General features: G+C 42.6%; 1 protein-coding gene and 1 long non-coding RNA gene across 4 annotated transcripts in view; both read left to right on the plus strand.

Annotated features, from left to right (window-relative positions):
- The first annotated feature begins 18,731 nt into the window (after positions 1-18,731).
- LOC148001361 (uncharacterized) lies at positions 18,732-43,722 on the plus strand. Of its 3 annotated transcripts, XR_015637450.1 has the most exons (6): positions 18,736-19,000; positions 23,971-24,080; positions 30,246-30,380; positions 32,034-32,173; positions 34,466-34,520; positions 42,404-42,924. It is a non-coding gene; the product is annotated as an uncharacterized LOC148001361 (long non-coding RNA). The 3 variants fall into 3 exon arrangements; XR_015637452.1 differs by lacking the exon at positions 23,971-24,080 and having other exon boundaries at positions 18,732-19,000; positions 32,039-32,173; positions 42,404-42,631; XR_015637451.1 differs by lacking the exon at positions 23,971-24,080 and having other exon boundaries at positions 18,742-19,000; positions 42,404-43,722.
- An 18,397-nt stretch (positions 43,723-62,119) lies between these two features.
- Positions 62,120-63,222, plus strand: part of Cckar (cholecystokinin A receptor) — an 11,489-nt gene continuing 10,386 nt past the window's right edge. The window contains exon 1 of the mRNA XM_087582314.1: positions 62,120-62,395. The gene's annotated coding sequence lies outside the window, so the exon portion shown is untranslated. The remainder of the gene's footprint in view (positions 62,396-63,222) is intronic.

Here is a 63,222-nt window from a genome sequence, read left to right on the forward strand (position 1 = left end):
TACCATGCACAGCACCTTCCTGTACTACCATGCACAGCACCTTCCTGTACTACCATGCACAGCACCTTCCTGTACTACCATGCACAGCACCTTCCTGTACTACCATGCACAGCACCTTCCTGTACTACCATGCACAGCACCTTCCTGTACTACCATGCACAGTTTCATCCTGCACTACAAAAGCCATCCAGAAAGGATGAGTTAGGAATCATTGTTCCCTAAGTTGTATTTATGCTACAGAGATATTATTTTAAAAACTGATATTACAAGTTTCCCATGATTTCTTATGATGCGTCTCCAAACCACTTATGCTTTTACCTGTAAAAGTGGCCATGTTGATACTCAAAAAACACTGGGCAGCTGAACTTTGTAGACCTTTGAAAATCTTTATTGATCTTTGTATAAGTGTATTTTGCTATGTATTTCGTAAGTGTAAGTTATCATTCAAGAAAAAAATTCCCTAGCAAACAATCTCTCTGGTCCCCAAGCCTGTTGCTAGAAGTACAGAGATGGAGCACTTCCTCATTTGTCTGCAAGAACAATTTGGAAAGGCAGGAATTCCCTAGATGAATTCAGCAACAACCCTGTGTAACCGATGGGTGGGAATGAAAGGGAAGTGTCTTGATTTAGTTAGCAGAACACTTTCCTCCCAGCTGGACCCGCATATCCTGGTGAAGTATTTCTACAATGATGGCATAAAACCAGATGTCAAATGAGCTGAGTGAGAGCCCACCTTTGCATTGCTGACAGGTAAACTGTTAAATTCACATTCAAAATAAATACAGATATTTTAAGCGTTTTTCTTTTCATATCTTCCTTTCAAAAATATCCATTTTTGGACAGTCTCAAATTGCGTGTAAGAATGTTACATGCAAATAATTTAAAAATAAGTGAATAGACTGTGAAGAGTAAAATTTTAAAATATTCCCCTGATAGGAACAAAATGATCGTAAAATTTTAAGGCAGTTCACTTTGGAAAATGCATATTTTCCTTACATTCATGAGCTCACACACCAACCTTCCTCTCCAACATCTGTAGTTCTTCAAGGTGCCTCCTTAGACTCTGACACACACCAGCATTCACAATTAATCTGTTAGACCCTCACTAAGATTCTATCTCTCGTCTCCTTGTTGACAGGCTTATAAACTACATGCTCACCACTAGGTGATGTGTGGCTTGAAGAATTGCACATGTGTGGGTCATCGATACCATGACTAGCACACACGTGTGCTCAGACCCTATTCTTAAAACCCCCCAGAGCGTGCCATCATACCTCACAAATCTTTGTTTTGTTGTTGTTTTTAAACTTTTTCTTGATTCTTTGTAAATTCCACATCATACTCCCAATCCTACCCATCTCCCTGTTCCTTCATAGCCACTCTCCACCCTTGCAACCTCTCCCTCAAAAGAAAACAAACAGAATCTCAACATGGAAGCTCTCGTGTGTCCTACAGCATACCTTTTTCCCCAAATATCTTTACTTGCAACAGTGTTCATTGCAGTAAGTCATTGGTCCGATTGTAGGCCTATGGCTTCTACTCTTCTATCAATACTGGGTCCTCATCAGGACTCCACTCAGATATTCTGCTATTACTTGGTATGGGATGATGTCACCATTGCCTCATCATTGAAAGAGGCCTATCATTGGACGAGAAGGAAGGATGGGTGGGAGAAAAGTTTGAGGGAAGAGGAGGAGAGGAGGAGACTGGAATGGAAAGGAGAAGAGACAGGAGGGAAAGGGCGAGAAGCCATGGCAGGTGACATTAAGATTCTGCTCTGTGTATTTGTAGGTTGTTATTAATGTTCTTAAGGGATGGATGGTACTGGGCTTTGTATGTTTAGGTGGGCAATTATATCTTATCAATTGGATCTAAGGTTATTGTGTTGTGTGTTCTTTCATGTGTAGATTTAAATGTAATGGAGTGCGGGGCGGCTGCTCTGGGCCGCCACGGAATTGGAATGTGTGCTTCTAGCACGATATCCAGCAGATATCTTGGTGAACTGCAGTGCCAGACCTAGTGGGGATAAAAGATACTTTTTTAATTTTTTTACGTTTTACAACAACTTTGTATCACAAATATCCTGCAGCTTTGGATATGCAAGTCCTTCCATGCACTTCAAAAGTTCATAGATAAGGAAGATGATGGGGTGGGTCAACTCAAAGCCCTGGATCTTGGCCTGGGTGATAGCTGAGTTGTCAGTTCACTAGCTCTCTGCCCTCATATCAGCAGGGCGAGCTCTCCACCCTGCTCCAGCTACCTCGATCAATGCCAAAATCAGCAAGGGGCAGGCCCTCTTGTCCCCGAGGCCAGCTCACCCACCCCTACACCACCAGAGTCAGCTTACTGTGCTGCTCAGGGGAGAGGTGCAGGCCCCTCGCTCCAGTGCTGCAGCAGGTGTGCCTCTCAAATCTTAATGATAAATCTAAAAGTCTTCCTTGAGCCTTGATCTTCTTGTCCCCAAGCAAAATGATCCCTTCTTCCTGTGGCTTTTAGCATTGTAGCAAGAAATCCAGCTGCCTGCCAGACATGGCCTAAGATCCCTGAGTGGTGGATACTTTGGGAGACTACTTTCATTCCTATTACTGTCATAAAACCCTCTTAGCAACAGCATGAGGGTGAAAGGGCTTATTTTGTCTTGTACTTCCAGGTCATAGCCCATCACTGAGGGAAGTCAAGGCAGAAGACAGATATCTGAAGGTATCCATGCTTGCTATTCCAAGCTACATTACCATTGATTTTAGAATTCAGAGAAAGAAGTACAGCAAAAACCATAAAAGAACCTGCTTGACAGCATCATCAAAGGCTCATGCTCAGCTAGGCAGCTTCCTTATACAGCCCAGGGCCACTTTCCCATGGAATGGCATTGCCCACAGTGGACTGGGGCCTCCTATATCAATTCACACTCAGGATGACACTCCCACAGACATGCTCTCAGGCCAGTCTTATGGGTTTCCTTCAGTTGAGACTACCTGTCTCGGTTACAGTTCAAGCTAACGATAACAGGGACCCTTTGCCATCTGAACAGTTCTTACTAAGTATATCGTCCCCTTTTCTTGTTCCCTATGGTTCTGACAACACTACTTTATGTGAGGAATTATCAAATAGGACAGGAAAATTATCAAATACCATACCATTAAGTATGGTACCAACCACTACCAAGGGACCTAATCCTAACGTTCATCTGTCTTCCATAGTGGAACAGTGATAAAACAGAGGCATCTGACATGCGTGTCTAGCTGCAGAGCTGATTGTCATGTTTGGGGGCGGGGGACATTCCTTGTTCAGATTAACGACTTCTCTCTCACGTTTCTGCTCCCAAGTCCCAACGTTCCATCTCTAGCTCCATGGAGAAGCTAAGCTCCTGAGTGTCTCATAGCAATATCTGGCCCCAAAAGAAGGCTAAACTTTACCTTACATAAAGCCATTTAGTTTCCTGATTCCCAGCCCTGGCTATGCATTAGCCCCTCGCAGGGAGCTTTAAAGACATTCTAGTGATTGATTGGACCATTCCTGTGGAGATTTGGATCCACGTACTGAGCTGATGCCAGGACACAGTTACATTTTAAAACCTCTCCAGTGGTTTACTGTACAACCAGAAAAACATAATGAAGTCTTCCTCGTTCCGTGTTTAGCTTCCCAGTTCCAGTACAGGATTCTGCACTATTTTGCATAGCTAAAGACCTAATCTCTTCTGCTCTCACCAAAAATGAGTCCCAGCTTTAACAAAACAAATGAAAGGAAGGTCTGCAATTATTCACTTTTCTACATTTATTCCCTGTTAGGATTCTAGACCTAGAACACAGGCTGGGCTCTGGATCAAATGTTCAGGCTTGGTTTTGTTAAATGAGAACTTTCCCTACCCACTGACTTACAACATTTTTATTCCTTCCTGATGCACTTCAGTAAATAAAGCAACTTCATTGTTTTCATCGAAGCCTCCTCCCAGCTTGGCCATAGTGACGCCCTGTAAGCCAAGTATCTCTCTTGGTTCGTCATTGCCTCTGCTTTCCAGGCTCACCACTCAATTCTCAGTTTTGCTTTCTCTCCACACCTTGTCAAGTAAGTACTTGTCAGTGCCAAAGCGCAGCTCTCACCTCTAATGGCTAAGAGTTAGTTTATTCTGAACCAAATATGAGTGGTCACAGCCTGGGCACACAGATTTAGGCTACTCCAAATACCATTTTCCAATGTCGAAACACAATAGCTTCACAAAAACTTCATGAAGTTTAGATGGTAACAGAGCAAAGAAAATCACAAATAGAGATATTTCTTAAGTACACTGTTGGAAACATCAGAGAGGCAAGTAATAAGCATCTGGAGAAAATTCTGCTGTAGGCATCAAATGCTATGTAAGAGTACTTCTAATCCTTTAATTGGAAGAACTGGTGTCTTAGTTAGCGTTTCTATTGCTGTGAAGAGACACCATGACCAGGGCAACTTTTACAAGGGAAACATTTCATTGGAGCCAGCGTACAGTTCCAGAGGTTTAGTACATTTTTCTTACAGCTAGAAATATGGTGGTGTTCAGGCAGACATGGTGTTGAGAAGTAGCTGAGAGTTCTATATCTTGATCTGCAGGCAGCAGGAAGAGAGGAGATATGAGTCACTCAGTGGCTTGGCTTGAGCTTCTCAGACCTCAAAGTCCACCCCTAGAGACATACTTCCTCCAACGAAGCCACACCTATTTCAATAAGGCCACACCTCCTAATAGTGCCACTCCCTATGAGCCTGTGGGAGCCATTTTCTTTCAAACCATTACAAGAGTTCCAAACCATTAATAACAAGAATTTGTTAATAAATTCTAAAAGGGTTTGTTTTTGTTTTTGTTTTTAAATCTCCTAATTTTAAGATGTTAGGTTTGACTTTTTTCTGTTAGAGACAGGATTTTAGGTCTGACAAGGATGACCATTTAGGAAACTAAAGAGAGCCCAAGATAAACTTTAAGGAGGCTCTGAACTTGCAACATCCCAACCTCTCCCCATTGCTGAAGTTCTAGCCACTTGATAAGCCTTTGCAGAGAACTTCCTTCCAAGGATTCTCATTCTCGTAGCTCATGATGACATATTTAGCAATTACATCCATACTTTATTCTAAGTGCTTTGCCCAGTGCTGATGACAGAGTGGAGAGTTTAAATAAATGTGACCTTTGCCTCATAGGCTTATCCTCTAAACGGAAGATGCCAGCATACTCAATTCCGGTTAAAATATAGATGAAAATTATCTTAAGAAAGAACAGATAAAGAATATGTACAAGTAGAACAAAGAAATATGGGACAGTTAGAAGACTGGGAAAGGAAACTCTGATCTTTGAGTGACACATGACAAACGGATGTATGTTCAGTATTGGATCTGCATGGGTATTTTTGAGAACTCCTTCAAAAGCAATATTAGGTCTCATATTTTTGGAGTACTCAACTGGCATAATTCAGACTTTGAATGTCCCTCAAAAACCCATGTGCTAAAGGTTTGTCCTCAGTTTAGCAAGCTATTGGGAAATTATAGAATCCTTTAAGAGACATTGTCTATTAAGAGGTGTTGGTCATTGGGGGCAGGCCCTTAAAGGGGATTGGGGGATGGTGATCTCTTCTTGTTTTTTACTTTCTGGCTACCAGGAACTGACTAGCTGGCTCCACGAAGTACTTCTTGCCACAAAGCGCAGTCTTGCAGGACCTACAGTGATAGAACCAACTAACCACAAACTGAAACTTTACAAGCCGTGAGCAAAAAGTAAGCCATTCCATTTTCAATTGAACTAATGGGAAGCTGACTTGTCAACCTTCAGTGCTAAACTTCAGAGACTCAGAAAATACTATCAATGTAAGATTCACTCCAAACACACAAACACCTCTGAGGTGACCCCCTGTTGATTTTGCTTGTTTGGCACATCTCCATGTAGAGAATCAAATAGTCACACCCAATAGAATAGTGCCTCAACTTATCCCTCAGTCATGCTCATGTGAAAGGTCATAGTTTCCCACTCCCTAGGACACAGAGACATGTCTGAGAAGGATATGATGGTTAATCGCAAATGTCAGTTTGATGCCCAATTATACTTTGGAGATAGGCCCCTGAGCATACCTGAAGGAGACTATATTGATTGGGTCAATTAAGACACCCATCATGGGTAGCACTATTCCCTAGGCTAAGATCCCAAATTATATGAATGAGATCAAAAGCACTCATTTTCTCTGTCTCCTGACTGTGGATTCAACAACACCAGCTGCCTCAAGCTCCTACCACCAAGACTTTCTTGCCGTGAGAGTTTGCAACCTTGAACCATAAACTCTATACTTTTGTCAAGGTATTTTACAGAGCAACAAGAAAAGTGATTAAGACAGGACAGTGATAAGGTCAAACCTAAATCAGCCTTTCTGGGGGATTTTTCCATAGGGAATTAATTGGAAGTGTGAGGAGATTAAAATGTAAAGCTGGTAATCTTCTTAAGGAGAGAGTGCCTCTGCAATGGGAGGGAAGGAAACCAGAAAACAGACATCCACAGATGTGGAATTCACCCAGCCCCTGATGCCTGCAGGGAGCTGCTTCTTCTAGAAGACTTGCTTTGGTTTGGGTGGTAAGGTTATCACAGTAAGCTTTCTTTGCCTTGGTCGGTCAAATTAAATTAAGATTCTAAATCTTCCAAATGACAGAGTCCTGACTTGGCTCATCTTTTGCTCACACACGGACTTAGGATTGTTCTAATTTGTCTAAAATGGGAAAATTAATCCCCATTATTTAAGTAAGTCAGCAAACGGTCTGATAGGGCTGCTACAGAGATGAAGTGAGTGGCTCACACTCAACAAGGAATTACAATACAAGATAAGGACCCTGAAATAAATATAGCGTTGAATGACTTATTACACTGTAATTTCAGTTTCATTTTATAAAGAATGGTACTTAAGTGGCCTTCCTTTCTATCCTTTCACTCCCCCAAGAGTTCCTAAGATTCATTGCAAAATACAATACTGATTTTAAGAACCTTAAGTTAATTTTACTATTCTGTATGTCTATTTGATTTATTGCAGGAAAATAGTTATTCTATAATGGGAATGTCTAGTAAGCACATATCTTATAGGCTTGGCCTTGGAACCATCCCAAATTTGTATGTTAAGAGCTAGTTAATTAGGGTTGGGGATTTAGCTCAGTGGTAGAGTGCTTGCCTAGCAAGCGCAAGGCTCTGGGTTCAGTACTACGGAAAAAGAAAAAAAAAAAAAAGAACTAGTAATTAATTCCCTCTTCTCCAGCTGAGCAAGATCCCCAAAGGAAAAAAAAGCCAGGGGGAAGAAAGTTTCCTCAGCCTCCACCATGTTAAAGAAGCAGAAGGACAAAAAGATAATGAATTTTCTACTTGCAAAAAGGCGTAAGAATTTCTGCATTGGACAGGACATCCAGCCCCAAAGAGATCTCACTCACTTTACCAAGTGCATCAGGCCACAGTGGCAAAGGGCCATACTCTATAAAAGGTTCAAAGTACCTGTCTTAGTCAGGGTTTCTATTCCTGCACAAACATCGTGACCAAGAAGCAAGTTGGGGAGGAAAGGGTTTATTCAGCTTATAATTCCATGTTGCTGTTCATCACCAAAGAAGTCATGACTGGTACTCAAGCAGGTCAGGAAGCAGGTTACTTACTGGCTTGCCTCCCCCAGCTTGCTCAGCTTGCTTTCTTATAGAACCCAAGACCACCAGCCCTGGGATAGCACCACCTACAATGGGCTGGGTCCTCCTCCCTTGATCACTAGTTGAGAAAATGCCTTACAACTGGGTCTCATGGAGGCATTTCCACAACTGAGACTCCTTTTTCTGTGATAACTCCAGTTTGTGTCAAGTTGACACACAAAACCAGCCAGTACAGTACCTCCTACCATTAACCAGTTCACCCAGGCCCTGAATCAGCAAACAGCTACCCAGCTACTTAAGCTTGCCCCCAAGTTCAGGCCAGAGACAAAGCAGGAGAAGAAGCAAAGGTTACTGTCTCATGTTCAGAAGAAAGCTGCTGGCAAAGTGGGGTCTGCTCTAAGAGAACACCTGTCCTTCAAGCAGGGATTAATACAGTCACCACCTTGATGGGAACAGCTTCACCAGCTTGGTGAAGAACTGGAAAGTCAGCTGGTGGTTATCTCACATGATTATCCCATTGGCCTGGGGTTTTTCCCTACCTGCCCTTATTGCAAAATGGTGGTCTCCCACCATATCATCAAAGAGAAGGCCAGGCTGGTGTGACTGGTCCACAGTAAAGACACACGCCACTGCTGGCTAAGCTGGTGGATGCTATCAAGACTAACCACAATGGATAGAGTGAGATCCATCAACACTAGGGAGGCAATGTCCTGGATCCAAATCAGCCTATAATGCCAAGCAAGAAAAGCCAAAGACCTGCCACTGAGCTAGGTCTTTGCTAAATATTCTGTACATAAGTACAATCTTAAATTTGCCCTTAAGTTTGGTTATAAAGGCAGAGCTCTAATGGCCAGAATTAGTGCTCTTATAAAAGATAACCCAGAGGCACAGCTATTGAGGATGTTGAGAAGTAGGCCTTCAGTAGCCTCCAAGCATACACACCTTGATCTTGGACTTCTTGGCTACCAGGACTGTGGGAAACAGGTCAATACAGTTTATACTGCTTTAAGTCTATAGGGACTTTGTTGTGCTGTTGCTATTTTAATGGGTCAGAAGAGTCTAGGCAGCATTGTTATGGCAGGAAGATGTGAGAGGACTCCCCTCTCCTTCCCTGAGCAAATGATATTTAAGCTTTCTTTAGACATTCCTGCCCCCGTTGATTCCTATTCAGATCATGCCCGATCCTCTATAAAATAGAATGAAGTAGAACCAAAAGTTCTAATTCTAGGGAAGAGCTTTGCTTGTAGTTACTCTGGTGACATGTTCAATACCAGGCCGGGTACACTAAGCAGCACTGAGGCAGGCTGGACAGTTATGACGAACTGACTGAGCCTCTGAGATCCCTGTGACCTAGGACAGTCAACTAACACCTCTAGCATCCATGTATGTTTTAGTTGAGTCAAGTTATGGCATTGCCTTTGTATAGGATTCTGCAGAGCGTGTAAGGTGACATGTTCACTGGATACCTGTCATCTTTGAACTGTGAATCCTAGTGTTCCCACCTGTCCTGTGCACAGGGAGGTGGTTCACAGACTGAGTGACAACCATTCATGCTCTGTCCCCAGATTACCTTTCTTCTTCCTTTTGAAGTTTATTTTTGTTTTGAAGGGATCATTTTTGTCAAAGGTGACTCTGAATTATATTTATTTTCCCCAACGTGTTAACAACAAGACTCAGCAAAGTAATCAAGAAGCAATATAAACAAGCCTGAAGATGTTTTCACCCACATAATAAGAACTAAATTATTTTGACCTCTATCTCTTAAGAACCAATCAGTGTGATTCTCCTGGGTGGCTGTCAGCACCAGTCAGTCTACTTAAGTCTCATCTTCCTGATTTAATGAGGAAAATTATCACCAATTTTTATTAACCACCTAAAGCATTTCTAAGAAGGTGCCAAGACAGAGAAAGAACTATAAATTTCAGTTCTGCTTACAGAGAGGTTTTGAAAACACACACACACACACACACACACACACACACACACATACACACACACAGAGTCACTTGAAAAAGACATGCAGATAAGAAGAAACAAAACGGGGCTGGGGATTTAGCTCAGTGGTAGAGCGCTTACCTAGGAAGCGCAAGGCCCTGGGTTCGGTCCCCAGCTCCAAAAAAAAAAAAAAAAAAAAAAAGAAGAAGAAACAAAACATCACCAATGAGTACTTGCCCACTACAGAGCTAGGTTAAAACAGACAGCATCCAGAAAAGAGGCTTAAATCAAAGCTTAGACTCTGAATTGTCTTTTACAGACAAGGGCCAAAATTTGAACATTTTTTTCCCCAATCTCTGTACTCCAGATCTTGTTCTAGACACTGAGGTAAATGACTAATAGAAACTGCCCCTCCCAAATTTGTAAAGCTTGCAGTGTAAAACTCTGGCAGATATGAATATGCAAGTGTGTGTCTGTGTGTGTGTATGTGTGTGGTGTATGTGTGTTGTATTGTGTGTGTGGTGTGTGTGTGTTTGTGGTGTGTGTCTGTGTGTGTGTATGTGTGTGGTGTTTGTGTGTTGTATTGTGTGTGTGGTGTGTGTGTGTGTGTGTGTGTGTGTGTGTGTGTGGTGTGTGTCTGTGTGTGTGTGTGTGTGTGTGTGTTCTGACTTTACTAATGCGGGGGAGGGGGAACCTTCTCTCTTTGTGGTTAGTTTGGAGATAACACTTTCACTCATTTATTTTTCAAAGAACCAGCTTCTTTTTGATTGTATAAATAATTCTTTTAGTAGTATCGCTAATTTCCCCCCCACTCTCCATGACTTCTTGCCATCTACTGCTCTGGTTTTGGGTGGCTGCTGTTTATTAGATCCACAAGGTTATTTAGTTAAGATCACTCTTTTGTTCACTGCAAGCACACACAACTGTAGCTCTCTTCTTGCAGCGCCTCAGCTGGAGCCTGAGGGTAAGTTTTCCTTTCATTTTTACTTGACTCTAGTAATTTCCTTCCTTATTTGAAAAGAGGCATTTTGTAATCAAGCTGATGGTGTCAAACAAGTAAGCCCAATTCCCAGGACAAGCATTCTGCTCAGAATGAGGGAGAGGGCGGTTTCACAGGCAGAAGATAATGAGATAGAGACAGCTGCAAAGACAGGGGCAGAGCTTAAAGTGAGGCAGCCACAAGCCAGGGGAGCCAGAGAAGTGGGGCACCCACTTCCAGGGGACGGGGAAGGGTGGAGGGACAAAAAGAGGCTCTCCACTCTAGAGGGAGCTTCCAGAGGGAGAGACCCCTGGTGGTACTTTGGCTGATTCAGACGTCTGGCTTTCAGGAGAGAGTAATGCTGCTGTTTGTAGGTACAAAGTTAGCGAGCAAATAACCTTTGCTACAAAGTGGCACCAATCCAGACATATCAATCTTTATGTTAAATGAGCTTGACTACATAGAATGCAATAAAAACATTTTTTTTCTCTCACTGTGTGGCCAGCTCGTGTATCTCCGGGTAAAATCCTAAGCTATTTTTACATTTTCCCTAGATATCTAAGAACATTCAAAGGCATATGAAAGTTTTAATTATAAAATTGCTCTTACTGTATTAGCCTGAATATCCACTGTCAACTAACATTAACCTATGTTATTCCAATGAAGGACCCCTGGTCTCCTCGGCCGAGGTGAACCTTCGCTTTGGAGTGGGTTGAGTGTATGGCTGGCTGGCTTCTTCTTTCCTCTTCTCTCTGTTTTAACCCTAGTCCATCTCCTCCTAGTCAAACACCAGGTCTGTTTGATTGCTGGATTGATCGCTTCCATTGCTGGAGACCAAGATTGATGTGGAAAGAAGAGTGTTATTAGGTGGGAAATGTGCTCGTTGTTTGTCTTGGACAGAATGTGGCAATGCTAAGTGTTGGAATATACCACTCATGTTTAGGCTGACTGAAGCACAAACACTCCTTCCTTTGTCCACCCGCCATGCAGGCAGACTTCACTGGGGCAGTCTGTTCTTTACCACAGACAACATGAGGCAGCATCTGAGGAGGTCAGAAGAAGCCTGCCTTGGATCTCATGAGTTCAGAACCTGCTTCCTCCAGTCCTTGGCTCCTCACCAGCTCTGCTCTGGGTGGGGAAAGAGAAGTAACAGAGGAAGTACGTCAGAGTCAAGTAAGAAGGTGTCTGTCTGGCCTGTTACTCCTGGCCAGACTCCACTAGCTGTGACATCATCACATAGTTATACTCTTAGCAAGGGAAGCTCAGAAGTATGCTCTCTGTCTGGGAATTGGAATGCACAGCATTGTCTCCACTGTATACAGAATCCCAAAGCTGGTTAGTTTGTGAGGTGGTTTCATGGGTTTTTCCAGAGGTGATTGCTTCTGTAGTGCATATAATCTCTCCTCTGATAGATATGTAAAATCCCTCTTAAGCCTGTGGATAAAGGACAAGATAGTTTGATCTGAATCCTCCCCAAATGTCTCCAAGTTGGTCCATCCCCAGAGGTTTCTCACATGTCTATTGATGAGTTACCATTTGCCTTCACTGTGAGCTGTTCTTCTTGGCCACTCACAGCTACTTCACAGGCCACCTGCCTACAGGATTTGTTGGAATTGAGTCAAATGCCAGTCCCTGGGATCTTTTGAGTCCAGTGGGCACAGTCCAAGCTTGAGTGAAGACAGGACCCTTCTCTCTGATCTATGTGAGGAAGACAGGAAGCATATAACCCATCTAAAGAAGAGCCTCACCCTAGATATTGCAAGATCATCCACTATGACATAACAACACAGGGCTTTCCAAACATCCTTTGCAAGTTTGGCAAAGATGGCCACCAGGCACTTCATTTTGGGATATGGATATTCTGGTCACTTTATTTCTCTTATGTATTTGTGTTCTGTTTGTGTATCTTTGTATTTGTGTGTGTGATATGTGTGCACATATATACACGCGTGCGTGCACACACACACACACACACACACACTCATAAGGTCAACCTAGGCTGTGGAGACTCAGGTGCCATCCACCTTGGCGTTGACACAGTCTCTCACTGACCTGGAGCATTCCAAGTACGGCTCTGCCTATCTCTGCCATCTCAGCATTAAAAATGGAGGCCACAGACATCCAGAGACTCTGGAGAAGCTTCGTAGTGACGGAAACTGAGGACATGACATGGTCGCTCCAAGGCATGGTTGTGGAGGATTTTATTATACGTAAAAGGGAGAGAACTGAGCAGGGGAAAGAAGAGGGAGCTGGGTTATATAGGAAAGAAAATCTAGGTGAAGGGAAAGGAAGCTCAGAGGCAGAGAAGACAGGGAAGAGGGCAGGGGTGAGGAGTGCTGAGAGAAGAGGTACTGATGCAGGGAGAGCCTAGCAACCCAGGCCAACTTTAATATGTTAATGGGCTACTCAGTCAGCCCTTTGTCCTTGAGACCGAATGCACAGGCCATGGCCTCCGATTTCCTTTATCAGTAAAATGGGGTAATCATCATCAATTCCCTGACCAATGTGGTGCTAAAGGGAAGATTTCCTGTGAAAGTATCTTGTTCCACACTCAAAAAGCAAATGTTCAGTGAGAGAAAGCTGCCTTCATTTCTGTTCTAGCACAGGATACCCAGGTTATTTCCAAACTACAAGTGAAGAGATAAAATAGTTTATAATTAACAAATGACTTGGAAAAGAAGCCCTAACAAGGAATAAACTTGCTAAAAACAAAACCCAAACTCTCCCCTCCATGTGCCTGCGTGAATGCCCTTGTGTGTAGGCAGCATACCACTTATCTAAGGTAAGAGTCAGGGAACAGAAATTAGGTTTAAATTTTTCTTCACTTCATCCACCCCCAGACCTAGTCCTGTATAAACAATATCAAACTGTAAAATCCACCCACTGCTCTCTGAATCTATCTGAAACTAAAATATTCTGGGTAGACTGATAATAGACTGAAACGAAACAAAGAAAATACAGCCAACTTGTAACGGGCAATCAAATTCCTTGTCAGTGTTGGGATAATATTTACCCCTGACATAACCAGGGAGCCCTGTCAAGTTTGCATACACAAGGGCAGTTAAATGGGTGGTCCTAGTACCCTGAGCCAATGCCTGGCATGTGTAGTAATACAACAGACTTGCCGGCCAAGCCTGAAAGCTTATTATAACCTACTGGGTGGTTTCTCTCACACTGTTTTTACTATAAAGCATTTCTTCTTTGCTGGGAAAATGATATGTTTGAAAAATTGGTTAGCTCAGTTCATTTCAACAGTGAAAATTCCAGCCTTTCCATATTTGGGAGCCTTGTGTCAAGCTCTACCACGCACAGGTCATATGCAGGGTCCCAGAAGAGTTCTCAGCTAATTGAAAATTAAGACAAAGAGAATAGGCAGAGTGGGATCAAGAGAGATGTCCTTTATTCAAAGTTCCATACACGCAATCACCCACTCCAGATCTGAAGCCAAATACTCTTGTTTCCAGACCCCCATGAACTTTGCACTGTACCCATTACATGTCAGTGAAGGTCACTGCCCCAGGTAGGTGCACACTCACTGGTCTTTGCAAGCCTCTCCTCAGTACAAGCTTCAGCTTAGCCATGTTAGACCATGGTGCAGAGTGATAAGCCCATGGGCCGTAGAGTTGGCCAAGCTTGGGTGGGACTCTTGCTTAGCCACCCGTTAGCTATGACTTTTGCTATGATCTAGCTTGCTTGCCACTCAGTTTCCTCGCTGGCCGATGGTGATCACAATAGTACTTTTCTATGGAACAGTTACCTGCAATCAGAGGTGGCTGTATTTTCTTTGTTTTCTTTCAGACTCTATTCTAAGTCTACCCAGGTTATTTTAGTTTCAGATAGACTCAGAGAGCAGTGGGTGGATTTTACAGTTTGTTGTTTATACAGGACTAGGTCTGGGGGTGGATGAAGTAAAGAAAAATCTAAACCTAATTTCTGTTCCCTGCCTCTGACCTTAGATAAGTGGTATGATGGCTGGCCCTGCTAGCAGGCTGTAAGCTGAGGAAGTTCCTTCCCCCAGAGGACCTTCTTCAGGTGTCGCCTGGACCTTATGGATGGGTTCATGTAAAGCCGAATTGGACTCTTAAGGAACACAGAAGTTCATGCACACCCAAGTAAGGGTGTGGGTTTCTCAAGAGGGACAACTGCACTTGAGCGTGATTTCGTGGCCTTTAAAGTTGTATTGTTTAGCAGCAGGTTCAAAGACTAAGTAAAGTTTAAAAATTAAGTTGGAGATGAGATGGTTCACTTACTTCTCTGAAATATTTTCTTTCATAAGTGAAAGCGCAGGCTAGTGTACGAGGTGCTCTGTTCAGGTTTAAGGACAGGAGATGGGTGCTAAGGTTCAACTCAGATGGTTTGGCCTTAACCAGGTTCAGCTGCTGTCTGACCATCTGTCTGGGTTTCCTTTCTGTTGCTGTTCCCTGGAGAAACAGTCCTGGGCTGTGTGCAAAGGCTCGCTAGACATGACCCAGAGAGAGAACCAGCAAGCTGTATTCCTTTACGGGTTTTGCTTCAAGGCCCCTGCTTGAGTTCCTGCCTTGATGGGCTGTAACTTATGAGGTTAAATGGACACTTTACTCCTCTAGATTGTCCTTTGTCCAAATGATTTTTTCTTCTTTTTCTTACAGAGCACAGGGAACAGCAGTGACCATAGTGGCTGGGAACCTCCTACGCCAATTAATAATCAAAACAGCCCGCACTAGACATGCCCACAGGCCAATTTGATCCAAGAAATTATTCAGTTGAAGAGTTTTCTCGCAGATGACTCTAGGCTGTATCACACTGACAATTAAAGCTAAGACAATATCCCTGTTAGATAATTTAAAAACAGAATCTTCTTGGTGGTCCACTTGACATCATGATTTCCTCTGGAAGAAGATAATATTGTCTTTGTAAGTAGACTGTAGATCCCTCTCCCATTCTCTCCTCTCTCCATCCTTCTTTCTTCCTCTTGTTCTATCTCTTCATTTTCTGTTTCTCCTCTCTCTTCTCACATGCTCTCTCTCTCTCTCTCTCTCTCTCTCTCTCTCTCTCTCTCTCTCACACACACACACACACACACACACACACATACACACACACACACTCCTCCCACTTCTTCCCTGAAGCCAAAAGGAAATCTTGAGTTTCTGACTGCAAGAAATATAAACCAGATCCAGGAGCCATAGAGCGGGGAGGGGGGGACTCTTTTCCTTCCGATGTCTACCTAATCCTCCCCATCTTTCCACCCTGTCTTCTGCTTATCGTAAAGCCTTAATGAGCGAGAGACACGTGAAATACTTGCTCTGTAGTAAGTATGAGTAAGGTCTTGGGGAAAACCACAGGCAGTTTATCCTCATTGTCTGAATTCGTGTATTTGTGAAATCATCTACTCATTAAAACTTATTTGTGCCAATTAATACCCATGGTGCCTTTGAAGTCTTCAGTGAATAATACAGAATGTCAAAACACTGAGTCGACAACGCACGCATCCTCCGCCTTCACTTCTTCTCTCAGATCGTAAACAAGAATCTTCTGTGGTCCATTTGACATGATTTCTTTTTACCTCTGTGTACTTTTTCGTGGTGATTTTACTGCTTAAAAATCCCAGGCATTTAGTGCTGTTCTGCTCATAAACACAAGACTGTTATGTGGCTTATAGTGAAAACATGAATGTTAGAAAAATCTTGTTTAGACCTGAATTACAGTGCCATGACTTAGCACAAATTCAATGGTAATGATTGACAATACAAGTAAGATATCTCTAAATAGAAACATACAGCAGATGGAAAGATGCTGTAGTCAGAAAAGTTCTTGTCTCAGTAACCTGAGGACCTACACTCAGATCCCTAGAACGCATGTTAAAACAAATTAAAACACTGGGTGCCACAGCACATCTCCACATCTCCATAACCTGATTGCTGGGGAGACAGGCAGAGGGAGGATCCTGGAGTTTGTTGCCAAGCAGGTCAGATTGAATCAGTGATCTCCAAATCTTTGATCTACTGGCACACACACACACACACACATACACACACACACACACACACACACAAACGAGTGTGCATCTGTATCCCTATACATATACGCAAACACATGAGTGACTACATATGCATGTTCACACATCACACTCACACATGAAGAAAACAAGTTTATACTATTAATCAGCTGATGAAAATGTGGCCTGGGGTCTTTGTCCTTAGGACTTCTCAGCCTCCCAGGAACAGCAGTTTTCTACTTCAGGTCTCATAAAGATTTCATAAAATATCCCTAGGTGACTAATGGGATGGTTTATTCTATATAATAATAGAATAAACATTATGATTATACAGCAGTGGCCACTTGTTAGTGTTAATTACAGAATAACCAGCACTATTATTATTAAGCCAGGATCCTTAGGCTGGAGAAAGCAAGTCTCACTGTACAGAGGTGAACCTTGTTCCTGGTTAAGAGCTGCAGTAACAGTCAAAAGTTGTAGCTAGAGATGAGCCCATCCCTGTAGGCCATCAGGAACCCATCTGGTCACTGTAACTCATGTAGCCCTTCAGAGATACAATTGATCTGACAAGCTTTTATGTCAGACTCCAAATGTCCACTGCGAGTGTGGCCAACCGGCTTTGATGATGGTCAGTACGATGTAATTATTTTCATGGTTTGGGGTGTAGCTAATGGGAAGCATCAGCGTGATGAAAGAGTTGGAGAAATTGGTTCTAGGAGGAAAGATCAACAAAATTGGTGTCATTTTCCTCAAAGAAAGGGGAAGAAACAGCACTCTGGCCTCATAAAGGGCGGAGGAGGCAGGTAGCAGCTACTGTCTCCCAAATTGAACTGTTACTACATCCAAGATTGTTTCTGCTGCTGGGATTTCTAGAAGTGTCTGTAGATTACAAGTTAAAGTCACTCGTGAGCTGCTCTTTTTCTTTAGACTGACTTTCTTATTTCTATTGATACAACAACAATATACTGTGTATGTTTGATTTTTTTTTAAATACAAAAACTGGAGATGCTGGCTAAGAGTGCTTGATACTCAAGTGGGAGAATCTGAACTTAGACCCCAGCACCCACCTTAAAAGCCAGGAATGGGAATGTGGAGATGCGGCTCAGTGGTTAAGAGCACTGGCTGTTCCTCAGAGGATCAGGGTTCAATTCCCAGCACTTATATAGCAGCTCACAGCTGTCTGTAACTTCAGTTTCAGGAGATCGGATGCCCTGTTCTGATGTGTGGGCATCAGGAACACAAGTGTGGCACAGACATAAGTGCAGGCAAAGCACCCACACACATTAAAAAAAAAAAAAAAAAAAAAGCTTGGCATGGCCATGTGCTTCCCTGTACTCCCAGGGCTGAGTAATGGAGAGGAAGTCATCAGTGTAGTGAGTGTAGCTCCGGGTTCAGTGAAAGACCCTGTCTCAAAGGAATAACACAGAAACTGGGAGAGCAGGATATCCAGTGTCCCTCCCTGGTCGCCTTCTACATGCACAGGTGTTCATAACTGCACATACACCATACACATTCAGCCCACACTCACAGAGATACATGACACACACCAAAATAAATGAATAAATGAGTGAATAAATAAGAAAAATATAAGGTAGATTTAAACTGTCCATAAATCCATTACTCTGAGATGAACAGAGATGATAGCTTGATGAATAACCTTCCCGAACTTTTATTCTGCATTTTTCCTCTTAAAGAAGAATCCCTGAGACAAATCCTGAAATTGTACCTGACACCACTGGTGTGGAATTGTAATTCTCTTTTGTTGTCATGGAAACAAATGCAAAAGTTATACTAGCTAGACACTGGCTGCCTTCCTTTGGTGAGGGAAACTCTGAGTTATTAAAAATTTTTTTTAATCTCTAGATTTTGTTATACAGCTGGTTGTTTGTCTTTCTAATATCTACTTGTCTCCTTTAATTAGAGGGGAACTATTTGCTTTTGATCCTGAGTAGGAGAAAAAAAAGGGAAATTTTAAGTTGATTTTTCCATTGGTCCGCTATTGCTTGTCCTTGAATGGAAGACTCCCACCTTGTTAGGACTTAACATAAAGGACTTTAACTCTGCCTCTCATTCCCAAACCAAACCAAACCGAACCAAGAACACCAGCACCAGGCTCCTGGATGAGTGAGGCAAATAATATTCCACCTTCCGGCAGGGATTGTGACAGTGCAGGGAATACCAGGATACTGGATACTGCTGTAGCAGTTGCTATCAACAAACCATATTCTGTAGGAGAGCAGTGAAGGCATGGGAGGGCGGTCAGGAAGTGCTCACTAGCACAAAGCTAATAAATGGTAGGGTAAGGCTTTAAACTGAGCTACTCCTGACTCCAGAGTCTACGCACCCAATAATCAGCTAGGCGGTCTACCTGACAGCATCTAATTCAGGATATTTCGTGGACAGAGATGATCGAACTTGGAAATTCCAGGGGTTTAATTCTTGAAGGCTGCTTATCTGAAGAGTAGAGCCAGCCATGAGGCATGAGAAACAAGGTGAGATGCAAATGGGTGTGAATAGCCTGGTACTTCTGCTTCAAAGCTGTGGTACTAAAAGTGCCCCATTCCTTTTCTAGCCCCTAGTTCATTTGGTCTCAATCTCCCTAATGCTCAGACGCTTTAATACAGTCCCTAGTCTTGTGGTGATCCTCGACCATAAAATTATTCCATTGCTATTTCATAAGTGTAATTTTGCTACTGTTATGAATTATGATGTAAATATCTAGAGGGTCACAACCCACAGGTTGAGAACCACTGCCCTGCTGTCGGATGAGTTTACCTGTCTTAAAGAGGTTCTGGTAAGGTAAGGCACTGCCTACGTGCTGTGCCCTGCACTCCTCTAACTGGGGCTCTGGTACTCTTTCACAACCTCCATATTCATTGTTTTCATTTACTCGGGTGTGGAACTCAAATCACTTTTCAGAGTCCCCCAAAGAATGAGCCACACAGGAGTCCCTGTAAGTAGTGTAGGCTATTATGGTTTAGATATGAAGTACACCCCCAAAGGCTCTCGTTTTTCTTTGACTTGGTCTTTTGAGACAGGGTCGTATGTAAGACAAGCTGACCTGAAGCTTGCTATATAGGAAGGATGACTTAAATCCTTTGCCTCCATCCCTCAAGGACCAGGATGCACTATCATGCTCAGCTCAAGGCTCAGGTATTGATCAAAGATCAGTTCCCCGGGATTTTGGAAAGTTCTAGAATTTTTGGAAGGTAAGACTTGCTAGAGGAAGTAGGTCATTGGGGGAAGGTCCTTGGAGGTGTATTATCCCTACCCTCTTCTTGCCAGTATCTGCTTCTTGTCTGTCACGACGTGAACAGCTTCTGCCACACACTCCCAGTGTCATGTTTAGCTTCACAATGAGCCCAGAAACATAGATCCAAGTGATCCTGTACAGAACTCTCTGAAGCCATGAATCTTCCTTCCATTAGATTGTTTCTGCCACAATCATATGCAAAGGAACTAATACACAGACTATGCTGAAGGTTGTGTAGATGGATGGCAAAGAAGAGCTTGGTGTATTGGCCTCCAGCAAATGGCTTAGTGTTGCTTTTCCAACTCCCTTTGGTGCTAACCTGTCACAGTGAGAGAAGGTATAGATGTACTTTGAGCTCTCCCTTGCACACGTCCTCTTTATTCACATGCTCTCAGATTTTAGCCCCACTGCCCCTCCGATATCTTACACCCCAAGCAAGTCCAACCAAATAACATGGGCTCTCTGCCACCTCCGAGTTCTGCACTCACATATGGGAACTCCATGTACCATCAGGCAGACAAAAGCTTTCCACTTGTTCTATCAGAACCCATGTCTCCATTTTAAAACTCCCCAGACATACATACTCCACAAAACCACTGGTTACTATGTCTATCCCAGTCCTTGGGATTCAATGGGCCCAATCTGGTGGTTACTCTGATTCCCTGGTGTCAGTTAAGGTCTCGGTCTGGAATTTTCACTGAGTCACCATGGGACTGGCTTACGTACTGGCTGTCTGTTGGTGCTGGCTGTCTGCTGAGAGAAGAGCTGCTATACTGGTTGTCACCCATGGGATCTGTTCACTTGCTTTGGCTTCTCATCCCCTCCCAACTGGGCTCCAAGACATCGCAAGCACTTGAACTCAGAAGCTGCAGCCTAAGTGGGGGAGTGTAGAGATTTCTATCATTTCCTATTGGTTAAAGCTGGAGTCAGCTAACGTTGAAAGGAAAGAAGGACGACCTAAATAGCTACCATCAATCCAGCACACCCATTGGGCTATAAGTAGCAAAGTTGTTCATCAAGCACCTGTGCAAAGTACTTGATATATAAAGAGCAGAATGGGATTTTCTGATGCTTTCCACTCCTTTTAATAAAATGTAGACACTGGAAGATTTATAGTGTGGGGAAGGGTGGAAAGTGCAAGCTAGGAATAGATTTAAGTTTTACATCTATATCCAAGTTCTCTCTTTTGCCTAATCGCAGACTTCTAACTCTGAAACAGGGCTGTGTTTACTGGACAGCCTTCCTTATCTCCACTCTACCTGTGGAATATTGGCAGGCCAGCATGGGGGACGGACCCCGGGTCTGCCGGGCTCACAGGCTCAGCATCTCCCTCCTTACACTCCTCTGAGCGTCTCTGTGCCAAGACTCATTTTTCCTGCTTCATTTTTATTGCATGTTAAGTTTACTCCATTCTGAATGGTACATTTTAAACCTGACAGGAAATCAAAAGGCAATATATTTTATGTTGCCTGTAAAAAAAAATGTAATTGTCAGACCCTAGCTAGTCATTAAGCCAAGCCCAAACATTCTCCAGTAGCTATAATGAAAAGGAATAAAGAGGATTCTTTTTAACTGCCTCCACTTCAGCAATAATACACTCAGAAATAACACTGCAAACAGATCCACGGGAAGTAGGGAGAAAATCTACTTTGTGACCCAAGTCATCTCTGTCTAATTAAAACAATCTCATAAGTCTAGACATCGATTATTTAAATTCTTATAAAAGACAGAAAGTAATTTGAACAATAAAAATAATTAAACTTTCCAAATATGTAAGAGTAATTCTTAAGGGAGAAACCACAGCTTCCTTCTCTGGAATATCAATAATCTCCTAGAGAAGAGCACAGCTGGGTTTTAGGCAATTCTGAGAGCATGGAAATTATTTCATTTGGGGTTTACACTCTGTGGTCTCTGATGCCCGTCCAAAACAGTTCTAGTCACTTGTGTGAAGATTTTAATGGGGCAAACCATACCATGGGGTGATCAGTCACCTTGTTTGTGGTTGGTTTAAAATAAGACTCAGTTTTAAAGTAGTTAGATCTATTGATTGCTCCCTTTATGGTTTTCCTTCTATAGCTTTTATGCTTTAGCCAAGACTAGTTGAAAAGTTGCTTACATTTTTCTTCTCATCCTTTAGAATTTCTTTTGGTACAAGAAAGCTTTTAAATATTTTTTTGTATATGTGTGTTTTTCCTGAATGCATCTATATGCACCTTGTATATGTCTTATACCCTCATAGCCAGAAAAAGAGTATCAGATCCCCTGGAAATGGAGCTACTACTTGGGTGCTGTGAATCAAGCCCTGGTTCTTTGGAAGAGAAGGTAGTGCTCTTGATTACTGAGCCATTTCTTCAGAATGTACCTCTGTACGAGTAACTCTTTAACTTATCAATTCCCAGAATTCACTTTAAGATGTTACAGTGAGAATTAATAATATTTTGAATAATCTGTCTTTTGATACATCCTGTGTGTGTGTGTGTGTGTGTGTGTGTGTGTGTGTGTGTGTGTGAGAGAGAGAGAGAGTGCGTTGAGTGTTTTTACCTTATCCATTTGTAGATCTCCCATGGTGTACAGCAGGAAATGGATGTCCCAACTGCCTTTGCAAATAAGGTAGAATCAGATAATTCTGTGTGAAATTTCAGCTTTAAAACCTGAGACGGGGCCACCACACTTCAGAAGGAGCACTGCCCTACATCATATGTTCCAGCTTTGTCTTGCTTAGAGCAGAACGTGCTGCTTTGGGGATACAGAGGTGGCCTTCCAGGGAAGGCTCATTAGGACTCTCCTGCACCCTAATCTGGTCTTTGTCCCTGACTATACCAGTTACCAGACCTGACGCTTGTCTTTCTTAGCAAGGTCAGGGCTACCATATCCTTTAGTAATTTAGTAAATTCCATTTCCGTTTATAAGAACTAAAAAAGTCTGCAGCCAAGAACACTAATAAACATTGGCTGAGGTAAGTAAAGAATATATTTGTTTGCAAATGGCTGCTAATTGTTCCTACGTGAATGGTTGAATGATAGTCTGTGCGCTACCCCCCTCCCGCCATTAACTGGAAAGAACATCTTATTTTCTTAAACAGAGGTTGGTTTGGTTGCTCTTGATTGTGTTTGATTGATCAACAGTCAGTTGAATTGCTTGGGAAAGGAAGCAGCACAGACGCCCGCAAACCTTGTTTTGGGGCATGCCAGTGAGTCTCTGCTTTCTAAATCTGCCCACAGAGTACTGTGTCCCTGCCCTGACTGCTATTCATATCATTTAAAGTAATGTAATTTTTACATTCTGAGTCACCGCTCCAATATTTTTTTCTGAAACAATGCAAGTAAGAAAGTGTCTAACTACACATGAAACTCAAGAAGGATGACCAAAATGTGAATGCTTCACTCCTTTTTTAAAAGGGGAACAAGAATACCCTTGGCAGGGAGTAGGGAGGCAAAGTTTAGAACAGAGGCAGAAGGAACACCCATTCAGAGCCTCCCCACATGAGGCCCATACATATACAGCCACCAAACTGGATGAAGCAAAGAAGTGCAGGCTGACAGAAACCGGATGTAGATCTCTCCCGAGAGACACAGCCAGAATATTGCAAATACTTAGGCGAATGCCAGCAGCAAACCACTGAACTGAGAACGGGACCCCTGTTGAAGGAATCAGAGAAAGGACTGAAAGAGCTTGAAGGGGCTCGAGACCCCATATGAACAACAATGCCAACCAATCAGAGCTTCCAGGGACTAAGCCACTACCTAAAGACTATACATAGACTGACCCTGGGCTCCAACTGCATAGGTAGCAATGAATAGCCTAGTAAGAGCACCAGTGGAAGGGGAAGCCCTTGGTCCTGCCAATGCTGGAGCCCCAGTAAACGGGATTCTTGAGCGGAGGGCGGTAATGGGGGGAGGATTGGGAGGGGAACACCCATATAGAATGGGAGGGGGAGGGGTTAGGGGGATGTTGGCATGGAAACCAGGAAAGGGAATAACATTTGAAATGTAAATAAGAAATACCCAATTTAATAATAATGGGGGGAAGAAAGAAAGAAAGTGTCTAACTTTCTCTGTACCTCAGTCAGGCACACAACCTGACCACAGTTAGAGGGTCTGTTACTTAGTGGTTTGGGGGTATGTGTGACAAAAAGAACCTTTCTATTATTCAGATACATAATGTAGTCTTGTCTCTCTGCTATTGTCTCTCTGTCTGTCTGTCTCTCAGTCTGTCTGTGTAAAAAGCAGGTTCAAATTCCAGTTGGAACATTAAGTGGCTGAGAGATCTTGGCTAGCAGACTCTGCATATAGAATGGAAATCACACCAGAGTATTGACGGTATGTTATTTGGTTACAGCAGCCTAGGTTGCCAGTGAGAGCAAGGGGATGGGGGTGGGGAGGAGAAATAACAGAAAGTTACTCTCTCTCACACTTGTGGAAGTCACAAATCTAAAATCAGTCTTGGTGGGAATGGGTTCCTCTGAAAGGTCCAAGAGAGACTTTGTTCCATGCCTGATATTAGCTTCTAGGAGAAATTCTTTGGGCTTCAGACACATTGCAACCTCTGCTCCATCTACATACCAGCCATGTGTCCCTGCCAGTTCTTGCAAAACCATCAACCACTGGAGGGTAGATCTTCCCCTAAATACAGGATGATCTTACCACATGATCATTGATTCAGTCATATCTGTAAAGGTTCTATTTCCAAACAAGGTCACATGCTATGGTCCTTAGTAGACATGGATTTTGGGAGACAAAATTTTAGTCCATTGCAAAGGACAAGGAAGATTAAAGACTGGAGTCGCTGAGGTCCCTACCTGACTCCTGTATTCTTGTCTGGATGCATGGCAAACCAAGAACACTGAGTCAGAGCCCGGGGTTAAATGAGGGGAACAAGAAACTAGGCTCATCAAAGAAGAGGGAGATGGCAAAGAGGAAATTTGGGGGCATTCAAAACACTAATTAGAATAGCAGGGAACTTGGAGAAATAAAAACTAATGAAGGACCAAGAAAGGTGGGGCTTACCTTATTCTCCTTCTTCCATGAGAACTAATCCTGGTCAAGTAAATCAAGTCCCAGCCTCTTGGACTCCACAGGAGCCACATTGTTCACTGCAGACAGCACTTAAGTGGATGCTGACCAGTCATTTCCCATCCCCACTAGCAGCTGGAATCTTGAACTTGTTTCCCATCACATGTCTCTATCATCCCTGAAAAGCTCTAACACTGGCCTTGCAGATAAGCCCTCCCTGCTACCTCTAATCTCAGGAACCTCCTACATTCATCTATTCCACCAACATTCCCCACTTGAAGCAAACCCCCTACTCACCTACTCTTTAGGCCTCCTGGCTTGAGGTTGGCCCACTGCCCGTGGACTGCTCGAGACTGAACAGCTCGTTTTAGTGCTTTGCATCCATGTCCTCTCCTCTGGCTCCTTTCCTGAGAGATCTCTTCCACCCTTATCCCCATCCTTGAGCTAAAGTAGATGTAACTCAGCTCTAATTCTCAGGTGGACATATGACTTGGACTTGGCCAATCAGTTATATTTCCCTGACATTATGAAGTAGACATTTCAACAGCCAGAGTCAATGATAAATAATTGGGATTTTGCTGGGACTTTCTGGAAAGCAGGTATCTGTAACTCTGTTTGAGCACTGATCTAAAGTACCTGGCAGCATCTTACTACCAGAGTGAGACTGAGACTAAACCACACAGGAGATTAGAATGTAGAGATGCTGGCTTCGGTGGCATCCTCTGAGTCTCTGGATAAAGCCATTTTGGCAGTCAGAATATTGTTAGACATTCCAATTTTATAAAGTAACAATTTTCCTTTGTCTTCTAGGTAATTTGATTTTATTTCATGAAATTCAACTATTCTTTACTAATGGACTTGATCCTATCTAGCCCAGAATCAAAACATTGCCAAAGTGTAGGATCACCAGTATCCAGGGTTTCTTATGGCTTTAATTTTGTTATGGACTACTTTGACACTTGGGAATGTCTTGATGTATTAAGAATTTGTTACTCTTTTACCTGACCATAATCTGATACCTTACCATTTCTCTACAAAGGGATTTCTCTTACTGATTTGGCTGTTAAAGAAGGGATATATGGCCCAGGTTTTGAGATTCAATTCTTCCATCATCCAGAAATGAACAGAAAAATGTAAGGAAGATGAGTGTTCATAGCAGAAATGACCATTTGAATCCAGTGGTCATGGGAGCAGTTGTGGCTTAGCCAGAAAGTTCATCCTCAGGATCAGCACTGAAGGATGACAGACTTCTAGGGACAGATTATCTTCTGGGGAAAATTCCTATGTCAGAGGAATGACATCAAAGAAGTCAGAGCCTTTCACTAGATTCTCTTGACAACAATGATACAACCACTTATATTAAGATAAATAACTCTGGCTGATGGAATGAATGTCAAGAACATTTCTTTGTAGCTAGGCAAAGTTCACTATCAGATGATACTCTGGGGAGTGGCCTTCCATGGTGACTCAGAGTCTTCCTCCAAGTGACTATCATCTTTGGACCTTTATTCCAGGATGCCCAGCTAGGGAAGAAAATAGCAAGGGATTTGACAATGTGTTTCAGGGTTCTCCAGAGGAATAGAACTAGTGAACTGTGTGTATCAATTGACAAAGATTTGTTTTAGGGACTTGGCTCCTGCGACTATGAAGACTTGAATCTTATTCCCTTAAAGACTAGGATGTTGACACCCGCAGATCCCGGCCCGCAGCAGCTCTCTGCTCCCAAACCCCGTGGGAGAGAGACCTCACCGCCTGATCAGGTGGGCACTCCTGAGGCTGCAGAGCGGAGGAGACCACCAACACTGCTCACCCCTGCCCACATCCCTGGCCCAAGAGGCAACTGTATAAGGCCTCTGGGTTCCCGTAGGGGAGGGCCCGGGAGCGGCAGGACCCCTGCGCCTGAGACACCGCCAGAACCTGAAGGAAACAGACCGGATAAACAGTTCTCTGCACCCAAATCCCGTGGGAGGGAGAGCTAAACCTTCAGAGAGGCAGACACGCCTGGGAAACCAGAAGAGACTGCACTCTGTGCACATCCAGACGCCAGAGGAAAACACCAAACGTCATCTGGAACCCTGGTGCACGGAGGCTCCCGGAAAGAGCGGCGCAGATCTTCCCGGTTGCTGCCACAGCGGAGAGGACTTAGGCAGTACCCCACGAGCAAACTTGAGCCTTGGAACCATAGGTAGGACCAACTTTTCCCCTGCAAGAAACCTGCCTGGTGAACTCAAGACACAGGCCCACAGGAACAGCTGAAGACCTGTAGAGAGGAAAAACTACACATCCGAAAGCAGAACACTCTGTCCCCATAACTGGCTGAAAGAAAACAGGAAAACAGGTCTACAGCACTCCTGACACACAGGCTTATAGGACAGTCTAGCCACGGTCAGAAATAGCAGAACAAAGTAACACTAGAGATAATCTGATGGCGAGAGGCAAGCGCAGGAACCCAAGCAACAGAAACCAAGACTACATGGCATCATCGGAGCCCAATTCTCCCACCAAAGCAAACACGGAATATCCAAACACACCAGAAAAGCAAGATCTAGTTTCAAAATCATATTTGATCATGATGCTGGAGGACTTCAAGAAAGACATAAAGAACTCCCTTAGAGAACAAGTAGAAGCCTACAGAGAGGAATCGCAAAAATCCCTGAAAGAATTCCAGGAAAACACAATCAAACAGTTGAAGGAATTAAAAATGGAAATAGAAGCAATCAAGAAAGAACACATGGAAACAACCCTGGACATAGAAAATCAAAAGAAAAGACAAGGAGCTGTAGATACAAGCTTCACCAACAGAATACAAGAGATGGAAGAGAGAATCTCGGGAGCAGAAGATTCCATAGAAATCATTGACTCAACTGTCAAAGATAATGTAAAGCAGAAAAAGCTACTGGTCCAAAACATACAGGAAATCCAGGACTCAATGAGAAGATCAAACCTAAGGATAATAGGTATAGAAGAGAGTGAAGACTCCCAGCTCAAAGGACCAGTAAATATCTTCAACAAAATCATAGAAGAAAACTTCCCTAACCTAAAAAAAGAGATACCCATAGGCATACAAGAAGCCTACAGAACTCCAAATAGATTGGACCAGAAAAGAAACACCTCCCGTCACATAATTGTCAAAACACCAAACGCACAAAATAAAGAAAGAATATTAAAAGCAGTAAGGGAAAAAGGTCAAGTAACATATAAAGGCAGACCTATCAGAATCACACCAGACTTCTCGCCAGAAACTATGAAGGCCAGAAGATCCTGGACAGATGTCATACAGACCCTAAGAGAACACAAATGCCAGCCCAGGTTACTGTATCCTGCAAAACTCTCAATTAACATAGATGGAGAAACCAAGATATTCCATGACAAAACCAAATTTACACAAGATCTTTCTACAAATCCAGCACTACAAAGGATAATGAAGGGTAAAGCCCAACATAAGGAGGCAATCTATACCCTAGAAGAAGCAAGAAACTAATCATCTTGGCAACAAAACAAAGAGAAGAAAAGCACACAAACATAACCTCACATCCAAATATGAATATAACAGTAAGCAATAATCACTATTCCTTAATATCTCTCAATATCAATGGCCTCAACTCCCCAATAAAAAGACATAGATTAACAAACTGGATATGCAATGAGGACCCTGCATTCTGCTGCCTACAGGAAACACACCTCAGAGACAAAGACAGACACTACCTCAGAGTGAAAGGCTGGAAAACAACTTTCCAAGCAAATGGTCGGAAGAAGCAAGCTGGAGTAGCCATTCTAATATCAAATAAAATCAATTTTCAATTAAAAGTCATCAAAAAAGATAAGGAAGGACACTTCATATTCATCAAAGGAAAAATCCACCAAGATGAACTCTCAATCCTCATCTTCGGTTGGTTTATATACAAGTGTGCAATTTCTAGGCTTGAAAGTAAAATGATGCTATCTGGTGCTGGATAGAGGGGGCTTATTTTTTATTATGGCAGCTTGCTATTTTTGTAACATGGTGATTTGGTTGAACACAATAAAGTACAGTAGTAACTGATCTCCCCTTCTTCCTGGATGAGTGAGGAGATGATTAAATGTTGATGTCAGCATCCTTGAGCATATTCAGATGAGCTTCTGCTTCTGTTGAAAAGGATGCTGTGTTTGATTGTGGTCCGAAGCTTTGAAGCACTACTTGGCATCTCCTTCCTTGGAGGTCTCACTGTTTAAACATAACAGATTTGATAGCTTGTTGGTAAGGTGAGGTCCAGCTTGTCTCCACTAGGTCATCTTCATGTGAATCCGGTGGTTATACGGTTTTGTTCTAGGGATATTTCATTTTTTTAATAACGGTCTTAGCTGACATTCATGGAGAGAATGAATCCTTAGAACTGTGCCACTAGTGAAAGGAAATCCTGTCTAGAGTATGTTTCTTTACAAAGCTGTGTCACACCATCCTTTGGGCCCTCTGCTGGAAAAGTAGAATCAAGTCTCAAATAATGCCTTTTAAATTGTATCCTCTAGTATTATAGATGTAGGACAGTACTGTATCATACCTCTGTGGATGTAAAATAGCTTGTACCTGCTTTATGATACGTAGTAGTGACCGTGCTTTATCAGAGCTGTTTTTAATGATGTTGCTCAGAATGTTTTCTTTCCAGATGATGATTGAGAAGCTAATTTAAAAAAAATGGTGCCAGGTACCACAAGAGTAACAGAACTGTGCTGTTTTCTCGGGTTTTGTTTTTTTACTTTTTTTTTTTTAATGGAGTGTGCTGGATGTCTCTACAGTTTTGTTCAGAACCTGGAAAAGCTGTTGCTGCTGTTGATGCATAACACACTGCTATTATTGGTCTTTTTATATAAATATAAATATATATATACAGATATATAATTTGAATTTTTTGAAACTTTAGCTGTGCTGTCAACTTTGGAAAAAAGTATCCCCGTTTACTGTGTTGAGTTGGCACTGTACAGAAATTAACAGCCATATAGGTCTAGAAATGTTGAACTTAAGTTTTTTTTTCCATTTGTACAGGGGTAACACACTGTATTAAATATGTAAGGTCTTATCTACGTGGGTTTGATTACAAAAACTAATAAAGTATTCTCTAAATTAAAAAAAAAGAAAGTATAAACTGGTTTATTAACCACAAAATAAGTGAAATTTTATTCCGTGTTACGCATGAGCTAGAATGAGATACGTGAATTTTAATAAAGTCTTGATATACCAAAAAAAAAAAAGTTTAGACATACTGTATCTACACAGCTAAGGCTTAAGCAGCCAACAAGCATTTCTCTAACTGACATGTTTACAAAGGTGTCCTGTGAAAAAATAAACTAAAAAGTCAGAAATTTTGCTAGTTCAACACTCTGGGTACAAGTAGTTGAAATGACTGATCTTCTCTGTCAGAGTGAGTATTTCCTCCCGATGCACTGCAGTGTCGGCAATCAATGTTGTCTCTTTTCTCTTGATCCATCTAATTCCAGATACCTGATCTAACTGAAGCGGTGATTTGAAATATTGCTGCATTCACTGGCCATTTCAGTATAGAAAGAACTGGAAATGATATCTAAAAGGAGAAGACCAAACTGAGCAAAGCATACTCTAGCTAATGCTGCAAGGTAACATGGTGATCAACATAGTTGGTTCCTGACAGACCTGTGTTTCATCTGTGGATGTCTAAAAGATATAACACTGTGAAAATCTACATATTCTTAGAGATGTAACATTCCTCCTCTGTTCACTGTGAGGATAAAATTAAATTGATCATGCAATAGTCGTAGTGGGAACTATGTCAAACTAATAACCATACATGATAGCAATTGTTATTTGGACTCTCTTCTTGATGCTGTTCTTTCACAGCAAGTCTGTTATCAATTAGTATTCAAAATATAACTGAAAAGAATGCCTCTACTGAAAACAGTTGCTTATCTAAAACCTCATAGAATACATATTCTATGAAACTCCACATGACTTTTCCTCTTCTTCTCCTTCTCCTTCTTCCTCTTCCTCTTCCTCCTCCTCCTCCTCTTCTTCTTCTTCCTCTTCCTCTAACTCTTCCTCTTCCTCTTCTTCTTCCTCTTCTTCCTCTACCTCTTCCTCTTCTTCTTCTTCTTTTTCTTCTCCTCCTCCTCCTTCTTCTTCATTCTTCCTCTTCCTCCGCCTCCCTCCTCCCCTCCTCCTCTTCTTGCTCTCTCTCTCTCTCTCTCTCTCTCTCTCTCTCTCTCTCTCTCACACACACACACACACACACACACACACACACACACACACACACACACACTTGCCCTTTCTTAGAAGATCTAGGGTAAGGCAAGCCTCAAATTCCTTATGTATGATAAAATCTTATCCTGAGTCCTGGGATGAACAGCTCAAGTCATTATATCTGGTTAAGTTATAGAAGAATGTATATCAGTGCCTTGTACATGCTAGGGATGCATTGTTCTGAAGTTTATCTCCAGCCCCCATCCACTTCCTAAAGCACAACATTTTCTAGCTTTAAATTGTTGAGGCAGCATCTCATGAACATTATGTTGGTTTTAATTTTACTGTGTAATTGAAAATGACCTTGAATTTCTGTTCTTTGCGTCCCTACTTCTCGAATGCTGGAAGTACAGCTGTGTGCTGCCACACTGAGTGTTTTCTTTCTTCCTTGCCAGAAAAATAATAGTTAACAATTCATCTAATGTACAAGACATGTGGAGGAGGAGCTGTGACTCAAGATATTTGAGACACACACACACACACACACACACTAATATCACAGCTCTGTCTATATGTTCAATTTTCACAGGTAAAGACACTGTATGCCATGTACAAAATACCCATGCAAATTAATTTTAGCTAACAAACCAGTCAAGCATTTTGCTCCTTCCATTTCTAATTTGTTTGGCATGCTAATCACTATACCACAGCTCCTTGACAACTGTTTTGTCTTGCAAATTCACAGATGCACACTCAGTGTAGTGGCAGTTGACCAGGAGAGATTTTGCTAAAGTGTGTGTTGTTTTGTTATATCCAGGTTCCTTTAATTAAAATTTCAGACCTATGATATATCCTTATGGAAAGCTGCACTTTGTTTACACTGAAAATACTATCTTTTAGAAATATTAAGGGTTGATGCTGAAAAGATGGTTTAGTCAACAAAGGGCTTGCCACACTACATCAAGACCTGAGTTTGAGCACCAGAAACCATGTGCTGCAGCTTGATTTCTATTACTAGGATAAAACATCATAACCAATTACAACTTAATACAGAAACACTTTGTCTTAAGATTAGATCATCATAAGGGAAAGTGAAGGCAGAAACTTGAAGATAGAAACCAAAGCTGCCACGAAGAAACACTGTTTAATTGTTTGTTATCCATGGCATTCTCAGCCTGCTATCTTCTACAACCGAAGACAAACTGCCAAGGTGAGGCCCCACAATATTCCTAACTCCAATACTCAATCTTTACAAGGAAAAGGCCTAGGAACCAGTCTTTTGGGAACATTTTTGTCAGAAGCCATAGTAGGAGGTATGCTTCAGATTATAATCTGCAACAGTTTTGCTTTATAGGCGAAGCCCAAGAGAATTCATTTTAGGAAAGATTCCTGATATTAATATATGTTTCTTGTTATTATTAAACATATATAGCAATCATTAGGTACTAGCCCACCCTTTTTGAGCAGATAGCTGCAGATCTATGAAGATGTACTCTCTTGCAGTGATGCTATATAGACAAATAGATGACTTCTTAATTCTTAAGGATGATCCTACAAGAATTACTGAAATATCAGTGATTATTAAGCTCTCTTAATAGTAGTACTGCTAGTAGATCCCTTTCTGATAGTCAAAACTGCAATGAGAATTCTGTCGGTCTCCCATGTGTCACCAAGTAATTGATTCTTAGACAGTAACCATACTTTCTATTACTCAGAACACATTCCAAGAGATTGTTAAAACAATTAACTAAGGTCACGTAAAGGGAACTTGTGGAGGGCCGTCCTCACATTCTCCATTGTAAGATGGCGCCGACATCCGGCAGGATGCACCTAATAAAAGGGCAATACGCAAGCGCCTGATAAATTCCTCACTCCGGGGGACACGTATGCTGTGGTACGTCATCTGGCACATCTGGCAGCGACCAGCCAGAGAGTGACACGTCCTAGGCGAGGATAGTTTCCTATATAAGGGAAAGACCTTTCCCTCACTCGGGGTCTCCGTATTGTAAGCTTGTGCTCTCACTCTCAAGATGCATTAAAGCTATTTCTGCAGAAGTAAAAAAAAAAAAAAAGACTAGGATGTTAAAGACTTAATATTCAAACTAGAAATACTAGGAACTGGTAGACCATTAAGGAGGTAGTTTCTAGAAGGTCCTTGGGTCATTTAAGAGATGAGTCAAATGGAGAATGGGCTCAGACTCCAATCTCCCTACCTGGCTCCCATGTACCCCTACCGCTGCTGCCCAAAGCACTGACATCATTAAATGATGAATCCAGAACCTGCCAAGTGAGGCTAAGTGAGATTTTTGTATTTAAAAGGTAGATATCTCAGCCATTTCATTATAGCAATGGAGGGCTCATCGACACCCTGAAGGATGGGCCAGAAATCTGAAGACAAGGTGAGGGTCAGCATTACACTTTCAACCTGAAGTTATCACTAGGCAGAATAATGTAGTTTATTGTCAAACCTACAAGTGGCAGATATTATTGTGGATCACATTCCATTGCCCATAACCTATGATAAGACCCCAGTCTGTCATCAAGAGAATCCCATGTATATAATACTCCTCATATCTGAGAAAAGGAAATAGGGCTGATAAAGTTTTGCCTAGGCTCTGACACAGTGGGTTTTCAATATGCATCATCCTGTCTAGAATGACCCATCCAGAAAGTATTGAGACCAAGAGAAAGGAAAGTCCAGCAAACTTCTAATGAGCCCAGTGAGGCTGCCTGGAGGGTGAGCTGGGACCACAGAGCAGAACTCTACCACCATCAGGAACCCCCTTTTTGTGATTAAACTAATATTGAGCCTCACCTCACAGCCTATGCTAAATACTCATTTTGTATGGTGAAAAATCACCAGAATAGCCAAATACTGTTTTAAAGATACAGTTCCCAATTCTTGGTACCTTTTAAGAACTAACTTTGGCACAGCGATATGTGGCAAGGAGTCAAGGGGGTGTATACAAAGTACTGCTATTGAAGAATAAAAATATGGTGGTTAGAAAACGTAAGACTTAAGACAAAATGCACTATTGCTGAACACCAGTTCTTACAAAGAGAGAGGCATAATGGGCGCACACGTTTGCATGGGTGTGAGCTCACAGTGGAGTTTACACCCAGGGCCTCGGTTACTGTTCTTCCAGAGGATCCAAGTCTGACTCCCAACACCCACACTAGGCAGCTCACAACCACCTGTAACTCCAGGAGATCTGACACTTCTTTCTGGCCTCTGTAGACACACTGGTATGGTAGCACACTCGCATGTGTGTGTAACACGCACAGACAGACACAGACAGAGACAGAGACAGATCTTGAAATTGAGACTTATTAGACACTATGACAGCCAGAGTATTCAGCATTTTATAGGAGCTTAGACTTGATGTTTTCTAGGAAAAAAACATTTAAAACAAGACAGGAAGTCTGTGAAGTGCTCATGGTCTCTGACTTCATGTGATCACAATATTATAAGATTGATTCTTTTACTGTTAACATTTTACAGGTGAGGAAAATGACGTCATGGCTGATTTGATAACTTGTTCAAAGTCTCACAATAAGTACTACTGCTTGGCTTTGAACCCAGAAATATGATTGCAGACCTAACACATCAACCTCATGGTACATATAATGTGTAGTAAGATTCTGTTACAGTGCTGCTTCAGAGTATATAAGAGGGAACCTGATTTGAAATTATATGGATATGTATCTCTGGGTGTATTTATATAAGGGGGAGTGCATGGGTCATGAGATCATGAGGGGATCACGAGAGTGGAAGGAGAGATCTCTGAGGAGGCAGTAACTAGAGAAACAATGGAGCACATGTATTAGGAAATCAGAGAGGGACAAGTTGTGGGAGAAACAGAACAAGGTGGAGTCAGGAGGGGAGCAGGGAAGACCAGTGTGGGAGACTAACCGATAAGAACAAAGATGTAACGGCAGGTAGGTGGATATGAAGATGCCCTAATGAAGCACATTGACCTTTTAAAAAGTCACTCAAAATTAAATGATTAATTAAACTAGCTATGAAACCGTGTTGGAGTTACTTCCAATTAGAAAATTAAAATTAAGTTCCTATTTGACAACACACAGGGAAATGTAAACTAAAAGGGTTCAAAGTGTATTGGAGAAGACAACAGCTTTTACTGGAGGAACTTTTCCCAACCAAGAAATGAAACCAAAGAAATCAAGAAGACAGACAGAAAAACCTGACAAATGTGGCACCCGAAAGAACTCTTGTGTTTGGTAGATTAGAGTGGAATGAGTTATCACAGGATGCAGAGTCCTTATGAAAGCAGGAAGTCCAAGTCACCTAGTAGAGATATGGCCACATGGTTGAGCAAGGCAGTTCATGGCAGAAAGATTTGTGGTTAATGACTATTAACAAGCTGCAAACCTTCACAGTAGTGAAAGGGGTTGACTTTAAGCAGCATTGGGGAGTCTGCTTTCTGACTGTTGCTTCATCAAAACATGCAGAATGGATTTACTCCAATGTAGGAAAGCTCCTAAGGTATGGGCACTGTCTGCATTTTAGTGACTGGCCCAACCTTTGGGGGCCATTATTTAATAATAATGTCTATCAACTCAAGGATGTGTGCAACCTGTAACCTAGAAATTCTACGTGTAGAAATTGAAACTTCAAACATACTAGCACCAATAGTAATAGTAATGTAAATATATTTAGTGATGTGTTCTTTAAAGTCATAAAGAAAAGCAGATACAATCTAAGGAAGCATAAATTAGGGGGTGGTTAAACAAGTTGCTCTATGGCCAAACTGCGAAGCTCTGTGTAACATCTCGAGCAAATGAGGTCATGCTATATCAATTAATCTCGAAAATGTCTGTCATAGATTCTAAAATGAAATCAGATCATTATGCAACTGGGCAAAAATGTTCCCTAAAGGAATGAAAACAAGAGGAATCGAGGAGCAGTCTGGGACAGGATGCTTCTGGTTTCTGCCTACACCTAGAGCTGACCCTGTGCTACAGCTCTCTGTATCCAGATCCCGCTGGGAGAGAGCTGGTCTCGCAGCAGTGCTGACATACAGGCTTATAGGAGGTACAAGCCACTGTCAGAGACAGCAAGACCAGCTAACACCTGAGATAAGCAGATTGTGAGAGGCAAGGGCAAGAACCTAAGCAACAGAATCCAAGGCCATTTGGCATCATCAGAACCCAGTTCCCCCACCACAGCAAGCCCTGGACAACACAACAGAAAAGCAAGATTTTAATTTAAAAATCAGAGGACTTTAAGAAGGACATAAAAAGAAATACAGGACAACACAGGTAAACAGGAAGAAGCCCTTAAAAATGAAACACAAAAATCAGCCAAGCAGGCAAAGGAATTGAGTAAAGCAATCCAGGATCTAAAAGTGGAAATAGAAACAATAAGGAAATCACAAAGGGAGACAACACTGGAGATAGAAAACCCGGGAAAGAGATCAGGAGTTGGACACAAACATTACCAACAGAATACAAGAGACAATAGAGAGAATCTCAGGAGCAGAAGATGCCATAGAAAACATTGACACAACCATCAAAGAAAATGCAAAATTCAAAAAGCTCCTAACCCAAAACATCCAGGAAATCCATGACACAATGAGAAGATCAAAGCTAAGGATAATAGGTATAGAAGAGAGTGAAGACTCCCAACTTAAAAAGCCAGTAAATATTTTCAACAAAATTATAGAAGAAAACTTAAAGAAGGAGATGCCATTAAACATACAAGAAGCCTATAGAACTCCAAAGAGATTGGACCAGAAAAGAAACTCCTTCCGTCACATAATAGGCAAAACACCAAATGCACAAAACAAAGAAAATATAAAAAGCAATAAGGGGAAAACGTCAAGTAACATATAAAGGCAGACCTATCAGAATTATACCAGACTTCTCAACAGATACTATAAAAGCTAGAAGATCCTGGGCAGATGTCATACAGACCCTAAGAGAACAGAAATGCCAGCCCAGGCTACTATATTCAGCAAAACTCTCAATTAACAAACATGGAGAAACCAAGATATTCCATGACAAAACCAAATTTACATGATATCTTTCCACAAATCCGCCCTACAAAGGATAATAGATGGAAAACTCCAACACAAGGAGGGAAACTACACCCTATAAAAAGCAAGAAAGTAATCTCCTTGCAACAAAACCAAAGGAAGAAAGACACACAAACATAATTCCACCTCTAACAACAACAACAACAACAAAAAAAAACAGGAAACAACAATCATTGGTCCTAAATATCTCTCAACATCAAAAGACTCGATTCCCCAATAAAAAGACATACGCTAACAGACTGGATACTGAAAGAGGACCCAGCATTTTGCTGCATACAGGAAACACACATCAGGACAAAGACAGATACTACCTCAGAGTAAAAGGCTGGAAAACAATTTTCCAAGCAAATGGTCCTAATAAACAAGCTGGAATAGCCATTCTAATATTGAATAAAATCAACTTTCAACCAAACGTTATCAAGAAAAGATAAGGGAGGATATCTCATATTCTCAAAGGAAAAATCCACCACAATGAATTCTCAATTCTGAATATCTATGCTCCAAATGCAAGGGCACCTACATTCATAAAAGAAACCTTACTAAAGCTCAAAGCACACATTGTACCTCACACAATAATAGTGGGAGATTTCAACACCTCACTCTCATCAGCGCACAGATCATAGAAACAGAAACTAAACAGAGGGAGAGAAAAAATAACAGAAGCTATGAACCAAATGGATTTAACAGATATCTATAGAATATTTAATCCTAATACAAAAGAACATACCTTCTTCTCAGTACCTCATGGTACCTTCACCAAAATTGACCAAATAATCACTAATAAAAAAGGCCTCAACAGATACAGGAAAATGGAAATAATTCCATGCATCATTTCAGATCACCATGGACTAAGATTGGTCTTCAATAACAACAAAAATGACAGAAAGCCCACATATACATTGAAGCTAAACAATGCTCTACTCAATGATAACTTGGTCAAGGAAGAAGTAAAGAAAGAAAATAAAGGCTTTTTAGAATTTAATGAAAATGAAGGCACAACATTCTTATGGGACACAATGAAAGCAGTGCTAAGAGGAAAACTCATAGCTCTGAAGGCCCCCAAAAAGAAAATGGAGAGAGCATACACTAGCAGCTTGACAGAATACCTAAAAGCTCTAGAACAAAAAGAAGCAAATACACCCAAGAGGAGTACAGCAGGAAATAATCAAACTCATGGCTGACATCAACCAAGTAGAAACAAAAAGAACTATACAAAGAATCAACAAAACTAGGAGCTGGTCCTTTGAGAAAATCAATAAGATAGATTAACCCTTAGCCAGACTCACCAGAGGGCACAGAGAAAGTATCCAAATTAACAAAATCAGAAATGAAAAAGGAGACATAACAACAGAAACTGAGGAAATTCAAAAATTCATCAGATCCTTCCACAAAAGCCTATACTCAACAAAACTGGAATATAGATGAAATGGACAATTTTCTAGATAGATACTAGGTAACTAAGTTAAATCAGGATCAGATAAAACATCTAAACAGCTCCATAACTCCTAGAGAAATAGAAGCAGTCACTAAAAGTCTCCCAACCAAAAAAAGCCCAGGACCAGATAAGTTTAGTGCAGAATTCTATCAGACCTTCATAGAAGACCTAATACCAATACTGTCCAAACTATTCCACAAAATAGAAACAGAGAACACTACCCAAATCCTTCTATGAAGCCACAATTATGCTTATACCTAAGCCACACAAAGACCCAACAAAGAAAGAGAACTTTAGACCAATTTCCCTTATGAATATGAATGCAAAATACTCAGCAACATCACAAACTGAATCCAAGAACACGTGAAAACCATCATCCAACATGACCAAAGCTTCATCCCAGGTATGCAGGGATGGTTCAATATACAGAAATCTATCAACATAATCTACTATATAAACAAACTCAAAGGGAAAAAAAACATGATCATTTCATTAGATACTGAGAAAGCATTTGACAAAATTCAACACCCCTTCATATTAAAAGTCTTGGAAAGATCAGGAATTCAAGGCCCATACCTAAACATTGTAAAATCAATATACAGTGAACCAGTAGTCAACATCAAACTAAATGGAGAGAAATTTGAAGCAATCCCACTAAAATCAGGGACTAGACTGCCTACTCTCGCCCTACTTATTCAATATAGTACTCAAAGTCCTAGCCAGAGCAATCAGACAACAAAGGGAGGTCAAAAGGGATACAAATTGGAAAGGAAGAAGTCAAAATATCACTATTGCTGATGATAGGATAATATACTTAAGTGACTCCAAAAGTTCCACCAGAGAACTACTAAACCTGATAAACAACTTCAGCAAAGTGGCTGGATATAAAATTAACTCAAACGAATCAGTAGCCTTCCTCTACTCAAAGGATAAACAGGCTGAGAAAGAAATTAGGGAAATGACACCTTTCATAATAGACACAAATAACATAAAATACCTTGGTGTGACTCTAATTAAGCAAGTGAAAGATTAGTATGACAAGAACTTCAACTGTCTGAAGAAAGAAATTGAAGATCTCAGAAGATGGAAAGATCTCCTATGCTCATGGATTGGCAGGATTAATATTGTAAAAATGGCCATCTTGCCAAAAGCAATCTACAGATTCAGTGCAATCCCCATCAAAATTCCAACTCAATTCTTCATAGAGTTAGAAAGAGCAATTTGCAAATTCTTTTGGAAAAACAAAAAACTCAGGATAGCGAAAACTATTCTCAACAATAAAAGAACTTCTGGCGGAATCACCATCCCTGACCTCAAGCTGTATTACAGAGCAATAGTGATCAAAAACTGTATGGTATTGATCTGGAGACTGGCAGGTAGATCAGTGGAATAGAATTGAAGACCCAGAAATGAACCCACACACCTAGGGTAACTTGATCTTTGACAAAGATGCTAAAACCATCCAGTGGAAAACAACATTTTCAACAAAAGGTGCTGGTTCAACTGGAGGTCAGCATGCATACGAATGCAAATTGATCCATTCTGATTGCCCTGTTCAAAGCTGAAGTTCAAGTGGATCAAGGACCTCCACATAAAACCACTCAAACTAATAGAAGAAAAAGTGGGGAAGAGCCTCAAACACATGGGCACTGGGGAAACTTTCCTGAAGAGAACATGAATGGTTTATGCTCTAAAGAGTCAACAAATGGGACCTCATAAAATTGCAAAGCTTCTGTAAGGTGAAGGACACTGTCATTAGGACAAAATGGCAACCAACAGTTTGGGAAATATTGTAAAATATTTACAATCCTACATCCAATAAAGGTCTAATATCCAATATACACAAAGAACTCAAGAAGTTAGACTCCAGAGAATCAAATAACCCTGTTAAAAATGGGGTACAGTGCTGAAAAATTCTCAATGAGGAATATTGAATGACTGAGAAACACCTAGAGAAATGTTCAACATTCTTAGTCATGAGGGAAATGCAAATGAAAACAACCCTGAGATTTCACGGTCCACCTCACACCAGTGAGAATGGCTAAGATCAAAAACTCAGGTGACAGCAGATGTTGGCGAGGATGTGGAGAAAGAGGAACACTCCTCCATTGTTGGTGGGATTGCAGACTGGTACGACCATTCTGGAAATCAGCCTGGAGGTTCCTCAGAAAATTGGACATTGAACTACCTGAGGACCCAGCTATATCTTGGGCATATACCCAAAAGATGCCCCAACATATAAAAAAGACACGTGCTCCACTATGTTCATCGCAGCCTTATTATAAATAAGCCAGAAGCTGGAAAGAACTCAGATGTCTCTCAACAGAAGAATGGATACAGAAAATGTACATTTAAACAGTGGAGAACTACTTAGTTATTAAAAACAATGACTTCATGAAATTCATAGGCAAATGGATAGAACTAGAAAATACCATCCTGACTGAGGTAATCCAATCACACACACACACACACACACACACACACACACACACACACACACACACACAAACCAACCAACAAACAAACAAACAACCTTCCCCCACACACATGGTATGCACTCACTAATAAGTGGATATTAGCCCAAAAGCTTGGACGCAATCCCCAGATCACATGAAGCTCAAGAAGAAGGACAACCGGGCTGGGGATTTAGCTCAGTGGTAGAGCGCTTACCTAGGAAGCACAAGGCCCTGGGTTCAGTCCCCAGCTCCGAAAAAAAGAACCAAAAAAAAAAAAGGACAACCAAAGTGCAGATGCTTCAGTCCTTCTTAGAAGGGGAACAAAACTATTCATAGGGGGAAATACAGAGACAAAGTTTGGAGCAGAGACTGAAAGAAAGGCCATCCAGAGACTGCCACACCTGGGGATCCAGCCCATATACAAACAGCCACCAAATCCAGATCATATTGCTGATGCCAAGAAGTACTTGCTGACAGGAACCTGATATAGCTGTTTCCTGAGAGGCTCTGCCAGAGCCTGAAAAATACAGAGTTGGATGCTTGTGGCCAACTACTGAATTGAGAATGTGGTCCACAATGGGGGAGTTACAGAATGGATTGAAGGAGCTGAAGGGGTTTGCAACTTCATAAGAACAGCAATACCAGTCAACCAGAGCTCCCAAAGACTAAACCACCATCCAAAGAGTACACATGGACAGACCCATGGCTCCAGTTGCATATGTAGCAGAGGATGGCCTTGTTGGGCACCAATGGAAGAAGTGCTTGGTCCTGCCAAGGCTTGATATCCCAGTGTAGGGGAATGTCAGGGCTGGGAGGCGGGAAGGGGTGGGTAGATGGGTGCAGGAACACCCCCATAGAAGCAGGGAGAGGGGGTATGGGATGAGGGTGTATGGACGGGAAACTCGGAAAGGGGATAACATTTGTATTGTAAATAAAAAATACATAATAATAAAAAGGAATGTAAATAGATTGAACAGGGATACAATGTGTGTGTGTGTGTGTGTGTGTGTGTGTGTGTGTGTGTATTGGTTGATACTGTTGTTCTTCCTATGGAGTTGCAAACCCCTTCAGCTCCTTCAGTCCTTTCTCTAACTCCTCCATTGGGGCCCCCATGCTTAGTCCAATGGTTAGCTGTAAGCATCCTCATCTGTATCAGTAAGGCTCTGGGCACAGATGGAGACCGGAAGGGTCCTGTCCAAGGCCGCCCTGCGACTCCCTATTGTATCTTTTCAAAGAAGATTTTTCAATTCAGGGCATTAATGGTGATTACCTCTGGAGAGCTGTACTGGAAAGGCTGGGTACCAAAAGACAGAATCATGCCTTTTTCAATTGTATGTTATTATTTAAAATTTTCAGTAGGTATTAATTTTGTGAGAACAAAAATCATTAAGAGGAAAAACAATAGCAAAAAGCAAAAGTAATAGTCGGAAAACATCACCAGTGTCCTAGGCTTTTACTGATTTTTCTTTAATCTCTGTCTTTATGAGCAGACTGAATAGCAAAGACTATTTTGAAGCGGAACACTCCCAATCAACCGGCCTAGTGGCATTTATCTAAAGTACTCAGGGAATGGGAAGATACAGCTGCAAAGCCATTAACTGCTATCTGCTCCACCCCTTCGGAAGGACAAAAAGAAGGCATTAGAAGATGACAAAAAGCCACTCTGCTCAAAATGAAAGAAAGGGTGGACATCAGTATTAAAGCCCGTGCTGGTTCAACTCTGCTCTTGTGGTGCAAAGGCATTAGAGTGGGACCTGCAAGAGTTAAAAATGCACCCGTTGAAAACACGTGAAGCCAGTAACTGGGTGTCATAATGTCCCCTTCAGGCTTTTCAGTCCCACTCAGCAACAGGACATTCTGGTCCTTTAAAAGTTGTCTTGTGGTTGTCAAACATCCTTCATCTTGGAGGCAGCCAAGCTGGGTCACAGCTCCTCCTTGAACATGGGAGGTCCAATCAGGGACTAGTTAGCATGAGCGATCCAGTTTGCCCAGAAAAATCAGTAAAGATAAAAAGCTGGCTTTGCTGGCTGAAAGCTCTAGCCAAGTGACAGTCTTTGTGACTTTTAATAAGCTCTGCGTGTTGCATGAATTCCACATTCACTTGCCTCTGGTCTCCTTTGTTTCTAAGGCCCCTCTCTCAGGCTCCTTGTCCAATAAAAGATCTCCAGGCTGCGCTCAAGGTGAATTTTCGTTGGCCTAGAAGAGGTCACTGTGGAATCATCAAGTAATTGAACTTCACAAGGACCTCACACCTGAGATGGAAACGTTGGCTCAGATAAGCATTAACACGACACCATCCGAGTAAGTAAGCAATGTCTACTACAATCACATCAGCTTTCTCATAGGCACGGGTGACATGAATGGCTTGCCACATGGAATTACTGTAAGAAACACTCTGAAAACAAGCACTTGGAATTCAGAAAGTACAATTCAAGTGTGATACATCAATGATACTGTGTTCCTTAAGTAAGAGGAAGAGGACGAATGAAAGAAAGAAATAGAGAAAGAAAGCGAATTCAGAAAAAGGCATGTTATTCAAAAGAGAAGTAAACACAGCAACAGGAAAAAATCAACCTGGGCCGCAAATGGAAATGAAGGAGAGTTGGAGAGATGGTCCATCAGGTAAAAATGCTACTGCCAAGCTAGACAACCTGAGTTTGAACCCCAGGATATACATGGTGGGAAGAGAGGACAGACTAACCTACGCATGCACGCGCACACACACACACACACACACACACACACACGCCATATGCTTCCGTATGTTCCACTACATGTAAGTAATTCCTTAAAAGGAGAAATAAATGAGCTTTTTACAAAGGAAGATACAAAGAGGACACCCTACACAGACACCGGAAGGATCAATGGTTGCTAGGGACTGGAGGTAAGGAGAGGTTGGGCAGGATAGAGGATTCTAGGGCAGTGCTGAGGCTCCGAGAGATGCTGTGATGACAGACACATGTCCAGATTCACAGCATCCAAAATGAGAGTGAACTTTGATGACAATGATGAGTTGTGGATGGTGATGATGTATCTTATAAGCCCATCATTATAAGAAATCTACCTGTTGGGAGGTGTTAGCGGTTTGGATTTTTTTGTTTGTTTGCTTTTGTTTGGGTTTTTGGTTTTTGGTTTTTTTCTCTAAACTCTGCCCCACAGTTACCTGGCAACAGCCAGGTGTTCCTGACTCACTACAAAAGGAGCTGCTTGGCTCCTCTCTCTCTCTCTCTCTCTCTCTCTCTCTCTCTCTCTCTCTCTCTCCTCCTCCTCCTCCTCTTCCTCCTCCTCCTCCTCCTCCTCTTCCTCCTCCACCCCCTGTGCGTGTGTGTGTGTGTGTGTGTGTGTGTGTGTGTGTGTGTGTGTGTGTCTTTCTCTGTCTCTACTACCCTCTCACTCCCCTCCCCACGCCCTGAATAAACTCTATTCTATACTATACCATCATGTGGCTGGTGCCTCAGGGAGAAGCAATGCCTCAGCATGGGTCCTCAAAGGCACCCCCTTCCCCCACATCCACCAAACATATTCTTTATTTTTATAAAACACAACTGCTGGGGGGATTAATAATGGAGGAGGCTTTTCGAGGAACCCCAGTACCCCTCCCTCTCCTTTGCTGTGAACCTAAAGCCACTCTCAATTAAGAACCAAAAAGAATGAAGGGCCGACAGATGGCCACTTGTTGAGGACTATGACATTGGCATGGGAGACATCTATCTGGAACCAAGAGGAAGGGAGGGAAGTCACAGGACTGTGAGCACGAGAGGGGTAATTCTCAGTCTTGGTAGCCAGGGCTTCATACCAGCGTGGCAGGCGGCTCCTGGACTCTTATAGAAGCTCTAAAGAAGACCTCAGGGCTTCTCTGCAGACCAGAAGCGTGTGTAAACAAGGACTCCCTCCCTCGGGCTGCCGCTGTTCCCGGGCTCCCAGAATGGCAGAGAGTGGGAACTACACACATCAGGGAAGATAAAGATGCTAAGGTTTATTTTATAAAAAACAAACATTTGTCCAACATTTAACCTATTGAGGCCTGTGTAGGCAGAGCCATTAGATGATGCTGATTTCTCTGGAAGGAAGTGGCTTTTCTACTTCAGTGCTAGAATGGACTCTCCCTAAGGAAGGTGACTCCTACCTTAAATTCGCCCCTGCCAAGACTTTGGTATGAGTCTGTTCTTTGCCCTTGCTTCACTTTCCACAGCCTTAGAAAGGGAAGAGGTTCACATAGATATAGTTTGCAGGTATGCTGGGAAGATGAAGTAAATTAACACATAAAACTTGAGGTGTGAGGAGTAAATATTAGCTAACATAATTACTCTTTACTCTCTTATTAAAATATCTCAAATCATGCTACCAGCCATCTACAAAGGTATAAAATCAGAATGTCAATGAAATGCATTTTTCCTCAGTTGTAACGTCTCCACTCAATTGGCTACTCATGTTTAATAACAAGGAAGATAAAAATAAGCATACATTGAAATTAAGAATTTGTATGCCCTGCTTTGTCCCTTCATTCCAACCCAGCCGGAGAGTGCTCACCTCATGTGGAGTTTTCAATAGAGAGCAGAGCAGAGCAGAGCAGACTCTGCAGAGAACACCCAGCTCCTCTTTCCAGGCCCCACGGTCACAGGCTACCTAGTCTCATTTCTCCCTTCTGACTCCATACCGACCACACTTCCCTGGCCACCTCACATTCTCTGCCTCACCCTCCCCCCACCAAGGATCACTCTCCAAACCACCTCTTGCCTCAGACAGGCAAATGTTTTCCCCGTTAGTTTGGGGAGTCCACTAATTTTGTTTATACAACATGCTAACTTCAAGTGAAGTAGTAAGTCTGCCCACGTTCTCATACTCCATAAAAAGTAAATATTTGTGGTTTGTGAGCCACACAGCTTGTGGCATTTTTTTATAGTCACCTGAGGAGACAATAGAAATGTCCCCAGTTAGGCTTCATTTATGGTATTTATTGTGAAATAGACATCTGCAAGACCACATGCATTCTCTCACAGTTCACCTGCCTTGCATCTATGTATTCAAGGTACTCACTGACTTCAGTGTTTGCTTTTCTCCCTGGTAAGGAGTCAGTGCTTGTCAATGAGTCTGAGGTATAACAGAGGCATTGCTAGGTTCAGAGAGTGAACATTGCCATGGGTTTTCTGATGTTAAATGAATGAAATCCATAAACGACAAGCTCTGCCGGGATTTGCCCTCATAAAGGCTATGGCACGAGTGAGGACCACATCTGGATAAATGGTGTTGCCTATGTTCCATAGACCCGTGTGTGTTGCATGAATCACCTGATGTCTCTCCAGCCTTCTGCATGTGTTTTTTTCTCCCATGTGAATTCTGTAATGTTGGCAAATGTCCAACTCTGTATTGGATACCGTCTTTATGTTTACAGAACTGCTCTTGGACAGGTTCTTGCACCAAGAGACACGGAATGCATGAATGACAGTCCTACCTTCTCGACTACTCCATGCACTCCCTGGATGTCCTGCCTACACCCTCTGTGCATTAGATTCACCTGTATTAACACTTGGTGCATGGGAAGGCATAAGCACTTGTTGAAAGCCTTCCTATGCCCACTATATTCATGGTCTTTACCCACACTATGAACTCTGACACAAAGCATAATGAGTCTTCCTAAGGCTAAGGACCTCCCATAATGGCTAATCTTCACTGTCCACCTGACTGAATTTAGACCCCCCTGGCAGACACACTATGGGGCATATCTTTGAGGGCACTTCCAAAGAGGATTAACGGAGAATGGAAAACCTGACTAAAATACAGATGGTGCTGTCCACAGACTGAAATCTAGGACTGAGTGAAAAAAGGAGGGAAAGGCAAGCTGAGAAGTATCAATCTGCTTTATGACACAGTGTGATTAGCTGCCTCCTAGTCCTGTCACCACGAATTTCCAGTGAGCAAGGAGAAAAGTGAAAGGCATGAAGACTGATCTGGCCTAGAAGAAGCAGCTAAAGTTGCAAACTGGGTAGTCAAGGCAGGTGCAGATAGAACGGCTCTTCTTATTAAGATTGACCTCGGATTCCTTGGAATGGGAGTTGCCAGTGGCTGTGAGGCTCCTGAGTGGGTGCTGCAAAGCAAACGTGGGTTCTCTGGAAGTAGATCCTCTGTGCTCTCAACCACTAAGCAATCTCTACATCTCCTTGAAAAACAACAGCCATTTAAACGCCAAGAGCTGAATCAGGAGCACTCTTCATAAACAGGACCTCCTATGGAAATGTTTTCCTTAGGCAGCTGCTGCAGCTGCTCTCCCGGGGAAGCTGAGCCTATCTCAAGCTGTCAGCAGAACTTGACATCGCCTACCTACACCATGCTGTTTTATAAGGCATGCGGAGTGCAAAAAAACAGAGCATCCTACTGGCTCGTTCCCAAGCTCAAAGTAAAAGCTGGTAAGGTCAGCAAGGATTGAGTCCATATAGATAGGGTCATTACAAGAATCTGTGAGGTCAGAGTGCCTGAGTGTCAGTGGCTATACCAGGATGTCAGAGCTACTAGAAACATGGGACACTCATTGAGTAAAGCTACGGCACCAAGTGGACATGTTCAAGCAAAGAGCCTATGTCAGTGTTGCATGCAATAGGACCACAGAGCTGGGATTACCCAAGTCTATCGGAGCCTAAATAATGTTATGACTCTGTGCCCAGATACTATACATCGAGCTTCAGGGTTTGATTCTTGTCCTCCTTGAAAATTGTCCTCCTTGAAGGATTCTTGGTCCAATCTTTTCTTGCTTTCCTCTTAGCCCTCCCTATGTGAGAATAGTCTATACTCTGTGCTCTTATATATTAGAAGTATTAACATTTTTCCATACAGGTGCACAATAAAAAGATTGTCTTGGTCTTAGAAAAGACTGAACTCTTGAACCAACTTTGGGTGCTCTTGAAGTTATCCCAAAAGAAACTTGTATCATCAGGTAAAGGAAGAGCCTTACTTTTTGAGTCCTAAATGTCCCCTATAAGTTTGTGCATTTGAGCACCTAGTCTCCGGCGAGTGGTGCTGTTTTAAGAGTTTGTGGCAGAGGCAGTCTCTGGGGAGAAGCTCTGAGGATTAGAGTCTGGGCTTTTATTCTCTCTGCTTCGTGATTGACCAAGATGGGAACAAACTCATCACCATGGACAGAGCTACCCAGTTGTCATCGCAATATTCTCATAAATCCACAAGACCAAATAAGCCTTTCTTCCCTTGAGTTCTTACTGCCAGGTGTTTGGCCACACAAAGAGAAAAATAACTGTTTCTTCTCAATTCTGTCTTCTAACCCAGAGATGCATGCCTGAATCCTGGGCAGAAGTGATAAAAAGGCAAGCTGCTTTTCGGTACATTAATGTAGGTGAAATTACCTAGTGTTAGCATATCCAGGTTTAATAAAGCAGAGAGGAAAAACATCCAGAGCACTGAGCAGTGTGGAAAATGTTAATCATAAATGAAGTCTCTCTCAAGGCAGCCAAAAGCGAAAGCCAGATGGGACAGTCTGAGTACTCAGCCCCTGCCTGGGAGGGAAATTGCCAATAAGACAAGACCTGGGAGGGTAAAGTAGATAACAAGGTAAATATTCCAGGCAGCAGCTGCCCATTGCTCCTGTGGTACCTTCACAGAGGGTAGGCTCTAGAATGTTCCATGGCTTGTAAAATGCTCCGTAATTTTTAAGCTGACGGGCTCTTCCACATGAAAGCCATCCTCTGGACTGACTCGTTTTGTTTGTGTTTTCTTTTCTTGTTTAACGGGGAGTTGCTGTTCCCTGGGTTCTGAGAGCCTTGTCTTTTGGTTGAATCCCCAGTGTAGCACAGTCTTGGCCCTCAGACTATGCTCCATAAGTGAGTGAGGGCTGTCTGTTTAAAACAAAAACAGACCATGCACCCTTCACCCTGGGGAATTAAAAGAAAGAAGAGGCCATTCTTACACCCCTTCCAAAGCATCTCTGCTTCAGAAAAGCATCCAGTTTTGGCTGGGTGAAGCTCGTCCTCATGCCTTAATCCCATGCCAGAACCATTCACACCGTGTATGCTACTGTTGGGAAGATCTGGCTCCTTGAATCAATTTCTGGGATGAAAACCTGCGAAGGCTAATGTGTATTATTGACAGTGACTGGAGAAAAGGCACAGAAGACTGTTGGCATAAAGATTTTTGGAGATGCAACGAATCCTGACTACTTTCACTGGTGCCTGAGTTGTCCCTCCATCTTCAAGCCCAGAACTGATGCAGGCCTCCTCTTAGTCACTGACTCCTCTGATTCCATAGACTCCAACATGAGTGAAACCATGAGACAACACTGGGGGCTACAGTGTTCAATCTCTATTCATTTCACTCTTTAAAATTCCTACACAAGCTGGGTGTGTCGGTGCACACCATTAATCCTAGTACTCAGAGGCAGAGGCAGGCAAGTGTCTGCGAATATGCAGCCAGACTAATCTACAAAGCGAGTCCAGGACAGCCAAGGATCTGTTACACAGAGAAACCCTGCCTCGAAAGACAAAACAAAATAAAGCAAACAAAAAATATTTCTACACAGTTCATAAATAAGTAAGTAAACAGACCCCTGCAGTAGTCGGTGCTGAACATTTTTTGACCAGAGAAAGAAAGATGAGAAAAGCTTATTGTTTTTGTCTCTCAGTTCTCCAGTTCCCTTGAGGTTATTCATATTTACTCATTATTTGAATTATCAAATATTAACAAACACCAACTATGTGCTTGTTCCAAGTATGGGAAGATAAAAATAAGATTAAATATTCCCTTGCCCTCATAGACATTCCTGGGAGAGATAGACAAAAAAAAAAAAAAAAAACAAACAAAAAAAAAACTTTCAAATCTTATAAAATTAACACAAAATAGGTGCAAATGAAAAATTTAGCAGGTCAAAGAACTGGGGTGATGAGGAATATTAGTTTAAACTAAGTGATTGGGGTGGGCTCTCTGAGGAGAGAACACACAAGTTTCAAATAATAAAAACAGCAGCCCAAGCAAACACAAGATAGGCTGACGTAGCAAAGAGAGTCCACAGCACAGCCACAAGTGCCATCTGAGTACTTCTCAGATCTAAAAGCCTAAATATAAGCACCCGGAGGCTGATATGAGGGGGACCTGGACTCTGTCTCCGGTTTATCTGCTGTCTCAGTCTGCTCGGCACTGTGGCAACAGAATACCACTGACTGGGTAATTTGTAAGGAACAGGAATTTATTGGCTCATGCTTTTGGAGGCTGAGAAGTCAAGAGATCAAGAGCTAGTATCTGAGAAGGCCTTTTTGCTGCATTATCCCATGGTGAAAGGGTTGGGGGTGGGGTGTGATCACTAGCTCAGTGACTTGTCTTTGCATAACAACTTCACTCCCCATGATAACAAACTCATTCTCCTAATAACAGCCTTAATCCTTTCAGGAGGGTGGAGCCTCCATGACCTAGTTACCTCACACAGGGTTCCAGCTCCCAACACTTTTGCACTGGGGACAAGTAACAGTGCGACACTTTACTGTTGCCTTGGAAGACCATGCAAACCATAGTAACTGCCATCCTCAGAGTTAAAGTCAGCAAACTGAGGTTCACCCACTGGCCAAATCTAAGCCATTTTCTATTTTTACAAATAAAGTTTTATTGGCACACACCAGTCATACGGTTTCCTTCTTGTTCAAAGTAGAGCATCATGTGACCGGGGCTATTCATCTAAAACCAAAGCTATTAAAGACCTGCCTCTTTATAAAATATTTGCTGAACCCTACTTTGGCTTTCTGGTTTGAAAGACACATTTTAAATGTCACCTTTCCCCCACTGAGCAATTAGCTTCATCAAAGTAGGTAAGATGCTGAGTGAGGGCCATTTCTGTGGACTTTGGTTCACAGAGGTCATTCAGAATGACCGAGTGATTAAGAGCACACAGTAAATTCTGCCGCTCCATTACCCGCCCTCTCACCATAGGATGTATGCATCATAACTCCATCAGATTCACCATCCCCAGAAACACGATCATTCTGTTCTGGAGTCCTTCTCTGTAGTCAACAAGCCCAAGAGGACATCAAGTAAAGCTCACTGGGATGAAAAGGGCCACCACTGTGCTTACTGTATAGTCATTATGTGGGGGACAGCAGAATGACCCTGCTCTGTGACACCTGGGGTGATTGATTCCTGAAATTAGGAAAAGCCAACAGGCTGGTCAAGGAGGTGCTACAGCAAGAGGGACCTGAAGAACAGTATCATCCTTAAGAGATTGTGAGGCCCTCCAAGCTTTGCTCAGAGCCAATGCTAGCATAGCTTTACTGACAGACAGCACCACTGCCTGGGTGCCCAGAGCCAGTTTGAGAACAGGCTCTGTATCATGTAAAGATTTCAAGGGGGAGGGGGATGGACAGACACTGAGAAAAAAGAAAGTCCTTTTGTTCCCCATGTTTGTGAAGGTTTGTCAAGAGTGAGACAACTTAAGTAGCATCTCAATTGAGAATATGAAGTCTTAAATTATCATAGTTCATCAGCAGGGCTGTGCTTAAAGTGGCAGAACATGAAATAAGAACTCGGAGTTGGGATTATTCCATTTAGCCTACTTTAAGAGGTTTCCCTTGAAATCTTTAGGAAGGGCTACCTTCCATCTGTGGTACAGTAGAAGTCCCTGCCTCTCCATCCCTAGGGTGATTAGACCAAAAAAAGGAAGCTAGAAGAAGAGAGGATTCATAATCCCTTCATCTAAACATAGCTGGCTTCATCTGCTATACTAAACACACAGCACAGAAGGTTCGATGAAAGAAACTTGTCACACTAGCCTCATTATGACAGAATAGGAAGAAAGCATAGATATAATGTATAGGGGAAAGGCCAGAAACAATGGGGCTCGCCTTGACCCTCTAGTGAGGATCAGAGTGCCAGGTGGGCTGGGTACCCTCTGCTTTTCCAGTTGGGCCCTCTGTTCACATTCCTCTGGGCCTTCCATGCCAGCCCTTAAATCTGAGTGTAGAGAGCACTGGACATGGTATATTCTAAGGATGACTACGTTCCTCCCATTTGCCTTTAACAGGGGTGCAAGTGGAATCTGACCCTATGAAACAGTGCACATTGGGAAGCCTACTTTGCAGGGCCTCTCTGCCCACAGCATGAAGGGCAACCGCAGCCTTGGCCCTGAAGAACATGGAGTAAGCAGGCATTCTGAATATTGCAAGGGCAGTCTGAGAAACATCCTATCTCAAGAAAAGGAAAGACATTTGTAGGCTGATATCATTATGAAGGTGAAGGCAGGTACAGGACAGAACGAGGCCTGTCGTTGGATGAGAAGGAAGGATGAGCAGGAGAAAAGTTTTAGAGAGGAGAGGAGATAGAAGAAAGGAGGGGGAGCAGCCAAAAAAACATGGAGGCAGATGTTAAGATTTCCCTCTGCACAATTACAGGTTGTTATGACTATTCTTAAGGGATAGATGTGCACAAGATTTTGTATGTCTAGATGAACAAATTATGACTTGTCTAGGCTGGTGGTTTATAGCCTTATCTATTGGTTGTAAGTTAATGGCGTAGATGGATTGTACATTAATTAACATATAAATATGGTTTAGAGTTGTTGGGTTACAGTTCGTTGAGTCATGATCTCATTGGGTTGTTGGGAGAATGAGCAGAGTTCGTGACAAGAAGGCATGCTAAGCTATAGAATGCTTGGGGCTAGTGTGGCATGGGGCCATGCTAGCACAGCTCACGGAACATGATGTGTGTGTCAGGCATGGTAACAACCCTCCAAGGGGACTGTGTATGAATCAACTGACAGAGAAACAGTTAGAGCACGCATATTCGTGTGCAGTTGAAACTCTTAGGAACCGGTCTGTGCTTTATTACTTATACCACAACACTTTTTTTTAAGGATGATTAGACCAAAAGAAGGCACTCGGTGCTATATCCTCACGTAAAGCAGTTTGGAATTTGTTTCAAAAAATTGAACCTGCATTTACCATACAATCCAACATTCTTACTCCTGGGAAGTAACCTGAGAGAAATTAAGACCCAGTTTTGCACCAACGAGCAGCACAGGAACACTCATTAAACAGCTACCCATTATCGCTCTAAGTTGAGAACACAGCAAGTTGTTTTGTGTGTGCACACGCACACGCACACGCTGAGGTCCACCCAGTAAAAGAACTCCACACATGAGTGAAAGTCAGCAAACTATGGGCGAGCATAACTTGAATAGATCTCAAATACATTAGGTTCATCGCAAATACAAAAGCCATTCTCCAAAGGTTGCATTCTGTATGATCCCACTCATAAGATACTCTCAAAATACAAAAAGATCCTGATAGGGAATAGGGAAGGGAAGCTGTCACTGGAAGCATCTATGGTGGAGGAACAGTTTCTGATTTGGTTATAGAGATGAGGACATGAATCTATGCATGCATTCAAGTTCATGAAACTATGTTTATAGCCTCCAATGTTGATTTTACTGTAGAGTGATTTAACATTTTCTCTTATGTAGAGGAGCACTTGGCAAGGAATAGAGGCTTGGGAGCTACTTCCAAACAGGTGTGATGTTTAATAAATGCATTCATTCGTGCCTCTCTTCACGCATGCATTCACATTAGTCAGGCATTAAGGATGCACAGAAGGTAGACTTTCTGCTCACAGGGTCTAGCAGAGGCAATGAAAACGTAGGCGCATGACTCGAGGGGCCTTGATGGATGCTGCATGTGGTGGCTGCAGACGACTTAAGGAGGACCTAGATAAGAAAGACTACTGTTTCCTGGCAGTGTTACGCAATAGCCCCTCTGTCCTCGCATGCCTTAGAGGCTTGCTGGGGAGTCTGGTTCATAAAGAGGGTCCACGCCTGTGGAGCACGGCTGGCATACGGAAAGGCTCGCAACCATCCGTTCAGCTTTACAGGAAGCTGCTTAGTTCCTCAGCACCCGTGGCTGGTTTTAAGAACAATGATTTTGTACATGATTTCACAAAAGGGAGAAGTGGACAGGATGTCTCTGCATCTCTCCGAGCTGAGGTTATTATGACAAATGCTTTTGTAAGTTTTGTTTAGAAGTTTTTGAATGAAAACCATTTCACTTCTTTGCAGACTTTCCCCTGCTGTGCTAACCATTTGATTTCTTCATCATTGGCCAGAAGTGAAAATAAAACAGACCCGTTGTGGAAGTTATGAACTAAAATCAGACATTATTTTTTTCTACTGTTCAGCCTAAAAGATGTTTATGATGTTCATTTTTATTCTTCTGTAGAAAATAAATCTATACCAGTAGGGTGGAGTTGGAGGTAGACATGATTTAATCTTTGTGGGAAGCACCTTTTTTAAGATTAGCAATGGGTAACTGTCGATAATTACCCGTGAGTAGTTATTATACACTAAAAGAAGATATGTTAGACGAGGTTAAGCAATAGTTTAAATCAGAGTGCAAAAGCAAGTCCATTAATTAATGACAAAAGGGGGATGATATAAAAACAAAGGAAAGACAATTCACACACAAAAATGCATAAATGCATTGGCCATCACTTCAAAATGAAAACTAAAAGAACAAAAAGAAATCATTTTTATCCATAAGCATGAAGATTATGGAAATGTTAATAATAAAAGTAATGCTCAAACACGGACATATCCTAGATTTTATACAGTGTTAAAGGGAATAGGAACAGCTTTTAGGGAAATTTGGCTCATTCACCTTTTATAACTATGTGCTCAGGGGAGACAGTATGTGCACATGGGTGCAGGGAGCCGCCGGGCAGGTGTAAGCCTGCCAGTGTGGATGCTGGGGGAAAAAATTGGGTCCTTTGCAAGAGAATTATGTGTTCTTAATCACTGAGCAATCTCCTAACCACGATCCATGTGTTCTCTACATGTTTGTGTGTACCTGGAACTCTAGGAGACCAGAGAAGGGTAACAGATCTCCCGGAGCTGGAGTTACAGGCAGTTGTAAGCTACTATGTGGGTGCTGCAAACTGAAGTGGGTCCTCTGGAAGAGCAGCCAGTGCTTTTAAAACCAGGGTCTTTTTTCCCAGCCCCGAATTCATGGATTTTTAAACCCATGTATTCTGCCACCCTCCAGCTCTGGGGTTCAGTGTTTTTATAGACAAATCTCTGCCCCTGTGTTTGAGATGATGCACAGAGGTATTTACGTGGTTTGGAAAATAAAAATTCCACCCAGTCATGTAGAGAGAGATTTGTATAGGATTCGTCTTGCTGTGGAATACTACACAGAAGCTTAAGTGGGAAAAAAAAATTACAAGAACAAAAAGGGGAGGAGAATGAACATGTCCTTTGTATAAACTTGCAAATATTATTCAACCATGCTATGAAATTTTCAAATATGAAGATACTTGGTATATTCTCAAAATTATATAAATGTATTGATCACCACGGTTGCTTCAAGGAACGAATCAACTGAAGAAAAGGACTTTGGACAGCATCTATAATGTTGAATTTTTACAACCCTGTATTAAATCACAGCAACACTTTAAAAAATAGTTATAAGAAATAGGAGGCAACTAGATGTGTTTGACTCTGAGGATATTGTTATGTTCTTTGTCCACTTGGGTGTGTGGTTGGGTTTTTAACAAGCTCATGAACTCTCTAGCTGAATATTGAAAACTATATATTTCTTAACTTTTTTGCAATATTGGGTTTCCAAAGAGGATCTGTGTGTGTCTACTCTGACAGCTGTTAGAATGCTATGAAGTATGTTGACTTGGAAACAAAGAAAGTCGTTTATTCCTCAGTTCCTGGATCTGGGAGCTCCAAGATCAAGGCAAAGCAGGGTTTGGTGAAGGCTGCTTTCTGGCTCATGAACAAGATACTTTTCTGTGTTCTCTTGTGTCAAAGGGAGAGACACCAAAAGGAGAGACACCAGCACCCCTCCTGTAGCTTAATCATCTCCACTTCCCTCCAGGGGTGGGGACAGGACTTGATGCAAAGGTAGAGAACACTGACATTTGAGTTTCAGCAACATTCAAGACCCCAAAAATGTCAAGAAAAATCTTAGTGGGAAACCTTGTGCTTTGTTGTGGCCTGGAGGAAGTAATCCAGCTTCTTCATCAGACAGGGGTCATAGAGAGGCCTACCTGGAAAGTACATCATTTAAGAGCCTTGAATTCTCAAAATGGTTGCATCACATGCAAAACATCATATTATCCAATCCAAGAATCCTATTTCAGAGTCAGAGTCTCTCTGCCTGTAGGAATGATAAAAAGACAAGGAATGACCTCAGTATCCCCATCAATTTAGTCTCTTGACCAAGCAGCACTTAGCAAATGTGAACAGTGCACCAGAGACTTCAGAAATGAATGGGGTATGATATACCATTGAAAGTGGTCAACAGGGCATAGGCCACCAGCAGCTCTAGGCTCACTATGGAGAGACTGGGGTTTCAATGACACATAGCACTGCATAGTAAGCCACAAGGCTATACCCTTGGGAGATGAAGTTACTCTGTCACCAGTTAAGGCTTTTCTAACATAACTAAATTCCAAATCTAAACATTTCTTATTAACGTGTGCATAAATTACATTTTTTATTAAAAAAAATCTGACATTCTCCTTTAATTTACTGAACCATAGAGGAGCATGGTATCGAGAGTCCCAGCCTGGCTCCACTTTCCTAGGCATTGGGCCAGACAAGCATTATGTGTCTAAACATTTCAAGGCACTTGGGTCTTCAATTGCTCTCATTGCTAGTTCAGCTAATGGACTCAGTAGCTGTTAAAAATCCCAGAATAGAAGGTAGATACAAGTGGTTGGACCACTTTCCCATAAGGAGCATGCTGGGTTGCTCCCCACATCACTAAGGCACGTAAACTTTGGGGTTTTAGTGACCCAGGATTGTTCCCTGGATTTGTCGAGGCATGAGCAAAGCCTGCTACTAGGGATGGTGAGAACAGTAAGCTTGTTGGGCACTTGGCAGGCTGCATGGGGACAATGACCTCCTACCACACCCCCATCAGTCACAGCTCTCTCTTTATACCTAGTCTTCCGCTGAGGAATTTGTCCCCTTACATTGTACAGAAGAAAGACTCTGGATTGGGGACATAGCAGGAGAGCTATGATGAAGGCTGAGTGGACTTTTTGGATTGTGTTTAGGGCCAGAGGTAATGGGACTTTCACGGGAGGTTTCTGAGGTCAAGATAGACCTGAGTACTCTGTTCCTACTTCTGCACATTGCTCAAGGTCTGAGCACCATAAGAATACGCAGAGGAAGCATCCTGCTCGTGAACTTGATGCTCTCCTGGTGGAATTCCAGTTATTTCAAGGGTGACATTGACCACATCGAGTTCCTGGATAGAAGGTAAATACCAGATGTCACAAGACAGTGCAGATGAGAGAAGAGAATTGAAGGCACACGGGAGCCACTTTGAGGATGTCCACTCATGACAGAATGCTCGGACCTGGAGAACTGTATGGGAAATGACACACCAGAGTAAACATCTAGAGGAATGTTTGGACCAAGAAGTGTAGGTGCTTGTATCAACCCTGGACCACATCTTTACTTACAGTACCACACATATATACCATGTGCTCTCTGGGTGCCAATGGGGTTCTGTATCGTGGTCTGTACTTTACGGAGAAAGGACCAGAAGTATAGAGTGATGAAGTTGAACGATGAAGCCCATCTGACCACTGGAGATTCATAAGGATGCAAACAAGGCTCCTTGGGTGATCTCTAGATAGCACTTGGCTCTAGGTATCCATCTCTGAGTAGCCTTTGCAGAGAACTTGTCCTAGGTGAAGCTGGGGAAATGCTATACCAATTTTTCTCTGGCTTCCTGGTGACTCCTATGTTAAGGGAGTCACCCAAGCACCTGTGCCTGTGCCTGACACACTGACATGCCTCTCAGAGAGTTGTGTGCTTGAGTCTTAAAGACTGCCAAGCTTCCTTCATAATTTGCCAAGGGCCAGAATTAGAGTGTGAATCAGTTGTTGGCCTCTGCCCCTTCAGACTTGAGGGGTGGCTAAGGTGTTATTTTTCTGCTGGAGTTATTGGTACCAGGTAGCCAGCCTCTTGGGATCTGAATGTGAATTCTTTGAAACTCATTACTTTTCTGAAGAAAATTTGTAGTAACATCTACTACCTGCCGCATATCTATCCTGTGGCCTACTAGTCACACACAGCCAAGAACAGAAGCAACACAAAATTGCAAGCTTACTTAAAACCTAAGTTTCTTTGTGATTATGTTTTGGGACTCAATTAGGCCATTGAGCATGAGCTTTGTAGATGACAATGTCATGTTGCAATGTCAAAGGCTGGGCAGGTCTGTTAGGAGGTCACAAGGAATATCACAAAGGAGTTACTATGGTGATATACAAAGCTGATGCTCTTGTCTTCATAGCACTTCAGCTAGATGTGGCCCAAGAGCCACACCATGAAATTCCGAACTCTAGTCAAGATAAACCCGGGGAGCCAGTGGTGTATACAATGCAGAAATAAGTTCTGGTCTGGGATCCAGAGAGAAGGCTCTGAAGAGGTATCAGCTATGGATATCACCAAGGGTAGGACTCTTGGTAAAACAGTCACCAAGATGCTAGGGGCACTGGCATGGCTAAGGGCTTGCAGAAGACATGGGAAAAGGAAAAGGAGGGGAAGAGAAGGAAAGATAGGATACAAACGAGAGACTCAGATCACATACTCTCCAGGGTCAGGCTGAAGAACCAAACTGTATGTATGTAGGAGTGACATGCCGATTAGTGTTTTAAAAATAACACAGAGTATATTCCGTGGAGGGTGAAGGGAGGCTAAAAAAGGCAGATTGTGACTTCCTTGTGTGATCTTTCACCTATGACAGGAGGAATTCACTAAGCCCGAGTGTTGGGACTGCGAAGGGAAAGCTCGGCAGTAAGTGTGCTAAGAATGGGAGATTACTTGGTGACGAATGAAGCTGGGTCACTCCAGACAAGCCAGCTGGGCTGGAGAAGTATGACTGAAGACGGCAGTGTGACAATTACCAGGACATACCCTGAGTACCACTGAGGAGACATCTGGGGAAAGATGAGAAATAAAATACACAGACTCTAATTCATATTACTGTGGTTAGGACTAGGCTGAAAGCTGCAGAGAAGTCAAAACAATGTTGGCTTTATGAAATTTAAAAAGAAAAAAACCTTCTCACATAAATGAAGGTAATCGGTTCAGCCTCCCAAGTACCTCTGATTACATGCCTGTGCCATGAAGGCAGACTTACATATTCTAAATGGAACAGTAAACATTATTAAAATACCACCAAGAAGTACTGAAACTTGGGAAAGCAAGGGAAGGAGGGGCGCGAGGGGAAATGGCTCCGCTATTAAAATGCTTGGCCAGCATCATGAGAACTGGAGTTCCTCACTTAGATCCCAAGCCCTGGAACCTCACATAAAGGCTGGGCGGGCATTTATCCCACCTGTAATTGCGGCCTTGAAAGACAGACAGATCTCTAGAGCAAGCTGGCTAGGAGGACCAGATATGTCCAGGAGTTCTAGGTCAGATTGCAAGACCTTGCCTCAATGAACAAAGTGGAAGAGAAACTAAGGGTGATTCCTGACACCAACCAGAGGCCTCTACGTCTATGCACACACATGTATGTGATCCACATCCACAGACACATCCAAAACTGTGTATGTTCACACATGTACAACACACACACATACATACACACACATGAAGATGAATAAAACTTGCAAGAATTATGCTAAGTGAATGCAAAAGACTGCCTTAAACATCACATGTGTAAAATGTATTTCAAATATTCTGGATGATGGGATGAGGACGTTTTTCTTCTTTAACTATGTTATTTAAAGAATAATTGCATTTCCCTCAGAATGTTACAAAAGCCATTTTTCTCATTTTGAGGTAGACACTCATCTTTAAAATCAGATGCCTGGAGAGTGAGCGTCAGGTGGACACTGCATGCAGAGTCTGACTCCAAAGCTGCAGGGGCAGAAGGGAGCCTTCTACCCATTAACAGAGGTCATCTGGAGGCAGAGCTCTTAATTTTCCTCTTCAACACAAACCATAGACATTTATTTTTATGGTCATCTACTGGGCCCTTGTGACATCCAAGCACCCTGCTGTGTATTTCACACACACTGTAATGGAGAACATCCTAGCAGCTCTCTGAGGTAAGTGTCACCAATGTGTACCCATTTTATAGGTAAGGTTATAGAAACTCAAGAGAGGCGATGCTAAATCTCAAGGGTTCTGTTATGGTGCACGCACGTGGAGGTCAAAGGTCACTGGATCTCTTTCTGGATCACTCCCCAGCATATTTTTTGAGGCAAGGTCTCTCACTGAACTTTGAATTCACAGATTGGGCTAGGCTAGAAACCAGCAATCCCCCAGGGACCCTCCTATCTCTATCCCCTGCACAAGAGTTACAGAGAGGCACCACCCATTCAGCCTTCTCTGGATGCTGAAAGTCCAAACTCAGTTCCTCCTGATTGAGAAGCACTCTCCTGGCAGAACTATACCACCTCCCCAGCTTGTTAAAAAACAATCTCATCGAAAAGACTTGCCTCTCTCTGTAGTAAGGCACGGGGTTGGTTATTCTGCAGTGACTTCTCCAAAATGATGGTAGGGGAAGGAAGGCTTCAGACATCCACCCTCCCTTCCCCGAAGGTACCCACCTTGCCTAGCACTCGGTGAGAAAGAAGGGAACTCCCAATCCATTCCTTACAGAAGGCTGAGCCATTAGATGAGAGACACTGAACAATGAAGTATTTAGATGGTTACTTTCCGAGCAGCCGGCCGCTTTGAGAAATGTCACACTGCCCTGTCTGTGAACTGGGTCTTCACACCGGCAATCACCCTGGCTATTAGAAGGTGTTTCTCTCAAATGGCTTCCCATTGAAAAGCAATCCTGTGGGGTCCTGAAACTTGTTACTTTTCTACATACCTTTTCCCCACTAATGTTTATGCCTACCTTTAATGCTAAAACGAAGGTAGCACACACCAATCTTGTTGGTGTTTTAGAAGAATTGTTTCCGGAGACAGAAATGAGTTTGAGAAGCAGTTAATAATCTCATTTCCCAGGACCCTGCTGAAACTGCTCATCTTCTTTTGCAGTTCAGTATTTGGCAGAAAAGACCCTGAAATCCAAAGTGCTATTCACCTGGAGGGAGCTCTCAGTCCTCACTGCTAATGTACATCTCCAAGTCCAAGAGACACTTAAGCCACTCTTACTCAATTTGGATAATTTTGTCAATTCACCTGGAATTGCTACCAATCAAAGCGGATGGTATTTCTAGCATGCCCACCACCCTTCTCAGTCATCTCTCCAGGGGACTGAGCAGGTGTGAGGATAGAAATCCCCACCATTTGGCTCCAGCACAGCCTTTGGTAAAAGTGCATTGAGGCAACAGAAAGAGAGCACTGTGGATAAAGCACCTGGAATAGTAAGAACTTGAATTTGGGTGCTCAGAGCCCAGGTAAAGCTGGTACATGTCCTGTGCCACTCCTGTGGTGGGGTAGAACACAGGCAGGAGAAACCCATCGATTCACGGGTATCCCAGCATACACAGCCATGAGCAACTCCTAAAACCCTATCTCAAACAAAGTGGAGAATAAAGACCAACACCTGAAATTGCTTTCTGTCAGTCAAACACTCACCATGGCAAGGGAAGGAAGGAAGGACAGAACCTAGCCAATCTGGGCTCCATGTTGGCTCAGAGCAGATTCAACTCAAGCCCTCAGCTCTTCTAGTATGTCACCCTCAGGGCTGATATCCCCATGAACCCCAACATGGGACACTTCCATGGCCTGTCATGCCTGGGTCAGCCATAAGCACCAGTGGAGATGTGATAGCTGTGCCCAGGCTATAAAGTAACGCTTCCCCAACCATCTGGGACATTGTGACATGGGATCCCTTGTTGCCCCCAGCTAGCAGATTTGGTAGTCAGTCTGCCAATAAGGAAGATTTCAGCTGATGGGATCTGTGGCCAGTAGGAGCGATAAAGACCATGGCTCCAAAATGAGCTGTGGGAAGTAGAATAACCCAGGAAGTCTCCAGGGACAGGAAGGGGCTGAGGTTAGAGCTGCCAGGTCACAGGTGAGTTGGGTAAGGGGTGGTGACAGTCATGACTAGTTCTCACCAACAAGTCATGAGGCGACTGGGGGTTGGTGTTCACAATTCTAAAAAGAAAATAACCACTTTCTAAGTCAGGGTTCTCCAGAAGGATTAGAACAGATAGAGTGAATATATTATTCATTATAATTATTATTTTAATTATTTATTAATTAATTATACGCACATAATTAAAATCAACTTTTGCTGACACAGTAACAGCTGTCTCACACCAGAGAGACTGGGAACCTGGTGGTTGCTCTGACCTCTAGGGCCCCTCAGCTGGCATGGTAGCCCCACCATGACTGCTCACAGCAGTCAGAGGCCACAGCTGCTCAGCACAGAAGACTAAGGGGTCTCAGAACTCTTGGTCTGGCACCAAAGACTGAAGCATTCCTGGGTCTGGCTTGGAAGGCTGGAGATTCTGGCTCCGTATCCACCGATTCTGTGAAGGAATAGCAGCTACAGCAGGATGAGTTGACTCAGTGACAGGTGAGCGAACGGCCAGTATCTCCCTTCCCCTGAGCCTTTACCAGGGCTGCTGCCAGAAGGTGCAGCCAACACTGGAGGGGGAAGCTCCCACATCCAGTAAAGCCATCAGCTCAGTTCCTCAGTTGAGGCTCCCTATTCAGGTGATTCTAAGTGTGGCAAGTTCATGTTGAAAACCATCACACCCTTGTAATGTTATCAGTGAAAGGCTCGTACCCTGACATCTGCTATTTACTGCATCCTTCATGGGCCAGCCTATCTCTGTCACAAATTCTATGAAGCCGTTGTGACCACTCCCTGATGAAGAAAGACCATTGGTAAAGTCACAAACTGTGCATGGTACTTTCCAGCGAGTACCCAGTGAAGCCAGAATTTGGTCCTTGATCCGTGTGATACCAAAGTTTGTCTTGCTAATACCTACCCACCTCTCCTCTGGTTTCTGCACCCTACCATCTGGTTTCTATGACTCCTTGCCCCAAACAGGAAAAGACGTTTTACCGCTATCTTCACAGCACGTCATCCTAAGCATCTGTGTGAAAATTGCCAGTTAGTTCTTGGGTCAGGGAAGAGCTGGGCAGAGTGAGCATTCGGTTCCCTCAGTGGGAAACTTGTACACAATGGGTGCGAGGGATACCTAGCAAATAGATCAGGTCATAATACACTTGGACAAACCAGTCAAAAACACAGATGTTCAGACTAAGGCCAGTTGTATAGTGAACAGTGAGGGACTTTTAAATATTGTGTAACTTCCTAAAATAAATCCAGGCCCCTGAACATGTCTCTCACACTCCTCCCCGCTCCCGACATTCCCTAACTTATTCCTACTTCTG

The sequence above is a fragment of the Rattus norvegicus genome, chromosome 14 (assembly GCF_021556685.1).
Source record: "Rattus norvegicus strain SHRSP/BbbUtx chromosome 14, alternate assembly SHRSP_T2T, whole genome shotgun sequence".
NCBI lineage: Eukaryota > Metazoa > Chordata > Mammalia > Rodentia > Muridae > Rattus > Rattus norvegicus.